Raw genomic sequence first — 60,948 nt, 5'->3', positions numbered from 1 at the left:
TCTTTGATGATTCCCAGGCATTAAAATGGCCAGGGTTGTCGAGCTATTTTGAGATGCTATAGGAATTCCATTCCTCGCACTGCCTCGTGAGGCATAAATCCCCAGACATGGCTTCTCTAGCATAAACACTCCCTCGTTTCCATCAAGGAATAGCACCCGGAGTGACTGAGGTTCTGCGGACACAGCCTGAGACTCAGCCCCCACACGGCACAGAGGGTAAAAGCAGTTGCTGGAGGCAGACTGCCGAGACCAGAATCCTGGCTTCACTGCCTAGTAGCTGTGTGATCTTGGGTGTGTGGCTTAACCTCTCTGAGCCTCGGTTCCTCATCTGCAAAATGAGGATAGCAAAACGATTGGCTTTACAGAATTGCCGTAAGGATTAAATGAGTTTATGTATCTAAGCTTAGCTGTAACTTAGTGCCTGGCTTATCGTAAGAGCTCGATGAATGTGAGCTTCGATTACTATGTGACGATGAAGACACGTGGTAGTGATGATGACGAGGATGAAGAAAACGATGACTGTGGCGGTGGTGATGACAGTGATGGTGGTAACGATGGGCTGTTTGGTTTCTAGGGAAGCTCTTCTCACTTCCCCAAGCGTCATGGACCCCCCGCCCAGCATTTCTTCCCAGGAACCCCAACCACTTCACACACGCACGCACGCACAAGCAACATCTCATGAAAGCTAATCTTATAATTATAAATGACAGGGCATTGGATGTGAACTTGAGAAATACGGGTCAATCGTCCTGGGGCCCGTTGACTCATCTCCTGTCACCAGAAGAATCCCTCAATCTCTGAATGACTCACCTCTGGCTCTCCTGAACAAACAATGCTTGCCTACTCTGTCATGTTCAAGAATAACTGGGTTTATTTTGTTAGACAGCTTTGAACTTGTCGGATGAAAGCAGCTATTTAAGTACAAAGGAGGAGGTGAAGGTGTTTGGGCCAGGGGCTAAATTAAGACTAATCAAAACTGTTCTTTCTTATTGGGACCCACTCTTAGGTAAGCGCCTTAGGGATGTGTCACCTGCGCCCAAACACCACCACCTCCTGGGGGAAAAAGGCAGAGGCACAGTGGAGCGGAGAGGAGGGCTTGACGGCCTCTGACCCTTCTCCCAAAGCTTCATACGCTGGGAGTCCTGACTCGTCCCAAGCAACAGTCCTGTCCACACAGACAGTAGCCACCAGGTCAGATTCTGGGCTTAGGGTCAGTTGGAGGCTGAGCAGCCAAGCCCTGGCTCAGCTTTCTCTACCCCTGGGGCTTGGGATTGTGCTCACTCCTGCACCAGGAAGAGCTGGATTCAACAGCCATCGGCCAGACTTTGTAAATGTCTCAGCAAGCAACTTCGAGTCAGAGAGCTCACAGAGCAGAGAGGAACACAGTTTGTTGGCTCCACTTGAACATTTGTGGTTTCACTGACAAATAGGACCTAGAAAGCTGGATTCATAGAATTTGGGGACTAGAAGACCCTCTACGATCATCTCATCCGGCTCCATCAGATACTTGAGTCCCCACCTCAACATCCCCACCAGGTGGTTGCAAAGACCCTGCTTTAATGTCTCCAATGATGGGAAGCTCACAGCCCCCATCCTCGGCCAGCTGCACTACTGCTTTCTGGAGACATGCTGTTCTCGGCCACAGCTGCCTAGATACAGCTGGTCCTTGTGTCTATTGCCTGCAAGTTTCAAGCCCAACAGCTGCCAGAAGGACTTGCCGGTGGGTCCTGCTGAGGAGCTTGGGTGGCTCAGTTTGACTGACCCTTTCTAGACTGATAGTCCAAAAGGCTTAGAAATCACAGTCATTTAACATGTCCCAAGTTTCATAGTGTGCAGCAGAAATTCACTATCCCAGTGGTCTGCGGGATTCCTCTCCTGTGGGACTTATCAGGGGAGCAAAGCCAACTCCTCTGCAGAGCGTCTGGCCAGGCAGGTGCTCACCCTCCCAATAAACTGCCTAACTCAATGGTTCTCAAACACAAGAGTGCATAGAATCATCTGGAAGTCTTGGTAAACCAGACTACTGATTCAGAGAGTCTGGGATGGGGCTCAAGAATGTGAATTTTCAACAAGTTTCCAGGTAATGCTGCTACTACTGGTTGGAGGACCACGCGTTAAGAGCCACCACCCAAAACCTTCCTATGTTTAATTATTTTTTTTCCCCTTCAAAGCTTCCAGAGTATGGGCTTTGGATCTGGTTCAAAGAGACTGAGGTTCAAGTCTTAAGCCAGCAGCTGCTCCCTGTTTGCAGGGTTTCTGTGGGACCCTCGGTCCCAATGTCTGTGAAGCCCAGCACAGCGTCTTGCTCAAACCGAGCTTGAGATCACAAAAGCTGACTCTATGAAAGGTGTGCTGGGGAGGCCCAGCAGAGCCTTTGGGTGGAGCTTTTCCTTTGCGCAAGAACCATGTTGCTTCATCCAGATAAAAGGGGGGTTTTATTTAGTGTGTGTATCTTAAAAGCTCTGTGACTATGGCCCTAAATAAGCTTGAGCAGGTCAAGAGGCAGGTATCTCTCATCTGTGCCAGTTTAGCAGCAGTCTCGCTGGCTTTGCCATTCCCCAGAGCCACCCCGGTGAGGGAGCCACAAGCCCTGCCTCTCCGGGAACAGCTGGCCCAAGGAGCTCCCAGCAATGCTCTCAGCAGGGGCTGGAGAAACTGAGACAAGCAGGCAGTGGGCTCCTTATGCTGCAGAAGTAAAGTTTATTAGTAAAATAAAAACAAGGTTACCTGCCACATCTCAGAGACCCCGGGAGGCAATGGAACAGAGGAAATAAGAGAGAGAAAAGGAAGCACAAATCCAGGAGCCGGAGCTCATCTGCTGGACACGAAAGCCCACCAGCAGAGAAGCACCGCCCACATGGCCTCAGTCTCCCTGGGCCGGCTGAGGAAGTAAGGCTCAGGTGGCAGGCCTGGGGGAGTCAAAGGAGCAGTTCCCATTTCTTGGTACCTCGGGCTGCGGAATGTGTCAGCAGCATCCAGGCGGTGAGCAGCGTCCACAGGAGGCCTGAGGAGGCCTGGAAAGGCAGGGAGAGCAGGGGCTGCAGGCTGCAGGGGCCGGACAGGGGGCGCTGGAGGCTGGGGTCGCACAGGGGTTGCAGGGAAGCCTGCAGGGAGAACAAAGCTACCTGTAACACTGGCATCAGAAGTGCATAAAAGGCAAAAGTACACAGGCACTTTAGGACTGGAGGAGCAAACAGGATTTTAGACACTAGAGGCCCCTTTAGAAACAGAGTGACTTGCGCAGAGTCCCCAGTGAAGCTGTGGCCTGAGCTCAGAGCGCCCATGTGTAAAACCAGTGTTACCTGCCATGAGGAAAGGCACGTGGCAAAGAGAAAGGCAGAAGGGCTGATGAACCAGAGCAGGCCCGACGTCGGCCATGCCCTTAATTTAAACACAGCCCCTGATCTTGTTCCTTATTGCTTAAAGGGCTATAGTCTTCACCTTACCTTTTTCACAACACTATTGAGGAGCTCAATGAGAGATAGGCACTAATGCCAAATATGAAGATCCTCTCTATTGAAGCTCTTCTTCCAGAGAGAATTTAATAAAACCTGAGCGCAATGAGCTCTCTGTATGGTAACCCTGTGGCAGTGGCTAGCACCTAGGGAGGTCACGTGGTCCACACAATGGACAGCATGAGGTGAAGACTCCTGCACAGCCTCCTCTACATCCAGGCAGCTCACCAGCTTACTGGGTAGCAAGTTTGTCTTCAAAGACTGCGTCTGCAATGCCACCCCTCCCTTTTAGGTCATTGCCAATAAGAGATCCCTGCTTTTGCACATGACATTGACGCAGACATCAGAGGACATACTTGCAGTCCTCGCTCTCCAGCAGGCTCTGGTACGTGCTGATCTCGTCCTCCAGCCGGGCCCGGACGTCCAGCAGCACCTGGTACTCCTGGTTCTGCCGCTCCAGGTCGGCCCGGATCTCCGCCAGCTGCTCCTCCACGGTGCTGATCAGGCTCTGCATCTGCGCCAGCTCGGTGCCGTAGCGGGCTTCGGACTCACACAGGGAGTTCTGCAGACAGTCCTTCTGTGGTGCCAAAGAAAATGAGAACCCAGTTAAAAATCATGGACTCCTGCCATTGGACTCTGCAGTCAGGCCGTGACACCCCAGGACGCTGCCAGGCCCAGAGAATAAGCCAGCTCCCTTTAACATTTCCGGCTGGAGGAACTGCCAACGTGCTATGGCTCTTCATCACAGGCCTTAGGATAGGTTTGCAGGACTTCCCTCACCTGGGTTAATGTTCCTTCCCTCAGCATCCACATCCATGAGAATGTTCAATGCAAAGGAGATGAGGTCAGGGCCGAAGCTGTGTCCTGACCTCTCCTTAAGGACGGCGTGTGCTGAACCCGGAACTACTCATGGGAGTAGGGGCCAAGCTGAGCCTTCCATGCACTCAGAGGAGCTCACCAGGTTGTGCTGAGCCTGAAGCTCCACCTCCAGGGCGTTCACCGTGCACCTCAGCTCCAGGATCTCCGACTGGCAGCACTGCAGCTCCTCAGAGCAGGACATGGCCTGCAGGCTGATGCCCTCGGACTGAAGCGCAGCACACAGAGACGTGACCATCTCCCTGCCCAGGTGGGAGCCGGGCTTCCCTGCCCCCTGCTCCACAGCCCCACCTCACCTGGGCTTGGAACCACTGCTCCACGTCACGGCGGTTGGTCTCCACCATGGCCTCGTACTGGCACCGCATCTCCTCCAGCACCCGGCTCAGGTCCACGGAGGGCTCCGTGTCCAGCTCAATGCGGAGCCTGTCTCCCAGCTGGCACTTCAGAGTGTTCACTTCCTGTGGGCACAGGAGGAGGACATCCCGTTCATGCAGCCCCCAGTGCCTGCCACCCAAAGCCTCGATGATCTCGCACTGCCCGCCATCCCCAGTGATTTCCCTGTGCTCCTCTGTGGATGAAGAACACACTCCCTCCAAAAGCCACAGCTCCCCATCAGAGCTTATGAGGTAACCGCAGGGCAGGGCCTGCAGAGCTTCCATCCTGTGAAAGAGGAAAGAGCCTCATTTCTTCCACGAATGAGCCTGAATTCACCTCCCAGAAGTCTATTCGGGATACACAAAGAGCCACCCACCTGCTCATGGCTCTTCTTGAGGCAGAGAAGCTCCCCCTTCAGGGACTCCACCTGGGCCTCCAGGTCGCAGTTGGCGAGTGTGAGGTCATCCAGCACCCTGCGCAGGCCACAGATGTCAGCCTCCACCAGCTGGTGGAGTGAGTACTCCGTCTGGTACCTTTACCAGGGCAGGTACAGGAGTCAGAATCAAGAGCAGAATGGACCTTGGGGCCCAACTTACACCCATAACCTCGCTGGCTTCTCTCCGCAGTCTAATTGTGAGCTGGCCTTTCCTGGCTAGTGCACTCATGGCCAGAAAGCAACAGGGTGTCCCCCACGCATTCAACACTAGGCACCTAAGATGAACCAGGCGGAGTGGCCAGGACAGGGGATGCCCCGATGGACACGTGGCTGAGGGCCACAGGGGAAGCAACAGAGTACCCAGGCCATTACGGTGCAGTGGGGTCACTGCAGACCCCCTCCTCCATTCCCCTACTAAGGTGAACCCTGGAATCTCTCAGATTAGGAGCCAACTGCTAGGGCGAGAGGAAGGAAATGGCTTGCTTTAGCTCTGGAGAAGTGAGGCTTCCACAGTGCCCTGAAGAAAGATGGCGAAATGTCATGCCCCTTCCTGCTCCCAGGTGGGAGCTTCTCCAGTGGTACGAACCCTTTGGCCTTTACAGGCCTCTGTGGCATCATGGTGCTCACAAACTGGTCATGCTGCAGTGTGGAATCGTAGCCTCACTGAAGCAGCAGCTTCATAGGAAGCGGCCTCAGGGCAGGAAATTGGAGCCAAGTTCCAGTCCTACCGCTCAGTAACCACGTGACTTCTGGCAAGTCACTTCAACGCCCTGAGCCTCCCTGTCCCCGTGAAGAAGAGGCCATCGCTGCTCTGCCTCCCTCACCAGGCTCTTCTTACAACAGAATCAAGCGACTGATGATTCTAAACCATGTCGCAAACTATAAAAGCTAAAGATTTATGGTGTGGGGAGTGTGTTCCTCTAAGACCTTGGGCTTAATGCCTTTTTTCTCTTGCTGGAGCTGTGGGTTGGGTCCCAGTCAATTACATCTCTGATGCCAACTGCATCACAAAAGAACAGAAGCCAGGAGAGGCATTTGGCTCCTCCCCGTCCCTTCTGACCCCAACTCACTTGGTCCTGAAGTCATCTGCAGCCAGCTTGGCATTGTCAAGTTCAACAACTAGCCTGTTGTTCTCAGATTTGATGCACAGGATCTGGGAAAGAAAGTAGGCTCAGTGATTCACTGTTCTCAGACCATCTGAGGCCTCAAGTCAAAGGAAGTCCTGTTGGCTGGGGTTCAAACTGCAGCATCCCCTCGGACAACACACACTCCCACACGTGGACAAGACGCTTGTGTGGTGTAGGGCGGGGTGGGGTGCAAGAGGGTGCTTGGCTGAGGAACTGAGAGATGGAAGGCAGCGGCAAACTGAACATACAAAAAAGACACACTTCTTTTGCCAGATGTGATGCTTAGCCGATGCAAACAAGAAGGCCTGGAGTCTAGACCAGAGAAGAATGGCCGGTTATGAAAATGTTAAATAAGGGGGGATCCATTCCTAATAAGAAGTCCTTTATGCTGGTTGGTCAACCTCCCCAGAGGTCTTCTCTGAATCTAGCAAGATTCCCGTGGCCCCTATTCTGACATTCTCTATCTTCCTGTCTCCACAACTAAGATGTAGGCTCTTAAAAAGCATTGAACTGATGATCAAAGGGGACAGCAGATAAGAGGCCAGTGCTACTGATGGCTACCCACTAGTTCACACTGGACATTAGAACTTGCTCCTCTGACCCCTTTTGCTGCACCAGCAGTTAGGTGGCGCTGTTTCTGCAACTGCAATCTAAGAATTGTAAGTACTGAAACTAAGTGAGCATAAATTCAGAACCCTGGAGAGTCGAATCCTACGTCTCATCCTTTACACATCCCTATTCACCTTCACTCAAGAGATCCTCTTCTCACAATCTAAAAAGCATTCCAGCTGTTGCTGCTTCCACTGCCAATCCAAGCCCTGGACATATAGTGCAAATGTCAGTAATCTTTTTCTGTAAAGGGCCAGGTAGTAAATATTTTAGGCTTTGCAGACCATGAGTCTCTGTCATGACTACTCAACTCTGCCATTGTAGCCCAGAGGCAGCCATAGGCCATATATCAATGAATGAGCATAGCTGTACCAATAAAACTTTATTTACAAAATCAAGCAGCAGGTCAAATTTGGCCCTCATGCCATAGTTTGCCAGCCCATGATCTGGAGCACCACAAACCGCACCTTCTGCTGCAGCTCCTCGATGGTCCGGAAGTAGCACTGGTAGTTGGGGCACACGGTGGTCTCATGGCATCGGCTCCACTCCCGGATGTTGGTCTCCAGCTCCGCATTCTCCCGCTCCAGCTGGCGCACCTTCTGCAGGTAGTTGGCCAGGCGGTCGTTCAGGAACTGCATCGTCTCCTTCTCGTGCCCGTTCAGGGAGCCTTCGCCGTAGGGGCCGCAGACTCCGATGTTGCCGGGAATGTGGCAGGTCCCTGGCAAGGGGCAAGCGGTGTTGCAGCTGAGGGGCAGGCAGAGGCTGGGTCGGCCCAGAGGGGTCGACCCCACGCGGACGTGGTTGGCATGGGCCAGGGTGGCTGAGAGGCCCAGGGAGGCAGCCTTGGCCTCTGAAACCCACCCACCAAGGGGAGAACTACAGCAGTCGGAAGTCATGGTGCTGAAAGGCTAGAACCCTGTTTGTCCACAGCTGGATTGCTTGAAACTAAAACCTTCCTTCTCCTCTAGATCTTATATAGGACTGTGGTGGGAGTTGGTGCAAGAAAACTGGCTTTTTGCTCATTAATATTTATGTTGAATGTCATACGATCACTCAGTTAGTCAGCGATTTTGTCTCCTATAAAGAGTTAATGAGTTCATGAAAGAGGCCTAACCCACACAGGATGCTTTCCATCCATGCAGAGTCCTAGAAAACAGATTTAAAAAGAGCTCTTTGTTGAGCTGCTCACCTGCGGGGCCTATGAATTCTTTTCCTTCCATCAGCTCACACCTGTGAAATAATCAAGACCCAGGCACTCCTAAAATTTTCTACCTTGAAATGTTCTCACCATGGCAAAGTCTAAAATAGTAGTCAATCAGGCACACTGAGGAAAGAGAAAAATCTCAATTCGTTTTGTTTCGGCAGCTACACACGAAGTATCCAGGGAGGGACTCCACTTGGCGGGATAGAGGTTTAGATTTTAATAAGAGAGATAAGAAAATAAATGGCCTTGATATCATAAAGACAATAGGAGGAGTGTTTTTCAAAAAAGAGCTATGAAATTTTTAAAAAGAGATCATATTGAGAGACCAGGAAAAGACTTCACAGAATAGACAGCATTTAAAATATGCTTTGAATGATGGTTTCCATGAGGGAGTGGGGGAGAGAGTATCCCTCATAGAGGAAAAAATGAACAGAGTCAAACGTGTTCGGGGGATGGAAGAGTCTACCTGTGTTGGCGCTTACAGTGAAGACCTATCTGCCAGCCCTGGAAGGCTGTGTTCAGCAGGATTGCAGGAAGCCTTGAATGCCAGCACCGTCCCACATACAGCCTTCAGGTAAAGGTGAACCAAAGACAAGATCTGCCCCTGGCAGTTGCCTTTCCTCAAATATGAGGGAAAATGCCAGGTCCCTTCCTTCTGAGGGAAAGTAACAGAACAGAGAAGGAAGTTTCCTGTATAAATATTAGGGGGAAACGCTAGGCGAGAACAATGAAAGAGAAACCTAAATTCCACATCGATTTGGGTGTTTGAAAAAGAAATAACACACTTCAATAACTCGTGGGTCCAAGAAGAAGTCAAATGAGAAATTAAAGTATTTTGAACTGAATTAAAATGAGGATGTAATGTACCAAACTGATTTTTGGCAGTTGAGACTTGCCCTGTGCAAGTGGGAAGCAGATAAGCAGTTTTGGAGGCGGGGGAAAAACTTGGGAATGAAACTGGGTAATTTGTGATTTCCAAAAAATAAAATTATGTTCCTGTGTATTGGAGTCTAACAGTCTAATTATGGCAGGCAGTGATCTATACTTTAGGGTGTCTGTTCTCAGGCACCTCCCCATCTTTCTGGGCATTTTTCCTCATTAGACACTGATGTTCTCACCCACTGAGTCGCTCCTCATCTTACTTTAAAAGACACACGCTCAAGAACTTTGATCTTTCATGCTTTGAAACTTCTTGCATTTCTTTGAAACATACCTACCTTGATTGTCCATTACTTAGGAGATTCTAGAACAAAATTTAAATTTCCTTAATCCTCAGACACACTCAGAGCATCAGAAGTTTTATGGCTTCCTCTCTTCCTAAAACAAACAAGCCAGTGGCCAGTCTTTTAATAAGCCCTGGGAAAGGGCAGCCAGCCAGCTTCCAGACTATGCTAACGAAGACGCTATTTTGACCCCATTCTTAAGATGAAGTAATTCACCAAGAGCACCCTCAAGGCAGAGTTATGCTCGCTCAAAAACACAAAATCTATGTTTTATGTTTTTTAACTCCCAAGCCAAAGGGGATAAAATCCCTCAAGCCAGAGAAGATCCCAAAGTCCTCTAGTCTAGACTTTGGCAGTAAATCCTTTCTGATAACCTCCCTCTAACTAGCTGCCCGGACCACCGTTCCCCAGGATGACTCATCCCATCGTTGGCCACCTTGGCCCCTGTGGCTCAGATATCCCAGGCTTTGTGCAGGACGTGGAACTAAGAGATAAATAACAGCCAGCCTTGCCTTAAGACTTAACAGCATTGAGCTTTTTAGAAAGTTCCTTATGTAGAGACAAATCTGCCTCCCTGCTATTTTTACCTATTGTTTTCATGCGCTGTTTTATTCATTTATTCAACAAGTCTTTATTGAGTACCTACCTGTGCTGAGCAGGAACTGGTGCTGGACACTGATAATAACATTAGCAAATAAGTCAGAGAGTTTACCCTGTAGTTAATTTACATTTTGTTCTACCCCATAGGGTCTCAGAGAGGATAAATCCAGTGATTCTGCCCCATAGCAGACCTTCAGCTCTTTGTGACTGCTGTGTGATTTCTCATTCCTGGGGGGGTTTTTATCTTGTTTATTTATTTATTTGTTGTCTGTGCTCTCACTTGAATATAGGCTACAGAAGGAATTTTTTCTTTTTCATCTTTCTATTTCCTATTCCTAGCTATAGTGTTTTTTAAAGTATATTTTATTGCTTATGTTGTTACAGTGTCCCAATTTGTTTCCCTTTACCCCCTCCGCCTGGCACCCCCTTTCCTCCAGTGATCCCCACCCCCTTAGTTCATGTGCATGCGTTGTGCATGTAAGTTCTTTGGCTTCTCCCTTTCCTATACTTTTCTTAACATCCCCCTGTCTATTTTGTTCCTACCAATTATGCTTCTTGATCCCTGCACCTTTTCTCCCTTTATCTCCCTTCCCCCTCCCAGCTGATAACTCTCCAACTGATCCCCTATACCTATGACTCTGTTCCTGTTCTGGTTGTTTGCTCAGTTTGCTTGGGTGTTTGTTTTTGTTTTGTAGATTCAGTTGTTGATAGTTGTGAGTTTGTTGTCGTTTTAATGTTCATTGTTTTGATATTCTTTTTCCTAAATAAGTCCCTTTAACATTTCATGCAGCAATGACTTGGTGATGATAAACTCCTTTAGCTTTATCTTGTCTGGGAAGCACTTTATCTCCCCTTCCATTCTAAGTGATAGCTTTGCTGGATAGAGTAATCTAGGTCTTAGGTCACTAAGACCTGGATTAAAAGAACTGCTTTTCATCACTTTGAATACTTCTTGCCAGTCCCTTCTTGACTACAAAGTTTCTTTTGAGACTCAGCTGACAGTCTTATGGGAACTTCTTTGTAGATAACTCTCTGCTTTTCTCTTGCTGCTTTTAAGATTCTCTCTTTATCTGTAACATTTGGCATTTTAATGATGTGTCTTGGTGTGGTCCTCTTTGGGTCCATCTTGTTTGGGATTCTCTGTGCTTCCTGGACTTGCATGTCTATTTTGTTGGCCAAATTAGGGAAGTTTTCTTTCATTATTTTTTCAAATAGATTTCCAATTTCTTCCTCTTTCTCTTCTCCTTCTGGCACTCCTACGATGTGAATGTTAGACCTCATGAAATTTTCCCAGAGGCTGCTTATACTACCTTCATTTTTTTGCACTCTTTTTTCTTCTTGTTGTTCTGATTGGTTGGTTTTTTGCTTCCTTGTGTTCCAAATCATTGATTTGATTCTTAGCTTCATCCACTCTACTGTTGTTTCCCTGTAAATTGTTCTTTATTTCAATTAGCGAATCCTCCATTTCTGATTGGATCTTTTTTATGCTGTTGAGGTCCTCACTAAGTTCCTTGAGCATCCTTATACCCAGTGTTTTGAACTCTACATCTGAGAGATTGCTTATCTCCATTTCATTTACCTCTTTTTCTGGACTTTTGATCTGTTCTTTCATTTGGGTCATGTCTCTTCATTTTGGCAGCCACCCTGTGTTTATTCCTATGTATTAGGTATAGGAATACCTAGGAATACCTAATATATAGGAATACCTATACCTAATACATATTAGGTAGAGCTGCTTTGATTCTCTTTCTTGGTAGTATGGCCTAATGCAGTAGGTGTCCTGTAGGGTCCAGTGGCATAGCCACCACTATCACCAAAGCTGGGTACTCGGGGTGCACCCTTCATGTGGGTTGAGTTCCCTCTCCTCTTATAGTTGAGGCTTGGTTGCTGTTGACAAATCAATGGGAGGGATTTACCCAGGCCAGGCAGCTGCGAGGATCAGCTGTGACCACTGACCACCAACTTCCACCCTCCACGGAGGATCAGCTGTGCAGGGGCAGAGTGGTGGTGCTCCAAAGTGATCCGTTGCTGTCTGCTGGGTGCAGAGGCTCTGAGGTTTCTCAGGTGGTACAGGCCAAGCTCAGCCCCAACCTGTGTTTTGCCTGGAGCTGCCCTGCCAGAGCTATAAAGCAATCTGAGATGTCTGCTACTTGTGCTGGACTTGGAGATTCCCAGGCAAAGCAAAATTGTGAAACTAATCTGGTTGCTGTTGGTTGCTAATCTGGAGTTCACTGAGGCCAGCTGTTGCTTGTTTGATAGGATTTAGGAAGCTGTGAAGAATGAGCAAGACCAGTTATTCCTAGGGAAAGGTAGCTTGGGTGGGCCATAAATTGGATAGGGTGGAGTCTCTGAGGATCTCCAAGGTGTATCAAATAGTGTTAGCCAGGTTGATGGAACCTCAAATATGGCACCAGCCTGCTCGTTCTGTGCATCTGTAGGGGGAGAGCCCAGAAAAGGGACAATGGCCTCTGTTGGCCCTGATGCCAGACACTTCAGCCTCTCCCAGTATGCCACTGGTGCTGTTCAAGCTGCCACCCCAGTGCTGAAGCTCAGAGAGAATGAGTCTGAGTAGGTGAGTTCATGTGTGGTTTTTTTAAGAGGAACTGCTTGGGGCTCCAGAACTTTCTTCCATTCATTCAACCCTCACTGGTTTTTGCAGCCAGAAGTTGTGGGGACTTATCTTCCTAGCTCTGGAACCCTGGGCTGGGGGGCCTGCTGTGGGGCTGGGGCTCCTCACTCCCAAGATATCCCTCCTGAATTTTTATCCACCACACATGGGTTAGAGACCAGCTTGTTCTGTGTCTGCGCCCCTCCTACCAGCCTGGATGTATGTGGTTTCTTTAATTCCATAGTTGTCAGACTTCCATTCAACTCAATTTCTGACATTTCTGAGTGACAGTTGTCCCATATTTTAGTTGTAATTTTGATGTGGTTGTGCAAAGAGACGAGCCATGTCTGCCTACACCGCCATCTTGACTGGAAGCCTCTCATTCCTGGTTCTTCATTTAGCATGGTTCTAAGTCCCCTTGCCTGCCATCCTGAGTACATTCCTCTGAATACATCCCCCTGTAGTTCTTACCACCCTCAAGTGGGGGCCTTCGAATAAAATTTCGGATAAGTTGGGATTAAGAAGCAGGTAGATATGTACCTATGTGCACAGCTGTGGGCAGTTTTCACCATGGCAGGGTTTACCGCCATCAGTGCCCTTGTCCCAGCGACCTGCTCCAGATGATCCAACATGCATGAGCTGCTACCATGGCAATGCCCTCGCCAGTCTCCACAGAGGGTGCGGAGATGAATCAGAGAAATTTTCACTTCTCAAAAAATCGACAGCAGTAGAGCTAGGCCATGTAACTCCGAGGAAGGAGAAGTCACAGTGTTAGGGATGGAGAGTATCAAAGAGACTTACGTGGAACTTGAAAGATTGGCAGGAGGAGGCTCTTACGAGAACCCTGGCAGCATGTAATGGAAACCAAATCCAGCTGCCAGCAGTGGCCACAAGAAGGACGGGCTGGAGGACAGAGATGTTATAAAAGGACTCTATAAGGCTGAGAGATTTGCTATCATTGGGAGATCAAAGATGGGAAGGGCACGCCAAAATGTCCTTGAGGTCACCCCTGGGTTCCTGGGACAATAATGAGATGGGAAGGGAAGCTGAGAAGTCAAGGCAAAGAGCTGGTTCCAGGGAGAGAAGCGCAATTCAGGTTGGGAGAGCGTGAAATGTAGGGAATGGGACCGCCCACCAAGGGTCAGAGCAAACCGCCTGGAGCAGGAGAGAGCCACCGGGGCTCCGTGGGTGCACTGGGCACTCCCCTGAGCTGCGAAGGTTTCTTCTACCTGCAGGCAGGCAGAGAGGCTGAGTTAGCCCAGGGGCCCCACCTGAACGGGAGCCCTGGTTCTCGGCGGGAGAGTGACAGTAGAGAGGCCCGGCATCGGGAATCTTCAAAACAGAAATACTTTGATTAGAGGGAGTGTCTTTTGAAAACAAGCACAATCTATATTCTAGATGAGCTTTTAGTCATAAAATGAGTTTCATATTCTAACAAAATATTTAATCCTCATCTGAGGATATGTTTATTGACTTTTAGGGTTGGGGGGGGAGAGAAATGTAGACGTGAGGAACATCAGTCGGTTGCCTCCTGTACGTACCCCCACCTGGGACTGAACCTGCAGCCTTTTGGTGGATGACGTTCCAGCCGACTGGGCCACCTGGCCAGGGCTGGTGGTTATATTTTTGAAAGTTAAAACAACATGAAGTGAGAAGGTGAGATGTATTTATTTAAATACTCATTGAATGAAAAGCCATGGATGAAAAACTGATTGGAAAGATGAGCTTGTGAAGATTATTGTAAGTGGGCATCGGAAGGGACAAATTTGATTTTGTTCTTGGGAAGAGGACAAGGCAGGGCTTAGGTATCACACATGATGGGACACACATACACACACACACACACACACACACACACACACACACGTACACGTATACGTATATGACTAAAAATGCTCTCATTCTGGAAAGTCCAGAATTCCACCTTGATTTTCTCAGCTTCCTGGCATGGACAGTGCTGGGAGCAGAAGTGGCGGTCTGTTCCCAAAGTTCTGTCAGTGACTGCCAGCGTCTGTCCCCAGGGGCCTGCAGCCACCCACCCTGTGCCTTTCCACTTTGCTGGGATTTGATGAAAATGGCATTTGGAGTCAAAAAACAAGTGGTGGGTGGAAGGGCCTGAAGAGACCCGACTGGACCGAAATAGTACAATCCAGCCCATCGGGAGTGCAGGGCGGGTTAACTGAGACCAATGGGGTTAGTGCTAGGTGGCTCAGAGCCGGGCCTGACCGCAAGCCCAGGCAGCAAACGTCTCGGGGGAGGAAAATAATCAATCTGGCTCAAATTATTGTGACCAAAACAAAACCAGATACCATAGGGTGATGCAGCCTCGCCACAGAGGGGAACGTGGTGTGCTGATGGGAGTATCGCCCTGAGGAAGAGGAGTGCTTGGGGTTTGGTGCCAGAGGGAGCCCTGAGCCAGCCACCTGCCAGCCTCCCTAGCCCGCAGTCCCCCCTGTGTCTGGGTAGCCTTTCCTGCCACACCTTGTAGCCGTGAGTGTCCCAAAGTTTGAGTTTATTCAGGGTGAGACCGGGCCAGGGAAGTGGGGGACAGAACAGACTTCCATGGCCCTGGCACAGGCAGGGGTCGAGGCCACTCCTTAAACATATGACTCTTGGTGGTTACTTGATAGAAGGAAGCCTGAAGTAACCCAATGGACATTCTTGTCCTCTGACAGCCCAAAGAACACTTCATTAAAAATTTCGCTTAGGCCACTTAGAGTGAGAAATTGAACCCCTAATGACCGTGGTGGGTGGTTTTCATGATGGTTTATATGTGGGTGGGAGTATGGACCAACTTCCCGGCCACCGACATGGGAAATTGTGGCCCCTTGCGCTACTCGTGGGTTCTGTGACCACCTCGTCAGCCCCTCTTTCCCTCAAGGAAGAAAAGACTGTCCCTGCTGGTTCCCAGGGAGCCCCGTAAGCCAGTGTCCACTGAGCGCCTTCCATAGGCTGGGAACATTGTATGGATTATCTGTCAACAGCAATGAGAGGGAAGTGCAATTATTCTAATGTTACAGCTGAGGAGTGGGTCTCAGGAGAGTGCAGTGACTTGGCCAACCTCACTCAGCTGGCGTTGTAGAGGTGGAGTGTGAGCCCCAGGCTGCCCAACTCCAGAGCACATGCCCTTGCCACCCGCATTGTCCTGCCCTGAAGAAGGGCCAACTTTTCACTGGTCTTTGGACCAGGGGACATGGGCAAGTGGAGATCTGAGAGCTTCATTCTGCCGGACACTCTCAGCACTTGCCAAAAAGTGAAACTGACTAGCACAGCATGGAAGGAGCACAGCCTCTAGGGGGCCGCTCCCCAAATGCTCTCCCACTGAGTCTGGCCATGAAGCACCTCGGCCCACGTCAGCCACTTCCAAGACGCAGGCAGGCATTGGGAGCCCGTGGCCACTGCAGTCCCCACACCAGCACTGGGGGGTGCAGCAGAGGAAACAGCACACACATCGACAGCAGCGTCTCTCTAGAGAAAACCATGTCCCAGCAGTGGGCCAGAACCAAGACCGCTGTCCCCAGGACCCAGTCTGGGCCTCCGTGTTTAAGGGCAGGAGGAAATCCCATGCCTCCATGAAGGGGCCAGTGTAAATGAGAGAAAAACTCGGCAACGTGGCCAAGGCAGTTTTCAACGTGACCTCCCTTGGACTGGACTGGAACTCTGATTTGTGTGGTTTTGCTGTTGAACAAAATACCAAGAGGCTGAAGATGCCAGAAGCAGAGTAGGGACATGTTAGTTCTGAGCTGTTCTGAAGGAATTCAAACCTGGCAACCAGCACAGCTTCCTTTCGCCAGTCTGTAGGGATCGATGGGCAAGGTAAAGACAGAGCCCGTGTCGGCAAAGGACCGTCAGTCATCCTGGGACTCAGACCCCACGGAGATTCTGGCAGCGACATGTCAGGGCCAGTGACTGTGCAAGGGTTCAGGGGCCAGGGCTCTTTATCACAACACACACACAGCCAAACACAGGAAGGACAGCCCTTGATTCAGGAAGGAGGTTTATTCGCCATTTAATACAGGAGCTCAATTACATTTTAAAAGATTTTGAAGCACTGGAGTAGAACCAAAATTCAAGAAGCGAGACTGGAGCAGACAAAACAATAGTTTTCATGGAAGACGAAAGAACATTGAAAAAATAATCAGCCTAAGGCACAAGAAGGAAGCCACTACTCAGAAGTATCTGCTGCCCTGCGATTCGATGAAAAGGCCTTCAGTAGTTTGGCGTTTCTAGAAGACGAGGCAAGGTGAGGGCAGTCCTAGCCCCAGTGCGAGCGGCCCCAACCTCCTCCGCTGGAACTCAGACCCTCAGAATGAGCCCCCAGCACAGGCTCCGCCGGCTGAGGAAGGCCCACAGGCGGGCGGGGCACAGCTGGGACGAAGGGTGCAGGAGGCGGGTGTAGAGCAGGGATTGCAGGGAAGTCTGCAGGAGAGAGAGAAGGAGGAGTTAGACATGAAAAATAAGATGTCTCAGTGATGGGGACAGAAAGGGCCAGACCAACATGGTAGAGGAAAGGCCTGCCACAGACAAACCACACAGCCCAACAGAAGCTCCTTCATCAGGCCCCCTTCCACACTCAGCTGTGTCTTTCCATATCCAGGTGTCCTCTCGGGGAGCATGGCTTAGGGACCCGGCTACCAATTGTGCACCAGTCTATAAACAGTACAGTGTGTGCACACCAGCAACAGTAAATGAGTCACTAAGCGAGGCCCGTCCCTTAGGATGAGATCTCCTTCCCGGAGCGCATCTGTTATCTCTGAGGAATCTGACAGTCAGGAATGTGGCTTGGCCAGGAACTGCCTAGATCACACGTACTTGCAGTCCTCGCTCTCGAGCAGGTTCTGGTACGTGCTGATCTCGTCCTCCAGCCGGGCCTTTGTATCCAGCAGCACCTGGTACTCCTGGTTCTGCCGCTCCAGGTCGGCCCGGATCTCCGCCAGCTGCTCCTCCACAGTGCTGATCAGGCTCTGCATCTGCGCCAGCTCGGTGCCGTAGCGGGCCTCAGACTCACACAGGGAGTTCTGCAGACAGTCTTTCTGTGGTGGGAAATTGGGGAGAGTGTCCCAGGGGATGAAAAAGGCAGGAGTGAAAATCATGGCCAAACCCACCAGGCAGGGGGCGAAGTCTAAGCAGCCGCGGGCATGCCCAGAGCTCCGGAGAAAGCACTATCAGCGTGACCGTGTGTTTTCACATACACAACAAAAATCTAACTTGAACTGTGTCATGCCCCCCCCAATACCCCAATACTTGACGTGAAGTAGAAACCCAGCAAAATCTTGTGAAATGATTGCCTGAGCCCCTACACCTTGTTCTGAAGAAGTTGATTGCACTTTTAATAGAAACTGTTTTCTGGGTCCAACTAGCCTTTGCAGCAAGTCACCTCCACCAGGGAGAGAGGAACCCAGATCGAGCCCTAACTTAATGTTAATGGAACTGATCAGGCAGACTTCTCAGAGATGCCGCCCCCGGGCCAGGGCTGCGGCACTCGCAGCACATCAAGGGTGAAGGAGGGCCCGTACCAGGTTGTGCTGGGCTTGGCGCTCCACCTCCAGGGCGTTCACCGTGCACCTCAGCTCCAGGATCTCCGACTGGCAGCACTGCAGCTCCTCAGAGCAGGACATGGCCTGCAGGCTGATGCCCTCGGACTGAAGCGCAGCACACAGAGACGTGACCATCTCCCTGCCCAGGTGGGAGCCGGGCTTCCCTGCCCCCCGCTCCGCAGCCCCACCTCACCTGGGCTTGGAACCACTGCTCCACGTCACGGCGGTTGGTCTCCACCATGGCCTCGTACTGGCACCGCATCTCCTCCAGCACCCGGCTCAGGTCCACGGAGGGCTCCGTGTCCAGCTCAATGCGGAGCCTGTCTCCCAGCTGGCACTTCAGAGTGTTCACTTCCTTCAGGGACAGAAGAACCCACACCCTATGTGAGAAAAGAGCTTCCGGCAGAGCAGACAGCATCTGCACCCCTGTCCTGACAAGCAGTATGAGGGGTGACCCCACATACACGCTGATGTGAAAGGTCTTGTTGCTGGGGCCAATGGGAGGAGCCCACTGGGAGACCCCCGCCCCGAACTCATAAGGCAAACCTTTAGAAAAGAAACCCCCATTCTGCCCCATCCCACAGAGTCCACCTGACTCAAACCCAGATCGACCTACTACCCTGATGCCAACTGAGCCCAGGTCACAATCCTAGAGCCAGAGGGTGGGAGATGCTCCCTTTCCTGCCCACCACCCTCCCCCCTGAGGCTGCAGCCACAGGGCCAGACCTGCTCGTGGCTGCTCCTGAGGCAGAGCTGCTCCTGCTTCAGGGACTCCTGCTGGGCCTCCAGGTCAGCCTTGGCCAAGCTCAGGTCATCCAGGAGCTTGTGCGTCCCGCACATGTCCGCCTCCACCAGGAGGCGCAGGGAGCGCTCGCTCTCGTGCCTTCCATCACAAGAGGTGCAAGGTCAACAAGGTGCCCACGAGAGCCCCTCTTGGCCGACCCCGGTTCCCGCCTCCTCACAACCTCAGATCCTCATTTGTTCACTGTGCTCAGAGAGGAATTACACACAGCCCCTCTTCCAAAGGGTTCGTGGTCTAGTGAAGCAGTCACACAGTTATATTTTTACCATTGTGCATTGAAGCACCCGTGGTTCAGAAAGATCAGTTGACTTGCCTAAGATTGTGCGCCTTAGGACTCAGGACAGGGCTCACGCCATTGCATGGGCTATTGTCACATAGGATAAGCAACAGTCAGGAGACTGGACCTCGATTTGCCCCTTATTCCTTGTGTTGGGTTGTTTGGTCATCTTTCACCTTTATTTAGTGGTAATGCCTGGTGTCTGAGAGCTTCATAGGTAAGTTTGGACGCTGACCCACCTGTAAGTGGCTCTTCCAACTGAACGTGAAATTCAGTGGCTATCCTTACTCAGTTTGCTTTCAAAATCATCTTATTTTGCTCTTGGGTGATGAGCTCAGAGAGCCTTAACCTTCCATTTTAGGGAACAAATGAAGTAGGAATAATACTAGGCTATGCCATACATTATCAACTTAATAGTGTTTTTTCTCCTCTAGCTTCTGTTAATTTTCTTAATCTGGTAATTTAGGGAGGAAGAAACAGAGCAGTAATCCACTCATTCAACAAACAATTAGACACTGGGACTTAGGTGGAGGAAGGAGGTACTCAGGCCTTCTGCAGCCCTTACTTACTTGATTCTAAAATCATCCGCAGCCAGCTTCGCATTGTCAATTTGGGTAACCAGCCTGGCATTCTCAGCCTTGCTGCACAGGATCTGAGGAGAAACAGGAAGACCATTCGCACACAAACATCACACTCTGGGCTCGGCCCTATGTGTGTTGTCCACACTCCTGCTCAAGAAAGCCAAGGACCCAAAGCTCTTTGAGCCTTCAGCGATTTTTGCCTGTGATGCCCTCTACCTCCCTCAGACTCAGCACACACCCAGCTACTCCAAGCCGCACCTTCTGCTGCAGCTCCTCGATGGTCCGGAAGTAGCACTGGTAGTTGGGGCACACGGTGGTCTCATGGCATCGGCTCCACTCCCGGATGTTAGTCTCCAGTTCCGCGTTCTCCCGCTCCAGCTGGCGCACCTTCTGCAGGTAGTTGGCCAGGCGGTCGTTCAGGAACTGCATGGTCTCCTTCTCGTGCCCGTTCAGGGAGCCTTCGCCGTAGGGGCCGCAGACTCCGATGTTGCCGGGAATGTGGCAGGTCCCTGGCAAGGGGCAAGCGGTGTTGCAGCTGAGGGGCAGACAGAGGCTGGGTCGGCCCAGAGGGGTCGACCCCACGCGGACGTGGGTAGCATGGGCCAGGGTGGCTGAGAGGCCCAGGGAGGCAGCCTTGGCTTCAACCACAGGCTCGCCCCCAACATCAGCGGGGAAGACACAGACATCTCCTTCTCCGTGAGCCTTGGCGATGTCCAGAGGCTGGCATGAGCGGGTGCAGAAGGAAGCCATGGTGTGGGCTGAGGCTACACGGGAGTTTCAGAGCAGCTGGAAAGGGCAAGACTCTGCGTCTGAGAACCCCCTTCCCTCCGAGGCCTTTTATACCCCATCCCAGTGGGCGTGGGCTCAGTGCTTTGACCTCATGGCCTTGATTCTTGGCCTGCTGTTGTACCGTCACCCTGTTACTCAGCTGCTGAGTTCACCAGTAAGAGTTCCTCACCTCATTAAAGGAATGTTGATGATCTGAGGTGCCTCCTGTGTCTTTGATACCAAGTCGTCTGATGGTGGGAGGTCAGAAGTTTTTATTGTTTTCCAAAGAACAAAAGTCGTGTTAGCCATCAGATGTTTATACCTTGACCGGAGGTTGGCCCACCTTGTTGATTTGTCCTCTCTAAGGCATGACTATTGCGACTGGTCATTGGAGTAGCAGGAGAGACAAACCCCTATGCCCACAGTGGCCCTATCTGTGTTAACTCTCAGCCAGCCTTCCCTGTACTGGTTCCTCGTTACTAGATGTTATGATTTGGGTTATTAATAGGTCCTATGTGTCTTCTTTCTTCACTTGTTTGCCTTTCAGTCTCACTTGAGGGGCAATAAGACTTTGATAAGTCCATTCATTTGACGTACATCTCCTGGCCCATCCTATATGCTGGGCACTGTGCCATATGCCTGATGTGAAGTCCATCAGGCCACTTGGGTGGCCACAGGCATCTGAGAAGATCATCGGTGTGAGGGTGACCCTGAAAATCACATCTGACCTGGACCAAGAACGGCGAGCTCAGGAAGTCAGGAACAAACAAAAATGAACAATAATCTTTTTAATCCCAAATGAGAACGGGACCTTGAAACTCCAGCATCGGGTTCCCAGAGTCACCATGGATCCCCTTCCTGCCCACTTCCTTGATTCTAAAGTCTGTAAGACCTTACAGTATGTGGTAGGGGATTGATCAATGCTATTGTCGAATGGTTCTTACCATATCCTACGTGGGGTGTGTTATTATCTTAATTCTATAAAAGAAAGAAAGAAGCAGGCACTAGGGACAGAGATGTGAAGTCATTTTCCTACGATCAACCCCATTACACAGTGGCCAAGCCTGATCTCAGTGTCAGTTCCTTTTGACCCCAGAGCCTACTCTTGTTCTTGTCAACTTGACCACCAGCCCACCCCTGCCCTTCCTCGACAGAACAACTGTGTCATTGCCAGAACTAAGAAAGATTAAAAGGTCTACAAACTGGGCAAGGAGTTGAAATTAAGAGATAAAACAAGAATCTGACATTCTATATTATTTCTCCTCGTGCCTCAGAAAATACAGGTATAAGGGTACCAAAGAAATAGGGCAGGGTCTCTCCAGGGACCATACAGGAAGATGCCCAGGAGACAGTTCTATTTCCAAAATTTGTGTACTACATCCCACACCCTACTAGCTCTCGGTACTATTAGCTCTCGGTAGCAGGGAACCAAGATAGTTGACTGGTAAAGTTTCCAAAGTCTTCTCTCAAAATTCATAGCAGATGGTAGATAGGCTCCTAAGACTGAACAAGACCTAATGTGGAGTAAGACCCCCCAAAAAAGTGGTTCTAACAAGATCTTCAAGAAAATGAATATTTGTGCTTTGAATGTTGAGCAAAAAATGAACAGACACCTCTATAGGGACGAGCTATGTATAGGTGAAGCATAGGCCATGGGAGTTCTATCAAAAAGAAATACAGAATTCAGTCCAGATCGGGTGTTTAAGGAAAGGTAACTAGTAGCCAGGTTTGGCCTCGGGTTACTCGGAGCTCGACAATGAATAAGCCTTTACAGACACCGTAATTAGAAGACATCCCCAGGCCAGGCCATCCCACCCTCCAGAGGCCTCTGGGTGTGATGTGCAAAGGTTTCATCTTCAGACACCCCTTTGCTACTCCTTCCCAGCTCAGCCGTAGCTTCTCTGTGAACCGGAGAACTTGACTTTTAAAGTCGTGTCTTTTGACTTGCTAAATAGAACGCCCCTTTTGATCTTATTCTCTGGCAGGATTCATTCATTGGCTAAAGTCCATGATTTCTTCCACCTCAACATAAACAACAGTTGTTACTTTGTAACATCACTGCTGAAGCTTTATATGTTTGGATGATGCTCCTCTCTACTGAAGCTCTATTAGGGTCCTGGCTCAGGCTTCTATTGAGTGTGCTGTTTTGCATAATGACAGTGATGTTGCTTGTCCCTTTGTAAGGTCACTTGTTTCCACAGATTTGCATTTTTCTCAAATGAGCTTGGCGTGAGGATCCTTGCCCTCATACCTAGGACTGCCTGACTTCCCAGCCCTTTAAAAAGAGCCCCTGTGGCCCTTGGTGATCAGATGTGAGCCAGGTTCAGTGACAAGAAGTGGTGAGGACAGAGTGAGAGATGGATGGGACTCTTCAGTCTGTGCGCACAAAGTCCTCTGGACCAATTCTGACTTCAGAAATACCCATCTCCGGAGGCAAGAAGTCTACTGCAGATGGAAGTGAGGAGCAGTGCTCGCGAGATGTTATTTTCAAGCATGGTGTTTTACCTGTGAGTGTATCTTGGCCAGTGGGAGAGAAAGGTGTGGAGCTGCAGGCTAGCGCCTGAAAATTGTACCTGACCCACAGCCTACCCTTTCTGTGCTGCAGGACAGTGAATGGGGGCATGCAGCGGTCTGTGCTCTGTATGGGAACATCACCCACCACACATTGCAGTGGATGCAAAGACTGAAGACAACTCCTGTGTACACAGCCTCCTACTGCCATGTGTCCTAGGTGTTAGGAAATCGTGCCAAAGAAAATCATAGGTCAAGAAAACGATAAAGACTCTTAAGAGCAGAGGTTGAACATATCAGTGTATTGTTCTAGGTAGGCAGCTCTTGAAGTTTCGATGAATGGAAAAGGCACCTTTTCTTTCTAATTAGATAGGATTTTTACTATCTGATTTCTTAGATCCAGCCCCATAATCCATGTTTATTCACTTACCAATGTTATTTTTCTACCTACTGTGACATACTCTAGACACTACAAGTGCATCTACCGAAGACACAGTCCCTGCCTTAGCGTGAGGGAGACGTCTATGACAAAGCTCCGCACTGGGCCTGTGAGGGTGGTGCCACACTCCCTCTGAGGTCTTTAGACTTGTTGCCTTGCCTTTCTTCCCATTACCCTTTTGGTGGCCCAAGAGCAGATCAAAGTTGGAACTAGTCATCCTTTGCAACTGTCTAGAAAAAACACTCCGGTTTTTTCTTTACTCTTACACTCACAGCACTTCCAACACCAGATATGTGGGCTTTCCACAGGCCAAGCAATTCTCCGTGTCACCATTCAAATGTCCTGTAATTGTAACACTATCGGCCTAGAGTTAGTGTCAGATCCTGCAAGTTAAGGGCTCAGCCCCACACAACTGTCCCCACTTCAGATACCTTTTGCAATTCCCGGATTGTCACCTGTAATTTGACTGACTGGCTATAAATTAGGGTTCCCACAATCCCCTCCTTGGGTTCTAAAATTTGGTAGAATATCTCAAAGAACTCAGGGGATCACTTCATTACGTTCACTGACTTATTTAAAAGACATAGTAAAAGATACACATAAACAGCCAGATGACAAGACACACAGGGCCAGGCATGGAGGAAGGTGCTGCAATTTTTATGGAAGCTTATCACACAGGTATGATCCAGTAACTCAGCTTTTAGTCCCTGTCCTGGAGCTTGGGGCACGAGGTAGAAAGTTCCAGACTTCTGACAATAGCTTGGTCTTTCTCATGACCAGACCCCATTTAGGAGCCCGCCAGAAGTGGCCTCATTAGAACAAAAGACAGTCGTATCCCCCAGGAAACTCCACGGGACTGAGGAGCTCTGAGGCCGGAACCAGGGACAAAGACCAAACAGATAGCAGAACGACAGATGCTCCTAGTGTTCTTATCACTTCAGAAAACACAAGGGTGTTGGGAGCTCTGTGCCAGCAACTGGGGACAAAGACCGTGCACACATTTTCTATTGTTTCACAGCAGTGGAAATGGAAAATACCAAAAACCACAATTTCTGAGCTGCCTGACCTCAACCAAGTTACTTAACCTTGAAATGCACTCGCTTTTTCCCATGAACATTACAATAATATTCACAAGGGGCTGCTGGTAAGAGTGAAGGCTACCGGGGGGGTAGAGCTTCCAACATAATGCCTAGCACACAGTAGGCACTTAATGAATGTCAGCTGCCTTCCTCTTCAGGGTCTCCAATCATCACCATCATTCCCTTTTAAAAGCTTAGTGTTGTCAGAATGAATAAATACAGGGAAGGGCAGAAGTAGGTGTACAGTTGTTTGTATGGAAAATAACACAATAATTAATAATCAAAAAATAAACTCTGTGTTTCACACACTCGCAACTGTAAACCCACTTTTGCCCCACTCTATACATAAATGCATGTTCTCTGTTTAGTCTGATGTAGCTCCGCTTGTTTATTTTTTATTTTGTTGTTTGTGCTTTAGGCGTCATATCCAAGAAATCGTTGCCAAAGCCCATGTCAAGGAGACTTTATCCTACCTTTTCTTCTAGGAGTTTTAGAGTTCCAGGTCTTATATTTAAGTCTGCAACGGAATAGGCTGATCTTTGCGACAGTGCAAAGCCCGGCGGGGCTCAGTGTCTCGTTCTGCCGTAGGTCCGTGTGGAAGGGGAGCGGTGGAGCGGCCTGGGCCAGGGCCGGGCAGCAGTGCGGCCGTCAAGGGGAGGTGCCTCGCACAGAATCCTGCCTGCACAGCCGTGCCCGTGACCCTGAGCCTGGCCCACTTGACCTCCCTTTGCCTCCTCATCCACTTCCTCATAGGCACCGTGCAGGGGATAAATGGCCCCGTGTCACAGCTCAGCAGCTTATCGGCTCTGTGACTTTAGGCTCAGCTACTCATTTCTTTAAGCTTAGAATCTTTTCAACTGAGAAATGGCAAGAGCGATTCTATCTGCCTCATAGAATCATTGTGAGGATTGAGGGAACCAAGCGTACATGCCCGGCAAACTTCAGACGCCTAGTTGGCTCTGAGGAAAGGGGCACTTGTTCTTAGAAAGAAACAGTAATATTCACCTCAGAGGGAGTTGGAAGGGCTCGAAGGAATAATTTTTGAGAAACTTCCCAGCCCAGCCTGGCCATCTGAGCTTCCTGACCTCAACCAGTTTACTTAGCCTCATCTAGTGGATTCAATGGTGAGGTCAGAAATATCGTAACCATGGCTGTCGACAAACAAAAACGAGGCTGGTGGAAACCACCACACAGAGGGGCCGGGCTGCCAGCAGAACCCCAGCCTGGAAAAGAAAATACCAAGTGAATGGGATTAATTTTTTTTCTCAAATGAAGTTGAGTATTTCATCCCTCTCACCACCTTGCACACAGAATAGGGGTTCCAAAGCAGAACTGAGAGGTGAAAATGCCCTAAGAGAGGTTCAAATATGGGGCTGAGGGTTGTTCAAAGGTGGCTAACCTGTGAGGTCACCTCCAGAAAGGCTCTGAGGAGGTGGTGTCGGCTCACCTGGTTGGGAAGCCCAGCTAGAATTTGGACATGAGACGATGGGAAGGATAACACTGCAGCTGTGAGCAATGTTTTGGGGGTGGTCGAGCATTGTAGCAGGCGCACAGGAGGTGTGAAGAAGATTTGGAAGGCGCAAGCTACAGAAAGAAGTGGGCATCAGAACACGGCAGCCTTGAATGCCGAGGTAAGGCGTGCGGCTTCACTCCTTAGGCAGCACCTGCTCCACAGCGCCTAGAACAACAACTTACCCACAGATCACTCGCTGCCAGATGAATGTTGGCAAGTCCTGAAATAAGGCAGATCTGGACCGTGAAGGAGTAAACCCGTATCTGATCAGAGCCCTCTCATCCCAGTCATCGGCCGCAGTGCTGGTCAAACGGAACCGGGTGCAGCAGCAGGTAGCAGGGCCTCTGACACCCAAGTTTATTGCTGGCAAATGCAATGCATCTCCACAAACATTTGTGGACTGCCACCCCCCAGGCAAACCCTCCATTTCTCTTACACCGATACTCACCCTTCTCCCCCTGCCATGGATCCCAGAGCGCCAGGCCTCACCTTACCTTTTGTGGCAGGTCTTTGATGGTCTCAGAGTGTGGGCAGCAATTGGAGCACATGTTGGGGAGCTGCCATTTGCTCCAGGGCTGCCTCTCGGCCCCCAGCCCCTCCTTTTCCTGCTCTAGCAGCTGTGCCTTCTGCAGGTGGCTGATCAGTTAGGAACTGCCTGGTCTCTTTCTTGCTGTCACTGAGGAGCTTTCACGGAGCCAGTTACAGGTGCCCGTGTTGGTAGGGAACAAGCTGGGCAGCCCCTGGACACAGAGCTCCCATGGCAGCTGCTTGCCACAGCCCGCCTGGGGCAAGGAGCCTTCAAACAGATTTCACAGAATTTGAAGAACAACGGCTTTTTGCTACAGCTAGAAGTCATGGTCCTCGAAAGCTGAGCTGTAGCTCGGTTTCCAGGGCCGGGCACTCAGGGGCGAGAGTGCTTCCTTGCCCAGACCGCTTAGCGACCCACAGAGGGCACAGGTGCAATCTGCAGGCTTCTGCCATGATGTCCTCGGGTCCACTGCCTTCAGAACAGCCAGGAGTTATTCGGTCTCCACAAGTAGCTCCCCCCCTCATAAAAGAGAGAGGTAGCTGCCCTTGGGCTCCTTGTTACTGTGCTCTGTTGCTAAGCAGGATGTTTTATGTTATCTCTTTAAAGACACCCCATCGAGAAGTTCTGCTCCCTGAGTGACCGATCATCTGGCGTCTCTCTGGAGTGTCATGGCATTAAAGACGCAGCGGTCCTCTTGAAGAGCTAGAGTTCACTGAGCGTGGAGTGCTCTATTCTCAGGGCAGCGGTGCCAGAGAGACTGGGCACAGAATGAAGGGGTGCTAAGGTGTTAGAACTAAGCTCCGAGAGCCCATTCAACCCCTTCCTGCCTCAGGTGCAGAGGAGAGTGGGGCTGGGAGCTCCTGGGGCACAGAGCAAGTCGGCACAGGCCAGGGCCGGGGCCTGGGGCTCCTAAGTCGGGCGCACCCTCTCTCCTCTGCATTTGGCCCTTTCTACTAAATCGCCAAATAGTACATATTTTAGACTTTGCTGGCCAGACAGCTTTCTTGCTCTAAAGCAACTCAACTCTGCCCCTGTGGCACAGAGCAGGTATTGACCCTAGGAAAGCAATGGGTGTGGCTATGTGCCGGCCAAATTTTATTGACCAAAAGAAGCAGCGGCAGGATTTGACCTGTGAGCAGTGGTTTGCTGACCACCACTCTGCACAGAGCAGGGAATGGGGCCTGAAAATGGGATCCCGCAGAGCACGTGGGGAGAACTTTAGCCAGCTCCGGGAGCTGCCCCCAGGTGGACGCAAGAACTGAACTCCGGGCCTCAGGTGCTGTACCCTGCACTGTACCGAGGCATTTAGACCAAGCCCGGAAGTCTATCCAGAGCTTCTGTAACCGTGGCGCAGAGCAAAGCTGCCTGTGTGGGGTTGTGCTGTTGTTGCTGCTGCTGTGATTTCTGAAACTGGGGCTTCCAATGGATCCAAAAAGTGACTCAGCTGCCATAGTCATTGAGAAAAATCAGAAGACGCGGGCACTTACTGCCAAAGCAGGTTTTCCTTAACCAGCCTTATACTGGGCACCCACCACTATATACTGGCATCGTGACAGGCCTTTCAGATGCGCTCCATCCCAACGATTCCTGGAAGGAGGTAGAATTATCCCCATTTCCAAAGGGGAAATGGAGACTGAGATATACAGAGGTTAGGAGATCTCAAATCACACAGCGTGGCCAAGTAGGACTGGGATCTCAGCCCAGGTTTTCTGAAGCCCATGGCACTGATGGTCTCTAGCATGGCAAGATGCTCACCAGTGCACTTGGTTACTTACTCTTGGCCAAAGGAAAGGGCTGTTTGGAAATAAACTTAACCAATGGTCCAAAAAGATAAGACGTCAAATGATTTTGGGAACTTCCCATTTAGCAAAATTGAGATTATTGTATTCATAGGCTAAAATTTATGAAACTCAAGGAGAATTATTTTATCGTTGATGATTTTCCCAGTTATCGCCTGGCATACCCTTTTCTGGTCATGCTGTAGAAGTGTTCCCGCTATGCTGGGCGGGGGAGAGTCCTTCGGTGCGTTTCAGTCCACAGCTGCCCCGTCTCCCGGTCACTGTTTCCGGCTCCCCGGGCCTTCCTCTCTGGGAGCCTCGCCCTCTGGCCAGGCCTCCTGGAAGCCGCTCTGCCCAGTGGGTCCTCACTGCCATCTCAGAAAGGGGCCTCGCTCTCGGATAGTGAGGGGCGGGCATGAGTCCCAGGCTCTTTCATGGCCTCAGGGAAAGTTGTGCCTTTGAAACCCAGGTTCTTTTTTTCCCCGTCCCACTCAGAGAGGATCCTGCTGCCTGTGGGAGTTTCTCCCAAACATCAAATAGGCCAAAGGTTGTATTACTTCGCCATAGCCCTGCCCGCGCTTTCCTGTAAATGGGAGCTAATTAAAGCCAAATGCTTTGATATGAGGACACCGTTCCTTTGAGAATCCCCCGTATGTGTAGCACTGGGTCCAGTTTCCAGAAGGTCCTGGTGCTGATGGGCATATTTCCCAAAGCCTATGCCGACGGCTTCCTCACCCATCAAGTAAGAGAGATAGGTCAGGCAGGAAGGATAGCTGAAGAGGCAGGCCTCTAGCTTGGAAGTCCCATGCCAACACCAAAGATGGCGCCCTCCGTGCCCAGCAGGGGGCGGCCCTCCTGGCCCTGGGCTGTGGGGCTTGGTTTCACATAAAAAGCTTTAACGGGCATTTGGATGGTCAGACAGGTCTTGGCAAGCCGGAGTGACACACAGGTGTGGGAACACAGGCCAGGCTGGACTGGACACTGTGGGCTGGGGGAAAGCGGCCGGCAGGCGTCTGCGTACCGCCCAGCGGCCTGGGCTCCCGGCCTGCCAGCCCTGCCGCCACAGCTCTGGCCACAGCCTGAGGCCTGTGCCCTTCCTGAGCCAAAGGTTCAAAGAATGAAGAGATTCTGAGTACGGAGCTTGCAGGTTGGTATTTGAGAGGGAGCATATTCCCAGAAAGGAGTTTCAGCGTCTCAGAGAAAATGTCTCTACTCTCAGGGACATGAAAGAAGGGGAAAGAGGAAATATTTATTTGTCTGAAAGAATAATAAACCTTGGCTCTTGGAGAAAGCATAACAAACTCAGAGAGACCCGCTAGGCTTGGCGTCAGAACACTTGGCTCCAAGTCCCCCCTGCCGGCTGTGTGTCTGGGAGCACAGCTTTTCCACCAGCCTGGGCCTTTAAGCTCCTCACCTGTAGCTGGGGCAGGGGCTGAGCCAGATCCTCGGGAAGGTCCCTTTTGATTCTGACAGTTCAGCACAGGACCATCCAATAAGCGTTCTACAATAACGAAAATATTCCCTGTGTGTACTGACCGGGGCGACACCACCAGCCCCGCGGAGGCACTGAGCGCTTGAAGTGTGGCTGGTGCAACTCAGGATCTGGATTTCTCAGCTGCACGTCATTTTACTTCAGTAAAAATTAAGTAGCATCCTGGAGTTAGTGGCTACCATATTGGACAGAGTGGGCCTAGGATTCTAGAACCAAAGATTGCGTTCTGTTCAGTCTCTTATGTTTATCAAGCTAAGCCCCTTCTAGACCAATTTTGCACAGCAATTGAAATTAAGAACTGCTGGTTTGTACTCCGTAGGACATCCAGGGAGCCAGAAGCCCCCCAGACCCACCCCGCACCTTGGCATTTCAGCTCATTCAAATCTTACACACACACACACACACACACACACACACACAGCCCCCCAACCAGGAACCACAGCCGGCTAAGCTGTGTGTTTGTGTCCCCAGTCAGGCTCATGACCCTGCATGCCAGGCATGTGGAATCATGTCCAAATAGCCGCAGGCAGCTTCAGGATCCAATCCATTTCTCATCATTTCTTGGCAAGTCCAGATGGCAGGTCCTTAATAAAAACATCAGCTCAGCTCATTAAGGAAGCACTGTTGCATGTATTTGGAGGGTGAGGTTCAAAAAGGTGCTCCAGATTCCTATTTCCGGCTTTCTCCTCTATATCTGCCATTGCCAAGGTGGGTCCTGCACTGAGTCCCTCCAATTGCTCCCTTATTTTTCCATTGCTACTGTCGTTGCCTTAGCTGAGATCCCCTCAGCTTCTTCCACGCTATTCATCGGCTTCCTCCCTGGCTCTCAGCTCCCCTGTTTACACTCCTTTGTGAAACTTTCTAAAATACCCCACCAGTCACGTCATCCTTGGGCTCAAGTCCTGCAGCAGCGCCCCCAGTGCCTGCAGGAGGGAGTCCAGCCAGGCTCTTTGTGGGGTAACCAAGCCCCCCACAGTCTGACCTTCCTACCAATTCAGCTTAATTTCCACCAGTCTTTCCCAGGAACCCCTGCTCCAGCCAGCAGGCCACTCCCGGCCCCCCGCGGGGCCGCTGCTCTCCTGCAGACCCCCACACACCTGTCCCTCCCCTTGGCTCCGTAGACACCTATCCGACCTTCCAGTCAGTCTCAAGTGCCACCAGCTACATGAAGCCTTCTCTGCTCTCCCCGGTTCTTTCTTCCAGACCTTATCAGTGTGCATACTCTTTCTAGGTAGAAAGCTGGCAGTGTAGCAGAGTGGTTAGAATAATGCTACAATGGAAGCAGCTAGACCTGGGTCCAAATATCTGTCATTGTATGTAACTTGGGGCAACTGACTACACCATTCTCTGCACCTCAGTTCTCCTGTCTCGAAGATAGGAACGATTCCTATCCTTCAAGGTGGTTATGAAAACTGCACAAGTTAACTTATGTAATGTGCTCAACGCAATACCAGATGCATTACAAGCACTCGGTGAGTGGTAGGAATGGTTATTATTATTTCATTATTAAGCCCTTATTGAGGAAGGAGTAGGGCCCTACGTACACTGTTCTTAGCTCCCTCTCTACTAAGAAGTGTCTGGATAGTAGGCATCGCTTGCATTTTTGGTATTCCCTCGCACCCAGCTGTAGTTTGCAAATAGTGAGGACTTGGTACATGAATTGGTGGAGCACCTTTGGAGCCTGAAGGCCTATATTTGAGTCCTGGGTCCACCAATTACTAACTGTGTGAACTTGAGCAAGTGTCTTAACCTCTCTGGGTTTGTTTCCTCATTTGTAAAGTGAATAAAATAGTGGTCCCTTTTTCATAGATTGAGCAAAGATTAAACAGAGCATTAAAAACATGTCTAGGGGACCATCACCGGGGTTAATCAGCCCATGACGTAGAGCCTACACTTGCCAGGCAATCAGTGAGGGTATTATGAAAGAATGGTCCCTTTATACCAGCTGCAATGAGGTTTAGGGGTGGGGCTATCACAGTAACATTCTCATCTACAGTTGTCTGGCCTAGGTTCCTGGCATAATTAGCTCCCTCCTCTTTTTCTGCTTTTATTACTTGGCTCTGAGCCAATTGCCTGGTCTTAACTGGTTTCTGGCATGTCGGTCCTTTTGGAAAATACCTCTTAATCCTCTGTGGACCCAGAGGGGCATCAAACAAATACAGAATTTGGCCACACTCCTCTCGATGTCAACTGAGTACTAGTATCAGGTGACGGATACAGCATCGTGAAAGACAAATAGAGAAATACATTTGCAGGGCCCTGAATGAGGCTTTATTTGCCAGTTGACTAAGAACACAGGCTCCTGAGGCAGCAGAGAAATAGAAACATCAGCAAAGACAATTAGCTCATGGAAATGAGAGAGGCCGTCTCTAAGCGCTGGGGGGCCAGGGCGCCTCCGCGGTACCCGAGGGCCTTGCGGACAGACAGCCCACCCAGTGCTGCTCGCAGTCTTCTTGCTGGCACGCCGGCCCAGCTCTCTCACGGGTGGCCGCTGAACCGAGGCCAGGCTTGGCTTAGGGAGGCTCCAGCTGCCCAGCCCTGGTCCCTCCAGCATTCGCCAGCACGGACGGACTTCAGTAGCGGCCTGGGGGACAGGGCACGCAAGGCACACAGACGGTGTGGGGCACACAGATGGTGTGGGACACAGCAGGCGAGGGCGCGCAGGGCGGGCACGAGGGCGTGGAGCACGGGTTACAGGGCAACCTGCGGAAGAAAGGCAACGTGAAGGGCGCGAAGAAGCGGAGCAGGCAACATGAGCAGCCGGTCCTGCCCCCAATGCCTCCCAAGTTCACCCACTACTCACCTTCTCCCCTCACTTCCCCGGTCCCTGCCATCATCGTCTTCACCTGCGTGACCCCCGTGGCCGCCTAGCCGGTCTCCCACCCCCGCTCCTGCCCCTCCTGACCAGCGCCAACTTGGTGGCCAGAGTGAGCTTCTACAAACACAAATCTAATCATCACCCTCCTCTGCGTAAGACCTTCAGTGGCTGCCAGTTGTACTCAGGATGAAGAGCAGCTCCCTTCACCTCCACGGTCGCATCCTCCTTGAAGCCCTCCTGGATCTCTTGGGGTCAAACCTCCCTGTGGTACCGTGTGGATCCTTCCACAGCGACTTGTGACTATTCTATTATGACCGCTCTCCCCACTGGGCAGTGAGGTCAGCAGCCGTGGATGCGAGCCCCCCTGCGTGCCTGGCCTAGTGCAGGCACTTAATGAGAATGTATTGAAAAAGATGAAGTAATCCATTAACAGAGAAGAAACACATGGCAGACAGAAACAGGATGACCTCAGAGACTGGCAGGTGTGGCTCAAAGCCAGAAACAACACACTGGCTATTGGATGGACACCAAGTAGCCCAGAGACTAGACAGGCAGCCCCAGGACTATATCCAGCTTGAAATGTGTTTCATTTGACTGGCACTATATTGTTTTTTTTTTAATTTGTTAAAGATATTTAAACTTCAAGAGAATTTAACATTTAAAGACATCCAGACCCCCAGCTTCCCTGGAACGATCAGAAGATCCAGCCGTACTGTCATTCCCCTGTGACAGGAGGGGCCCAGGGGGCGGCGCCGCCCGCCTTGGGCACGGCCTCACTCCCCGTCCCCCACAGTCCTCCATGAGCCACGTCACTCACATGCGCTAACAGCCTTGAGCACCATTTGACTGTGCAACTCTTGCCTGGAGGACAAGAATCTAAATGATAGAGAAGCACGGTTGAATGTAGAATAAAAAACTACCTGTAACAGTGATCAGTGCACGGGGTCCACCGCCCAGAGGTGTCCTGTGCACCAACGACAACCAAGTTCTGCGGCTTCTACCTGCACAGCAGCTGGGGGCCGATGCTGCCTCTCGCCTGATTCAGACCCTCCCTGTTGCTTATTATGCAGACCATGGCCGGGGCCTCCTGAACAGTGTCCCTGCCTTGTCCCTCCTCCCTCCACTCGGCCCTTCTGACTGCCCACCTTCCTGAGGGGCAGCTTGGAGCTCTCATGGACTCGGTCAAGAAATGTCTACTGAGCATCTGCTATGTGCCAGGTGCAGGAGATAAAAATATTTTATATTGTCTCTGAGCTCCAGGTATTTATTTACCCTCCAGTGAGGGAGATCAGCAGTGAAGCAAATTCTATCACTTTCTCCTCAAAAAAAAAAAAGCAAGGCCTCCCAATTTCTATAAGATAAAGTCCTCCCTCTCCATCATGGTCTCCAGTGAACGGGTCCCAACTGACCTCCCCTGTTGTCCTCTCCACCCCAGATCATCACACAAAGCTACTTTGTTTTCCTCCCAAGTGCCCAAAACATTTCCCCCCAGTATGATCTCCAGTTGCCTGTCTGCCTGCCTCTCTAAACAAAATGGAAACAACTTAAGAGCAGCAGATGCCTTATCACCATCCATCTCGATCTTCCCCCAGTGCCTGGCACATGCTGGGCACTTGGAAGGAGTTTGTTAACTTGGGATAGAAAATAATGATCTCCAATGGGCCAGGTTTAGGGATGGCAGCATGAATTCCTGCGGGACTTTCTTCTGATCTTATCAGCTTCCTAATCGCTTCTTAATTGTGCCAGAGTTCTACCTCATGGGTCGATCCAGTTGCCTCCTAAGGCTTCCCCAACCCTCCCACACCTCTCCCTGTGCAGCGTCAGCCAGGCCCACGTACCTGCAGTCCTCGCTCTCCAGCAGGCTCTGGTACGTGTTGATCTCGCACTCCAGCCGGGCCCGGACGTCCAGCAGCACCTGGTACTCCTGGTTCTGCCGCTCCAGGTCGCAGCGGATCTCCGCCAGTTGGGCCTCCACGTTGGTGATCATGCACTGTATCTGGGCCAGCTGGGCACTGTAGCGGGCCTCGGTCTCTGCCAGCGTGTTCTCCAGCGAGTCCCTCTAAAGCGGAAGGAAAGGCTAACTGTGAGGGACAGATCTAAGTTTCATGGCCTGATTCAGAAAGAACCAGAAAGAGCCCAGTTGCTCTTTGGGGTTGGGAATGACCACTCCCTACCTAAGTCACTGTGGAAACTAAAGCCCAGAAAAGTCAAGTGACTCATTCAAGGTTAAGCAGCTGGTAAGTGACAGACCAGGGTTTGAACACAGGTCCACGTAATCCTAAATCCCTTGTTCCTCCTCCGACCTTAGTCTGGCTCCAGGCTTTGCACCTGAGGTCCACCAGGCTCCTTCCCCACATCCTTATTTAGAACACTGGTCTTTAATCCTGGCTGCATGTTAGAGTAGTATAGGAGCTTTTTAAAAAACACCCAGACCCAGGCCCCACCTCCAGAGACTGACTTCATTCTTCTGGGGAGGAACCTGGGGATGGGGTTTTTTTGAATCTCCACAGGTAGGGTGGAGAAGCACGGGTTTGCAGGCTAAGCAGAGAGCAAGCATCCTTGGGGAGTTGTGTTTGACAGTGGCCGCCTGATCCCCGTTAGATTTGAGATGCCCATTTTATCTCTAAGCTGGATCATGAGAGAAACCTCCATCCAGCAGAGGTCAGCTAGGCAAGCATCCTTGGTGGCCGAACCTTGGCTTCCTCCTCCTTCCTGGATGCCCACACCTACGCTCGGTGCCACCTGGGAGCCCGGGCTGGCAGAGAGGTGCCCACCCAGCGGCACTCACCAGGCTGTGCTGGGCCTGCAGCTCGATCTCCAACGTGTTGACCGTGCGTCTCAGATCAATGATGTCTGACTGGTAGGTCTGAAGCTGCTCAGAGCTCGTGGTCACCTGCTGGTTAAGCTCCTCCATCTGTAGTGGGGGAGACGGACGAGGCTGGGGGTGCTTTCTCGGGGACACTGGGGAGGCCAGCCCACCCACGAGAGGCCTACTTGTGTGTTGAACCACTGCTCCACATCCCTGCGGTTGGCCTCCACCACCGTCTCATACTGACACCGCATCTCTTCCAGCATCCTGTTCAGATCCACAGGGGGCGCAGCGTCCACCTCAATGTTAAGGCGGTCCCCAAGCTGGCATCGGAGGGTACTGACTTCCTGAAAAGGAACAAGAGCTCCAGGTAAGTGTGAACTTGCAGGATCTGGGCTCACCTCCTGAGGCGATATGAATAGACAGAACAAAAAAATGCTAAAGATCTCTACATGAAAAGGGGCCCTTTGAGGATCGCAGTATACCCTGGAGTATCCCAATGGTCTTCCAGTTACAGCTAGACACCTTCCTCATGGGAGAGTCACTCCAGCTGAACACATCCTGTCACTTCGGCAGAAGCCAAGAGCAGCACCAGGGGAAGCCCGCGCCCCTGTATCCCTGTCCACCCTTCCCGCCTGTGTCCATCTGGGAAGGAGGGCAGCAGAAGCCTGGCCTCACTTGGTTCAAATCCAGGTTAGAGCAGGCGCCTCCGCAGGCTTGGCTGCCAAAAAGAAAAAGTTGTCACCAAGGCTCTGGAGTGTGCGATAAGCCTCATTAGTGGTTTCTTGGCTCAGGTCCCAGTTCTCTGATTAGGTGGGATGAGTCAGGTACCTTAGGGCACTTGGCAAATCCATGGTGACTGATTGTTGCTTTACACTTAAGCCTGAAGAGGCCCAGCCAGGATTCAGAGATACTTGTTCTTTCAGGTTCCAAGTCAAGAGGTTGAGAGTCAACCCATGGAAGTAGGAAAAAGACCCAGCACTCAGGTGGGCACTGCAGCACTTAGGTGCCCAGCGTGGAGGGGATTCCCCTCCCCAGACCCTCCGGAAAAGTCAGAAAGTAAAGGGTTGACCTAAGGCTTTTGGACAAAATATATTATATGCAAGTAGAAGAGACAAGGGAGACGAGACTGAGGAGAGAAATAAGAAGGAAGCCACAGCAGTTCAACTCTCCCTGAGAAGGCACGGGGTCACGCCAGCAGCCCAGCCTGGCCGAGACAGACGGTATGAGCTCCGGGGCAGGCCGCCCCTGGGGCGGCAGCGGGCCGCTCTCCCCCGGAACTCGGCTCTCGTGAGAAAAACAAGTGCAGTGGAAATGCATTTGGCAGCCATGCAAGTCCAGGCAATGCAGAGAGAGGATTGCTGGCCTTTCTGAGCACTGACCGAGGGACATTTAATTCTCATTTAGTTCTCACAGCACCCCTCTTTGATAGCGTTGTCCCATTTTACAGAGGAGAAGGTTCAGAAAGGTTCAATAAATTGGGCGAAATCACAGAAACTGTGTGGCCAGCCTGGGAATTTCAACCCACATCTGTCTGACCCGAAACCCCACGTTCTTTCCAAATTCTACTTTCCAGGGCCACCTCAGCCTGGCGCGGAGCCCACCTCCTCGTGGTTCCTCTTGAGGCAGAGCAGCTCCTCCTTCAGGGACTCCACCTGGGCCTCCAGGTCGGCCTTGCACAGGGTCAGCTCGTCCAGGACCCTGCGCAGGCCATTGGTGTCTGACTCCACCAGCTGCCGCAGGGCCAGCTCCGTCTCGTACCTGCACGGGGACAGGGTCAGCAACAAGGGGTGAAATTGAATACAGAACTGCTGGCTCTCTTCCAGCTCTCTCTGAAATTAATGGGAAGCTGCAGAAGCCAGTGCAGGGAGAGCGGGCAGCCCCCACTCCCTGGGCAAACTCACTTGGTCCTGAAGTCATCAGCCGCCAGTTTGGCATTGTCGATGTGCACGACCATCCTGGCGTTCTCTGCCTTGGTGCACAGAACCTGGAGGCCAGAGCACACGGAGGGGCTCAGTCCAGGGCAAGAAGAAGGGTAAGGGACCCCAGTGCAGAGAAGACCATAGTTGGTGGGACTCAGCAGCCTTGCATCCATCCCTGCAGAAGCCCCTCCTCCCTGGGATGCTGAGGGATACTTAGTGATGAGCTAAGTAGTCCTTAGAAACATGGGATTTATTTTTTAAGCACCTGAGTCTTCACAAATCCACATGCCCCATTTTGGATTCAATGAGCAATATGCAAGGAAAGAATCTCATTAAGCCTGAAGTCTCTCGTATATCATAAGGGTCCTTAATAAGCACTAACATTTACTAAAAACACACCATGGTCCACGGGCTGTGCTAAGCATTTTACCTGCATCAACTCATGGAATCCCCTTGGCAGCCCCTTTATATAACGACCATTATTGTCCCCATTCCACAAAATAGGAAACCGAGGTGCAGGGAAGGGAAGGAACCTCTCAAAGTCAGGCGATGAATCAGTGGTAGAACTGACACTACATCCCAGGTCTCTTTCCACATTAAGGGCCCTGGTTGCGTGCTCAAATTACGAGATAATTCTATGCCCCAGGGTAGTCTGTTTTCCATGTAAATTATGAGATTCAAATCTGGAATGGCAGCCATTCCAGCTGCCTTCCCAGTGAGACTATTCACCACTTGCCCTCACCTTCTGCTGGAGCTCCTCAATGGTTCTGAAATAAGACTGGTAGTCAGGACACATGGTAGGCACTTGAGACTGGCAGGTCTCTTGGATCTTGCACTCCAGCTCTGCGTTCTCCCGCTCCAGCTGCCGCACCTTCTCCAGGTAGTTGGCCAGCCTGTCGTTCAGGAACTGCATGGTCTCCTTCTCGTGGCCATTGAAGGTCCCTTCGCAGCACCAGCTCCAGGTACCCATGGAGCTGGAGATGCCACCGGTTGGCCGGCAGCTACTGGGTCGGCAGGAACTAGATATGTAGGTCTTGGGGAGGCAGCCAGCCGGCCGGTGGGTGGTGGGCATGCAGACAGAAGGCACGCAGGCCATGGGCTGGCAGACGTAGTTCAGGCACAGCTCTGGCCGGCAGTTCATGCTGCTGGAGCAGACAGAGGAGGACCGGGGGCTGCTCTTGACAGAGGCAGGTGAGCAGTTGGATGTCATGCTGCGGAGGCCCTTTCTCCTCGGCTGCAGCTGCCTGAATCGCCAACACCTACAGACCCCATCCTGCTCAGGCCCTTTTATACCCTTGGAATGAGGGGGTTCACACTAGAAAGTCGTCACGGGGTGGTGTTGATGTTTATGCTCAGCCTCAGAGGAAGCTGCCAATTAATTTGTAATTTAGTTTCCAATAAGGAGTTCCTTTCCCCATAAAAGAGGCCAAGCTTGTCATTTGGCTAAAGCAGGACTCTGAGCTCCTGTCATTGATCACCAGGGGAAAGCTTCCGGACACATCTTCAAAGGATTGACTTTGTGCCTGAGCCCTCATTACCAGGGCGGTGCCGCCAGAAGACCACGGTGGCCCGGCCCTGCGCCACCGACGGCCATGTGCACTGCGCCCCCGCCTGCTCCCGCCCTGAGAAAGGCCACAGTGCTTGGGGCAGCAGCCGCTCCTTTGAATGTGGGAAGAGACCTGGCCCCTCGAGGAGGAAGTGTGTGGATGCCAGAACTGCCCTGATACCAGCGGCAGTAGAAGTCCCGGGGGACAGGAAAGAGAGCCTCTTAGGCTTCTAAGCGTGAATGGTCTTCCTACCCTGGGGAAGAAATAATAACTGGGAAGAGAGACACAAACTCAAGACCCAGACAGAAAGCCTAAGAACCGGGACATCTTCTCAGCCGGACACTATGGAGAAAGAAAGATGACAGAGCCCCACTCGTGGAAAAAACATTCAATGTCATGAACATCTCTGTGAGGCGGATGCCCCATCTTGACCATGTCTGGACCCCTCCCCCCTTCATTTCTAGCCGCTCCATGAACAGCGTTGGCAGGTTCGGTTATTGTTTGTTGAGACTGAGGGCGGCCAGGCTGGGGCTGGCTCTGCCTTCACTTTCTGCAGCGGTGGACAGGGAGGACCCACTTCAGGGCCTCCGGGGGGAGAAGCGGTGTGAATCAGCTCCCCGCAGAAGTGACACCTGGGATGAGCTAAGCCAGGAGATTGGGAGCAGGTGACTCTAGCTATAGAAGCCTTGGCCATTCCTTAAGAAAGCTACAGGCAAGACCCGTGGTTTTCAGTCCTTGCCTATAATACTTGCCAGCTCACACACTCCATGTTAAATATGTATGTTATACAGACAAGTCTTATTTATTAACCTTCTCAACATAATATTGGAATATAAGCCGTTGTGTTTTTCATATGCTATTTCTATTGCTTCAGAAAAATCAAGACAGAGCGGTTACCTTCTACCTTGATGCGTGACCTTGGAAAAACCATTCTGCCTCTCTGGGCCTCATGCAAATTGAAAAGGTTAGATTAAACTCTCTCTCAGTTTGATTTCCAGCCCATTTGTCTAGATTAACTATTCAGGTAAGACAGTGGAATCAGATGGGAGGAGGAGTGGAGGCAATCCCAGCTATGTGGAATGAGTGGGACTCCTCGGACCGAGCTTCCGAATTGTAACCAACACATATTGAATGTATGCTGGTGCCAGGCACTATGCTGGGTGCTTGGCATTAATTTGCCTATGTAATCCTCACTTTTAAAAAGCTGTAAGATAATTAGTATTATAATAAGGTGGACAATGGTTCTCCAAGTGTGGTCTCCAGGCCAGCAGCATCAACATCACTCAGGAACATGTTAGAAATGCAATTTCTCAAGTTCACCCCAGGCCAACTGAGGCAGAGACTCTGAGGATGGGGCCCAGCCACCCGTGCCAAGCAAGTCCTCCAGGCAGGTCTGAGGACAGCTGACGTATAAGAACATATGTATCTTAACACCTGCCGCCAGAATTCCTCTATGGAAAAAAAAAATCTTTACTTAAAAAAATACATTAAGAAGTTTTTGGGGTAAAAGATGGTCCCCCAAGTGCCTCGATGTTGGCTGGCAAGGCACGAGAGGAAAAGAGAGGAGGAGAGTTTGACGTGCCCAGGACGGTCATGGCAGGAAGGGGTGAGAGGAGAGGGGCACAGGAGCCAGGAGGAGAGGCACCAGGAAGGCACTAAGAGGCTGTGCACTGTGGCTCAGTCCCACCTCATGGTCCCCAAGAGATCTTGCCGCAAAGCCCACTACACTCAAATGCAATAAAGGAGAGCAGATTGTTCAAAGCCACAGGCGACCAGGGTTCCAGCCAATGTGCCTGACCTGGGTACGTTTCAGGGGGAGGAAGCAGGAATAGAGAGAGGCAGCTGCAGGACACGAGGGTGCGCGGTTGGTGTTCGAACCCAGATCTATCTGAATCCGAAGACTTTCCGCTGTGCCTCAGCCTCTCTGAGGCCAAAGCAAGCTATTGAACAAATACGTTTAATAGAAAAATAGGAGGATTAGAAGGGAAAGTGGTGCAGATAAATCCGAGGACAAGGGAGAAAGCAAGAAAGAAATACTGGTGAGAGTTTGGGGCCAAATAGGTCCAGGACCTATTTAAAGGAAATATTTAAAGAAATAAAGTGCAGATAGGATACCTGTCTGGTCCTGGCCCAAGACTGTCTCCTTCTTTCCACCCTTTCGGAAAACAGAATGACCTCACAGAGAAGACCTACGGAAACCATATTTTGGTAATTCTACCGTCCAAAAAGCCAGTTTCCCACCCTGCCTGTACATGTGGCATCTTCCATAGGTTTTTATTTGGTGCCTTGTCATTAAATATAAGCGGAAGAATCACCAGGCATTTGAGCTTTTCCAACATTAAAAACAGAGACAAAATAAGCAAACAAAAAAACTGTTTTCCCCTAAAACAAAAATAATGCAGACTCTAAAACAATCTATTTAGATATATATGGGTATATATTTGTATAACCTTGGAGATTAGTATAGCAGCTACACCCTTGAAGCAAGAGCTGGGTATTAGAAAAGAGGAACAAAAAGTTTTAAAAATAGCTCTTTGGAATTAAACTTACAATAGTTGCAATGAAAAATTCAGTTCAGGTGTTTGAAATTAAAAGAGAGGGGGGCAGAAAACCAGAACCAAGAATAGTCAAAAGTGCAACACAGGCCCTGGCTGGTGTGGTTCAGTGGATTGAGCACCAGCCTGCGAACCAAAGGGTCACTGGCTTAATGCCCAGTCAGGGCCCATGCCTGGGTTGCAGGCCAGGTCCCCAGTGAGGGGTCTGTGAGAGGCAACCACACATTGATATTTCTCTCCCTCTTTTTCTCCCTCCCTTCCCCTCTGCCTAAAAATAAAATAAATGAAATCTTTTTTTTAAAAAAAGCTAGTGTTATTTAATTTAAAAAAAAAAAAAAAAAGTAAGTACAACATGTGGACCAGGTCACGCTGAGGTCCGCAGCAGAGCGGCCCTGCGCCCTGTGCACTCCCAGCCGCCTCGGCCCTGGCTGCACGTTAGAATCACTCGGAGAGCCTTTCAAAGCCCCAACGCCAGGCTGTATCCCAGACCAACTGAAGTCAGCGTTTCAGGGTTTAGACCAGCCATCCCTGTATTTTTAAAGCTCTGCAGGTCCTTCCAGTGCGCGGCCAGGGCTGAGAACCTCTGGCCAAATGGAAACAGCTTTACAATTAAAAAGCACAAGCAAATAACATAAACAGCAATTCAAGGCAGGGCTCCACAGGGCCTGGTTAGCTCCATCCTGGAGGGAGTTAGAGTGGATTTGGAAGGGGCTTGCACGACAAAGAACACAGTAAAGAGGAAAAGCATGGCTTACGTAAATCAGAGTTAACACAAACCAGTGGGCTCAAGAGAACGTGCATTACCGCTTGCTGACTGCGGCTTCTCCCTCTGACTTTGCTATGAGTCAGAAATAGCTAATACGTCATTTAACTACTTATTCACTTTGGCTGGCCTGGGCATTGCTGCTTGGAGAGAGACCTCAGAAATGAAACCCTAGGCAGGGAAAGGGTGGATGCCCACTGTCAGAGCAACCCAGGCATCCAGCTAGAATATTGACCAATGTTCAGATGCTCAGCATAGGCTTCGCATAGCCTTTGGGAGCTTGCAGCACAGTAAACGTCATGTTCTCTTCTACTGATGATGAAACTGAGACCTGCCACCGCTAAAGCTCTCACAGGCAGTAGGTGGAGCCGAGAGGTGGGACTCAGGTCCATCTGACTCATGTTGGGAGCCCACGTGCATCGTTCTAATGCCAGGGCCGCTGTAGCTGGCCTCCTCCCACCACTGAGTTAGGCAGGAAAAGAGGAAGAAAGTGGGCTCCTTCCTGCCCCATCCCCAGGCCTTCCTCTAATGAGGGCCCATCCTCTCCCTGGCACCTAACGTGCTGACTGGCCCAGGAAGGTGCTCAGTGAGGGTTCGTTGAATGAACTGAATGATCCTGAGATCGTCACCCTCTCTGGGTGGCTGGGCCTCCACTAAACCAGCCAAGGTGTTCCAAGAAGCCCAAAGCTGAGGTGAGGCAAACGACAGGAATGAGAGGGGGAGTGGAAGAAACCAACGCCCTGGACCTCCCTTCACAGGGCACTGGATTCTAAAGCTGAAACAAGGTGAACGACACTGGACACCCCTAAGAGGTGGGGGTCTCAGGGCTACCTTAGCCAGCACCTTCCCCAAGCTGTTTTCCACCCTGGATGTTGTTATAACTCTCTCAACACCACCAACGCCCTCAGCATGTGTTCTTGGCATCTTACAAAGGGCACATGGCCGTCTGGGGACAAGCTGTCTTCCTTTCCATCTCAGAAAGTTTTGCTGCCATCCTCCTGCATTTCCCATAGGGACTCGTGGAACTCGGCATTTGCCAGTGTCTGTTGGGGGAAGATATTCTAGACACAAGTGAGAGTCTTTGGGTCAAAATGTGGGGGAGCCCCACTTTGGTGCTGAAATGCTCTGGTACCAAAAAGCACCTGTGCCCTATCAGATGTCAAGGGCACACGAGCACATGATGAGCCTCTGAAGGACAAGAATCTGAATTGTGAGTGGAAGCCATGACGGCTGCCTCGCTCTTGTATCTCCTGCTTTTGATGGAGGGTGGGTTTTCAGGGGGGTTGCTGAACGGGGAGGCTGCGTTAAAAGGATGCAATGGAAGGGTGAAATTGATGTGAACACATTCCTAAAAGTACACTGGTGTGGGATTTCATATGTGGCCTTTAGGCCACAGGCATGAGCTAATGAAGTGGCCTAAAGGTGTTTCCCATTGTACTGGTCCCAGGTTCATCCTTCCTCTAGGATTCCAGGGTGACGGTGTATACTAAATGGTAGGAGGGGTCTGGTAACATCTGTCACCACACCAGACTCTTAGAGAAAGGGCTTCATCAGAAAAGCTTAGCAAAGCCCCGCTGTAGGCTTCTACCCACCTTGAAAAGGAGCGTAGGAACCCTGCATCCTACGTGGTCAGACATCCCACATTCATCTGCCCAAGTGTCACCCGCCTTCACCCAACAGAGACACACACCAGCAATCAGGAATGGTGCTACTTAAGCATCGCAAGCCAGAGCAAATGCACTTTATTGTTCCAAAGCCCTCTACTGTATTTCATAACCCACTGAAACAGCACCCAGAAGAAAACCTTGACCTGAGAGGCAGCCTGAGAACAGAGACCCCGGCACCCTTTGAAATGATGAGGAGTCGATGCCTCCAGGAGAGGCCAGCCTTAGTGACAGGCTTTGAGAAACGTTATGGCGTGTATTTGCAGTGAGGCCGCTCAGGGCCAGGCCCCAGGCTCTGCACAAAGAGACGGGATTGGGCTTTAGGGTTAGGGCTGAGTGGTGGCCAAGTCCAAGCCCTAGAGACAATGGCCTTGGCTTTCTGGGCCAGTCACTCTCAGAACCGGCCTCCCGGGCAGGGGACACAAATGGGGCGGGGGCTGCAGGTGGTGCGGGCTGCACCAGGACCACAGGAGGCTGCAGGAAGACAGGGGAGGCATGACTTGGAGGGCGACGGGTCAGGAGCACATGGGTTACAGGGGAGCCTACGAAAAAGAAAAAGATCAAATTAGTATGATTTTCCAGTTGCTGTTTTTAAAACTCAGATCACCTTAAAAATCACTTAGTCCTGCCCCCCTCGTTTTACCAAAAGGAAAACAAGAGGCCCAGGGAGAAACGGGACTTGCCAGGGTCATGTGCTGAATGTGTAATAAGACCAGAACTTAAACCCAGGGCTCCTGACTCTGAATGCTGGGCTCTTCCCAGACCCCTTGCTGGCTCCCAGAACTTTGTAGATGACATCCAGGAGATGAGAGAGTGCAGCGACACTCACTTGCAGTCCTCGCTCTCCAGCAGGCCCCGGTACGTGTTGATCTCGCCCTCCAGCCGGGCCCGAACGTCCAGCAGCACCTGGTACTCCTGGTTCTGCCGCTCCAGCTCAGCCCGGATCTCCGCCAGCTGGGCCTCCACGTTGGTGATCATGCACTGCATCTGGGCCAGCTGGGCGCTGTAGCGGGCCTCAGTCTCCGTCAGGGTGGATTCCAAAGCATCTCTCTGTAAGGGCAAGGATTGCATGAGGAGGAGGAAGTTTGGAGATCGGGGAAGGAGCAAGGAAGATGCATCTAATCCACCTGAGTCTCAGTGTGGCCTCAGAATCCAAGAACAAAAGCTCAGAGAATCACTTTCGGCCAAAACGAACCACAGTTAGATATCTCACTTGAGATGCACCAATTAGCCCCTCCAGCCATCTTGGTCTAGAGAGTGTGAGTCTATAAATAATCTCTCTGAATAGCTCAGAAAGAATCTGCTTCCACAAATACAGGAGCAGCTGCCCGGACATGTCGGTTGCTACAGGCCCCCTGTCTTTTACCACTGGGATATTTGTGAATGGGGGCTGGGCCCTCATTCCATCTTCCCTGCCTAGAAAAATCCCTGGTGCTCAAGAAGTTGAACCACTAGATTCTGCCTGTGTGATCAGAGCACGGAAGTTGGTTTCTTGTGCAGCCGGGCTTGGTCGCGGCAGCCTCGGAACTCACCATGCTCTGCTGGGCCTGCAGCTCGATCTCCAGGGCGTTGACCGTGCGTCTCAGCTCAATGATCTCTGCCTGGCAGGTCTGCAGCTGCTCTGAGCTGGACACCACCTGTTGGTTCAGCTCCTCGGTCTGAAACGTACATACCCAGGACCTGGTCAGGATCACTGAGGACACAGCCTCAGAGGTCTACAGAGGCCATTTAGAGTCATGAGCCATGAAGGACCTTCCACACCACCCAGCCCAAACCGTTCATTTTACACTCAAGGACATTGTTGCTTAGAGGACAGCAACCTGCCCAACACGTGGTGAGGTCAAAACAGAGTTGGGATGCAAATACAGGTTTCTTGATCCAGGGCCCCAAGGTCACTGCTGTGTGACCCATGGGGTGTCTGTTGCACTGACTGTTTCCAGGTACCTACCTGAGTGTTGAACCAGTCCTCAGCGTCCCGGCGGTTATTCTCCACCAGGGTCTCGTACTGGCACCTCATCTCATCCAGAATGCGATTGAGGTCAACAGGTGGAGCAGCGTCCACCTCGACATTGAGCCGGTCACCAAGCTGGCAGCGCAGCGAGTTCACTTCCTGTGGCACAGACCAGGGTCAGCACTAACTCTCCCAGCTGGCTGCTTCACTCATGCTCCTCCCCCACACCTACCTGCTCCCTGCGCTCACCTCCTCCCCCACACTTACCTCCTCATGGCTCTTCTTGAGGCAGAGCAGCTCCTCCTTCAAGGACTCCACTTGGGCCTCCAGGTCAGCCTTGCACAGGGTCAGGTCATCCAGGATTCTGCGCAGGCTGTTCATGTCTGACTCCACCAGCTGCCTCATGGATACCTCCATCTCATACCTGGCAGGCACATAAAGGGCACTTGAAGAAGCATCCCCTTCTTATATCTAAATCAGATCCCAGCCCAGACTGGCCTGGTGCTGTGTGTCCACCGTAATGCCTCAAGGACTTATTGCAGCCAAACCCTGAGTCTAGACATCAACAAGGTCCGGTTCTGCCAGACCCCAGCCAAGAGGCAAGGGGGACACTCACTTGGTCCTGAAGTCGTCCGCGGCCAGCTTGGCATTGTCGATCTGAACCACCAGCCTGGCGTTCTCTGCCTTGGTGCACAGGGTCTAGGGGGGAAAGTGACTTCAGTGAAAGAAAGGACATTCTGAGGGCCGGTGTGCCCCAGAGCTGGATGTGCTGCCTTTGGAGAAAGGGCAGCACCCATCCCTGAACTCTCGGCAGCTGAGGCTCCAGGGAGGCTTATGGGTATGCTGCTAAGGTCCCTGCCAATGCATCTGTCACCTGAAACCTGAAATAAGAGGAAGAAACCTTTTATCTTCCTATCGTCCAGGCTACTGGGGGTCTCTGGGCAGGTTATAACCAACAGCAAACTCTGTGACTCCTTGGTCATTAATGGCCCTTCCCAGAATGCAGCTGTGACTTTTAGAGGATGGGGGCTGGGCAAGAAGGAAACTTCTGGCAGGCTTTTCCTTTCTTAGACTAGTTATAGAAAACCTGCCTGCACCAAACACATCAAATGCAATCCCCTTACCTTGAAGGAGGAGGAAGAGGAAGAGGAGGGAGTGGGCAGAGAAGAGTCGGGCTATGGCACCAAAGGTCACACAACCAATTCATTCATAGGCCTGTGTTCAAGCTCTGGCTCCACACACTGCCAGCTGGACCACTTTGAATAAGTCACTTAACCAGCCTGAGTCTCCGTGTCAACATCTGTTCAATGGGCTGGCGATGCCTCCCTCATAAGATTACTGGGAGGAGCAAATGAGGCCACAGTGTGAATATGCCCTGTGACTTCTGCAGTGCCCCATGGAAGCAGGGCCATCACCTGGTATTCTGGCTTCCAGCCTAGTGCTGGTGGCACCAACCCCCGAGCAGCCAACGCCACTCTAAACCCCTCACCTTCTTCTGCAGCTCCTCGATGGTCCGGAAGTAGGACTGGTAGTCGGGGCACAGGTAGGGCTCCTGCTGCTCACACCACTCGCGGATGCGGCTCTCCAGGCTGGCGTTCTCCTGCTCCAGCTGCCGCACCTTCTCCAGGTAGCTGGCCAGGCGGTCGTTCAGGAACTGCATGGTCTCCTTCTCGCTGCCGGTGAGGATGCCCTCCCCAAACCAGCCCCCGCTTACACTGTAGCTGGTGGCAAAGCCTCCGGACGGGAAGCAGAGAACAGGGAGGCAGCTGGCGGCCCTGCAGCTGCTCCTGCCCAGCCCCACCGAGCGCGTGGAGAAACTCCGGGCCCCGCGGGAGAGGCTCGGGAGCTTGCAAGAGCTGCTGGAGTACATGGTGGACACACGAGTGGAGCCCCCATGGGCCCCTCCCAGGCCTTTGAGAGACCCTGAAGAAAAGCTGGCCTTGAGGCACTTGGAAGCCATGACTTCAGCAGCCAGGACACAAGTGACTGACCTTCAAGGCTGGATACCCCCCGACGTGGAGGTGCCGCTCCTCGCCCGGGTTTATATATCTGCCCCAGTGGGCGTTGGCCTTTACAAAACAAAGTGTTTTCTCCTCGTAAAGTGAATACCACTTTCTATCGTAACTCCTCATTATCCTGTTATTTAGCTTCCCGTGAACATTTCCCGGCCTCGTAAAAAAAGGAGCCCCGTTGGACGGGCGGCCACGTTGAGACTCATCTCCACCGCCCGCGTTGCTGGGAAGACCAAGTCTCCGTCAGTTCTTCAAAGGCGCCTGTCATCAGAGCCCAGACCTCAGCCTCCTCGTTGGGAGGTGTGGGAGCCGAGCTGCTGTCCTGACTTCCTCCAGCGCTGTCTTCTTTTACGGGCCCGAGGGAGCAGAGGAGGCCTCAGGGTTGGCTCCCTGGGCATTGGAAAAACAAGCCTGGTTGTTGCAGGAAAGCAGGGCCTCAAGCCCAAAGAGACACAGAAGGCTCTAGAACGGCTTAGGAAATAGGGATCTGGTAACCAGCTATTAGTTTCCCCAGGATTGTTCTGGTTTTAGTGCTGAAAGCTTCATATACCTGGAAACCCCTCAGTCCCGGGGGGAAATGGTTCATGTGGTCACCCTGGACACTGCAGAGCTTCGATGGCCGCATGCCCACTGCCTCCCTTGTTGAGAGGTCCGTTCTGGTGGTGTAGCCTCCGCTCCAGCCAAAATGACTAGAGCTCGGCCCTCTGGGGACTTGCCCGTGGACACCTCTTTGGATAGGAAGGTCTGTCTTCCCAGGCTCTGGCTGAAAAATGGAGATGCCTTTCCTTCTAGTGGCGGGGGCCGGGGGAGTGGCCTGGACCCTCTCAGAGGACACAAAGGGCCGGCCTTCAGTTTCATCTCTGTTACAGGAGTTGCCCAGGCTAATGCCCAGGAAGCTTGACAAGGTGGGTTATTTTCCCAAAAAATCCAATCTGCCAAACAAGCAGGACCTGAAAGAGGGGCTGGGAGCTGAACCAGAGGGCAGGTGTTGCTGCGGAGGGGGTCTCATCAGGTAGGCCGATGGGACTCGCGTTCTGTTTGGCCCTGCGGTCTGGGGTCCTGCCTCCCCTTCTAAGGACATGTATTATTATCTTCTCCATCAGGAAAAGGACTGCAAGCTGAGCACCAGCCACCTTCCACGTGGGGCGCCCAGTGCACTTACCCCTCATGTTGCCCTGGGAGCCCGAGCTTACTATCCCCATCTCCAAGCCGAAGCAACCGAAACCACCCACCTAGAGAAAGGCAGAACCAGGATGCCAGCCCAAGTCTAGCCTGGCCCTTGTCTCCACCACTGGCCTCCACCACTGCTCCGGAATCCCGTCCTGCACTGCAGATGCAGCCGGGCTCTGTGGAAAAAAGGAAAGGAGGGGTTGGGGTGGGCTCCACAAGGGGATGGCCAGCAGCCTCTGGTGTCCCATCGCCAGAGGGAGCACAGCATCGTGGTTACCTGTGAACTCTACAGGTTCCAATCCCAACCCAACTACATCCTGTGTGACTAACGTTCTCTCTCTCTCTCTCTCTCTCTCTTTCTCTCTCTCTTTCTCTCTCTCTCTCTCTCTCCCACCCCTGCGCTATAAACTGGGAAGAAGATAATAGTACCCATTTCCCAGGGCTGCTGTGAGGATTATGTAAGTGTGAAGCCCCTAGAATAGCACCGCTCATGGTACAAGCTCCGTAAGGGCAGCTGCAATGATTGCTTGTCCCCACACAGGTGGAGTCTTGTTGTAGTCACACTGGTGTTACTAAACAGCTGTCACTAGGGAGCGCAGAGAGTCTCTGAACACACAGGCCACTATCCCACGGGCCAGGTGCATGTGTTGGGGGCCCTCAGGTACAGAGCTTCCATGAGTCACCGTGCCCTTCCCACAGCCGGGGGCCTGGTGTGACCAGCATCCCAGGCCCCCATTGGCTGCCTCGGTCTTTCCTCCCTGGAAATCCATGCCCGGCACAAGGATGCAGCTGAGCTGAGAACCTGGCGGCACATCCTTGGGTGTTTGTGCGTCCCACCCGGGTGAGTACAGGGCTCCACCCGAGCCCTGCTAAGCCGCAGCCTCCTACAGCCACCCTGGATGGAGCCCAGAGAACCAAGAGTCATGACAGCCAGGAAGCCACAGGCTGTTTATACAGCCCAGGGTCACATGGGTTCCTGGGCAGGGCTCCACACCTGTGCTACCTGGAAGGGACTTCTCTCCCTACACAGCCCAATTAATAGCAAGGCTAATGGCACAAGTCCTCACTGATTAAGCACTTAGCACCTGCCAAACTCCACGCTGAGCTCTCCCCAGGTATTCTCTCCTTCACTCCTTACACCGATCTCATGAGATTGGCATCACCAATCTCCCCATTTAATAACTGAATGAACAGGCTTGGAATATTTCAGGGACCTGCCCCCTGCTCCGGCCCTGCAATACCCGGCCAGCTCCAAACACTCACAGCAGAAGCTGGTGGTTGACCTGTTGGCCCTCCACTCACTGATATCCTCAAATTGTCTTGTGTTTCAGCCCTGTCTTCCCAGGAGGGCTGTAAGTTCTTGGAGGCAAGGACTGACCTGGTACATCTTTAGAAACCTCTGTCAAGTGCTGTGCTGGGCTTCTAGATGTTTCAGCATGAATGAACTAATGAATGCATACAGGCATGTGTGCATGCTTTGCTCATGGTGAATTATACTAAGTAAGGAAGCAAAGAAAGGATTCTGAGAGGAAGGGAACATAGAAAGGGAGGGAATGATGAAAGGAGAAAAAATGTGGGTAGGGAACGGAGAAAGATGCTTCCAAAGTCAGTCTTATCATCTGTACTCTTATAGATGAAGAAATTGAGACTTAGAGATAAAAGGAGATTAGGCATCTCTGTGTAGGTGAGCAGCACCTGCTCAGAAACACCAGCCCCTGTAGCAGAGAACAAAGCATTCTCTGGGCCCAAAGCCATTCTGCTCCAAGGGAGACAGGACCATATGCCAATTCAGTGTGAAAGGTGTGGCTAAAAGTCTTTGATAAGTTTTTTAGATAATTTTATAAAACATATAAGATATATTTTTAAATAATATCCTCCTATAAATTGTTCTGGTCTACTTCCATTCTTTCTTAGTATTCTTTTTAACAGACTAAAAATAATTATCTAGAACTCCTTTTCAGCAAGAAATTAACATTGGTGGCAAGTATCCTAATAACTTTCCCTGTAGGACCTTTGCACTCTGCTCAGGTGGGGTCTGTGCGGTTCCCAGAACATTCCACAAATACACTTGGCCATGCTTTCAAATACACTTTGCCCTCCTTCCTCCTGCTTCTGCCCATCCGTCAAGGTTCCCATCAATTCTAAATATCCCCTAAGCCTTCCCTGGTTGTCCCAGCTCTCAACGATCTCTGCCCCTACCAAGGACCTGGCAGCCTGCCCACACCCGCGCCTGCCATCCCAGGTGCCGTGCGGTCGTGCGTGGGGTGATCTGCAAACCTGGACCGTCAGCTCCATGGGAACCACGCCTGTTCTCTGCTATTTGGTTAAGCTGCTTCTCCTCGCCTGCTTCTCCCTAATGAGCCCCTGCATTGGCGCTGGGTCCTCCGTGCAGGGAGTGTTCGGGGCACACCTATTTATTGAAGTCCACCACTTGCTCTATCAATGTCCAGTCCATAGGGGTGTTGAATTCTGGTGTGCACACCGGTTAGTGTTTTAAACTGGAACTCAGGTGAGGGTGTAGGTGAGGTTGAACGTAGGAAGGGGTTCCGTCACCAACACAGATGCTCTAAACAATTTAACAGAAGGCGAGACAAAACTCCATAGATAAGGCGCCTATGACACCCAGGGCTGTTTGCGTACATGAGATGAGGCTCTGAATGCAGAATGCAGTGCATGGTGCAAAGAGGTGACACTGTGGTGATCTGTCAGGTCGCAACCCTGTGTGGTCGGCCAGCCTGCTCAGACACATATAAGGGGGTCCTGGAACCCCTTCCTCCGAACTGTCCCCGGTGTCAGGTATGAGGGTGGGTGAGCAGATAAAGAGAGCTGGGCCAGGGAGAAGCTAAAGGGAAGGGAGAGAGAACCACCAGAGCCAGGCATGGCTACTGAGGAGAGCTGGCCTGGGAGCGTTCGCCTCTTCTGGGGTCCCCCAGCTGGGTGCCCGCGGGCAGAGCCAACAAGACTGCGCGTGATGGCCCGCACCCACTGGGGTTGGGTCAGTGTCTGATCTCGTGGAGCAGGGCCTGAGGTACCCCCATTACTAAATATGTTTAACCACCCTGGCACTTCCTATCGCTCAGAGCCAGAGAAGACAGAGCTGAAACAAAAACCCACAGCTTTAGTGCAGCCCCTGACCAAAGCCCCTACTCACGGACCACGTGAGAATAGACAGACTCGAGTTTGCTATGCCAGGAGAACACTTTATTGCGTAAATTTCCAGGGAAGCCTACGTTGCATGCATAAAAGCAGTGAAGTTTAGAAACACAATATAAGAAGTATTTTGGTAGAAAAACCTGCTCAGCGGGGAGCCCCTCTAGGGAAGCGGGTCGTTAAGAGCTGGGAGACACAGGGGCATCCTCCTTCCTGTGCGGCCCCGGGCCCTGCCCAGCATGCTGGGCAGCGGCTACATGGGGCCGGACTTCATGTGCTCCCGAGAGGAAATGGCTTTCCCGTCTCTCATCTCCTCCGTGACGGTGCGAATCTGGGTGCTGATCTGGGGAGCCGGGGCGCAGGACGTGCTCGAGACGTAAGGACCCCTAAGGGCAGGCTTGCGTTCCGTGGCACAGGGGTGGGGAGGAAGCCTGAGGAAATGAGATCATTTCACGTCGCGGGTGGTGTCAGGGCATGGCACTGACATCAGTTAACAGACTGAAGGGATCAAATGTGAGAAAGGTAGGTGACAACAACAAGGGCCTCAGGCTGTGCCCCTGACATCCCCAAGGGCTGCAGGGATGAAGACTAGGGACTCCCAGCCAAAGCAATGTTTGGACTGGCTTGTCTCCCTGTGAATGACCAAAGCCCCGGACTGGAGGGAATCTCCCTTGAGAGGCTTTGGATCAGTCCCCCTTCATCTGCGTAACAGCCACTTCGGGGCTGATGCTGCCAGCGAGGCCCTGACCTGAGGGTGGGTCTCGGTGAGCCCTTTCCCCAAGCCTGGCTCCCCAGGACCCCGGCCACTCACTTGCTGTCCTCTCCCTCCAGCAGGCAGCGGTAGGTGGCGATCTCCGTCTCTAGCCGGGCCTTGACATCCAGGAGGACCTGGTACTCGTGGTTCTGCCGCTCCAGGTCGCAGCGGATCTCGGCCAGCTGAGCCTCCACGTTGCCGATCAGGCACTGCATCTGGGCCAGCTGGGCGCCGTAGCGGGCCTCGGTCTCCGCCAGGGTGGATTCCAGGGAGTTCCGCTGCAGGAGGAAAGAGGGTGAGCTGCCCATGGGAGGGAGTCCCACCCAGACACCCATGGCCCTGGGATGCCGCATGTCCCTGTGGCCACACCCCGCGGTGATCTGGGTGCTGAGGCTAGAGGATCAGGGAGCCTGCCCGCCCCGAGCGGTGGCCAGCCACTCAGGCAGGGCCCGCTCACCATGCTATGCTGGGCCTGCAGCTCGATCTCCAGGGCGTTGACATTACGTCTCAGCTCGATGATCTCCGTCTGGCAGCACTGGAGTTGCTCCGAGCTGGACATCACCTGCTGGTTCAGCTCCTCGGTCTGACAAACAGGAGAGGGTCCAGAGGCGTGGTCAGACCAAGTGAAGTGACAGTCAAAGGTAACCCCCCACAGGAGCCGGCAGTCCCGGGCTGCCCCCAGCCCCACCTGCGCGTTGAACCAGGCCTCCACGTCCCTGCGGTTATTCTCCACCAGGGCCTCGTACTGGCATCTCATATCATCCAGGATCTTGTTGAGATCCACCGGCGGGGCGGCATCCACCTCCACGTTCAGTCGGTCCCCGAGCTGGCACCGGAGTGTGTTGACTTCCTGCAGAGGGTAGACAAGATGGCATAAGGTGATGAAAAGGCTGCTGGATGGGGGTTGCAGCTGAGCTGCCGTCAAACCTTCCTCCCCCGGTTGCCAGCTCCGTGACATTAAACAGGACACTTTAACCTCTCTCAGCCTCAGCCTCCTCATGGACTTGTGCTTACCACCCCGGCAGGTTTGAGAGAGTGAAATGAGATGATGCAAGTAGCAGGCAAATGGAACCGTTAGCAGGCACTACAGCCCAAATGGAGATTTAGTGTCGTGGGCAGGAGTGTGGGATCTGTGTGACCTCAGGCAAGTTACTGAACCTCTCTGTGCCTCAGTTTTCTCCTCTGTAGAACAGAGCTTGTAATTAGCAGAACCCTCCCGGAATTATTGTGAGGATGAAATGAAATGCAAATGAGGTGCAAAGGGCTACACGTAGTTCCTGGCACACAGGAAGCCATGCACGAATTACTGGAGTTACTGTGGAGGTGGTTGTCACACTTGTTATGCCCAAGACTTCCTGCTGGACGGGAAACATTGGGAGGTCACGTGGCACCAGCCCCACCTCCTCATGGTTCCTCTTGAGGCAGAGCAGCTCCTCCTTCAGGGACTCCACCTGGGCCTCCAGGTCGGCCTTGCACAGGGTCAGCTCGTCCAGCATCCTGCGCAGGCCGTTGGTGTCTGACTCCACCAGCTGCCGCAAGCCCAGCTCCGTCTCGTACCTGCACACACAGAATCCTGCCGAGTCTGCGGCAAAGGGGCCATGCACAGGGAGGGCCCCTGCCCTGCTATCTGGCTACAGTGGCTGATTTGGGGTCAGCAGCACAGGGGTCCTTCCCCTTCACCCGGAAGGGATCCAGAGCCAATGCTGTACTTTCCACTTGCAGCTTCCTCCAGCCTTGCGGCCGCCTCACCAGCTCCCACAGGCAGTGGGGGATGGAGGCAAAGGAGCCACACAGAAACTTCCCCAGTCAGACCCACTTACTTGGTCCGAAAGTCATCAGCAGCCAGCTTGGCGTTGTCAATCTGCAGGACCAGCCTGGCGTTCTCAGCCCTGCTCCGCAGGATCTGGAGAGCAAGGGCCGTCCTGTGAGCTGGAGAAGGCCCAGCAAGGTAGGGGTGGCTGGGAACAGGTAGCCCAGCTCACAGAGGACATGCTTCTAAGTGCCACCAGCACCTGCGGCATCTCCAGCCCTGAGCCCGGAGCCCTGAGCCCGGTTGTGAAGGGAGTATCAGCCCTAGGAGGGATGCCCCTGGCCATCGGTCCTAACATCAGCAGCTCCCAGAGTGGCCCGGTGGGAAACACTAGGGTGACTGGAGAGAGCCTGACTGAGCTGGAGTCGGGTTCCGCACCCAGCACTGACAGGCTGTGTGCTCTTGGACAAGTTGCTGAACCTCCTTAGAATTAAACTTCCACATCTGTTAAATGGGTCCAGGAATGCCCATCTCTCTGAGGTGGGGAATGAATAAGCCAAGGAGAGGAGCATGCCAGGCACATGCTTGTGTCCAGTGGGGGCGTGGCACACGTTGTTGACCTTCGTATAGCCAAGACAGCGAGAGGAGGAATGGCTGGCTGCGGGTTACCGCAGCGGAGAGGTCTGGGGCCCCCAGGACATCCAGGGACCCCAAAAAGAAGGATATGAGAACTCCCTAAGAGCTCTAGTTTCATCTGTAGTCCCTTGAAATAAGACAGATGCCCACCCCATCCCCCTACCCCCAGGGGCTGGGCTGCCTGCCTAGCGAGGGGCCAGGTCCCCGTTACCTTCTGCTGAAGCTCCTCAATGGTCTTGAAATAGGACTGGTAGTCCGGGCAGATGTACGGGATCTGAGACTCGTACCACTCCCGGATGCGGCACTCCAGCTCCGCGTTCTCCCGCTCCAGCTGCCGCACCTTCTCCAGGTAGTTGGCCAGGCGGTCATTCAGGAACTGCATGGTCTCCTTCTCGCTACCATTGAAGGTCCCTTCGCAGTACCAGGCCCCACTCCCAGCAAAGCCAGAGGAGTGGCACCCAGAGGACAGGCAGGAGCTGGGCAAGCAGCTCCCGAGGCTGGAGAAGCCCATCCTGGAGGAGGGGGCAGACCCCGCAGCACCAGCAAGACTGGGAGACCGGCAGGAGCCCACAGAGCAGACGGAGGACACCCGAGACATGCCGGCTGCTGAGCCATAGAGGCCCTTGCCAGACCCAGAAGAGAAGATCGGGGAGCACATCTGGGTGGCCATGACACTAGCAGAGGAAGGTCGCAGCTTAGCAAGGAGCTGGGGTTCTGTGTTCTCAAGGCCTCTCCGGGGTGTTTATATACCCTCTTTGTGGGGTGTTGCCATGTTACTTTTGGGAAAGCCTATTCCTAGTCCGGAAAGCTAATCTCATTAGAACACGATTTTTGCTACCTATCCAGAATTCCCCGCCTTGTAAAAAAAAAAGAAAAAAATTGTTCAATTTGGTTTGCTAAGTCAGGACTCTCAGCTGTTGTCTCTTCGTAACAGAATATGAATTTTATTGCCTCTTCAAAGACTTTGCACCAGATCCCATTAATGGGGAGCGGCCTCACAGATGACATTTGGTTTCTGCCCTGTCTGCATGTCTTCCTCTGAGGAGCCCAATCTGTCCCTTTGTCACCATCACCCACTACCTCCACCCTCACAGCTGCTGACCTGGGCCTGAGCCCCAGGGATGGTGAAAAAGGAGCAAAGAAAACTAAAATCCCTGCAGCATCTACTACGTGTAGAGTTATGTCATTTACAGCTCAAGGCAGTCCTGGGAAGTGGCCGATATTGTCGCTATCCTACAGTGTGGGAACTGAGCCTCAGAAAGGTTAGAAAATAAATAAATAATTAAAGGCTTGCCCAAAGTAAACAGGCAGTGAGTAAAGAGCCTGGGTCTGCAACCAGGGCTGTCAGGCCCCACATCCCACACTCTTGTCCCCCACACAACCAAGGTCAAGTGCCACCACTCGGAATTTAGGGATGGGAGACCTAAGTTCAAAGCCTGGCTCTGCTGATAATCTGCCGAGCACGTCACCTGCTCTCTGGCTTCCTCAGTGTCTTCATCATGACCGTAGGGACCACCAACCTGCCCTGCCTACTTGACACTGATCAAAAGTCAGAAGTAAAATTGTTTTGAAAACCATTGGGTGCTTTAGAGATGTTGGTTAGGCTAAAAGAACAGTCTTTGTTGGTCATTTATGGCTGCGACCAGCAAAGGATCATGGGAGTGAGTCTGAAAATGGGGCCACTTTGGAGAACAGTTCCCTCTGTGGCCCCCAGTTTTCTAAACGTAGGAGGATACAATCAAGACCCCAAGACAGCGTGTTCTGGCCCCCACTGTCCCTGAACCATGTACAGAGATGGCCGATGAAGCCTCTTTGGATAGGAAAGGAATAAAAAGAACAAACAGTGCACTGCCAGATAGGTAAGCAAGCCAGAAGGAGAACCTGGGAATTGAGAAGCAAAGGTAAGTGCATCTTCTACCTCCCCACGGGGGCTTTCCCAAGGCGTGGGCCTCCGACTCCCTCCTCTCCCACGCAGGCTTGCTATGCAAGGCTGGAATTTATGGAAGCATTTATGTGCTTCTCGAGTTGTAATTTACTGACCTCTTAAAATGCTTTATAAGCTTCTCCCTGAAATTACTCAGGAGGCTTGGCTGTGGTGCACAACACCTTACCCCGTGCAGTGGACACCGGCACAGGGTACCCAAGAGCAGCTGGTGGGCTCCTCCTGGGAGCGAGGGCGGGGCAGAGCGCCTCCAGGGTCCCGGCTGCCCAGCCACAGTGCCTCGCAGGAGCCGTCTTCCCTTTCCTGCCGGCAGGGCCTGGGGTGGGGTCATCCAGTGTTCCCCCACCTTGGCCCTGTTGACATACAGACTATGTAGCTCTCTGTTGTGGGGTCTTCTTGTGCACTGTAAAATGTTGGCAGCATCCCTGAACTCTACGACCAGGTGCCAGTAACAATCCCCTCCCCTAGCTGTGACAACCAAAAATGTTACTAGGCATCACAAAATATCCCCTGGGAGGCAAAACCGTCCTCAGTTGAGACCCATTAGACTATGAGGACAGGGACTGGGGCTCTAACCAGGCCTCCCATAAGCACCCCCTGTGTTTTGTACGACAATTAATGCAGAGTCTCGTGGTCACTGTGGGGCCTTCTCAGTGTTCACTACACCCATGCCTCAGTTTACCTCATTTGTGACACAGCGCGCTTGCCTTGCAGGCAGCCTCTACGGTGGCCCCGACTTGGCTCTTCTCTGTTTGGAGTCTCTGGCTGAGGTTGATGTGCTCATTTTTTTTTTTTTTTTTTTTTTTTTTTGATCCCTCCACTGGGAAATCCGTGTCTGAATCTGTGTCTACATTTCCCTCAGGGCAACTGACTAAGAAGACCCCTAAGCTGCTCCAGCTGCAGCTGTCCCCACTCAGCCTGTGCATCAGGAGGGCCGCCATGGGCCAGCGTCCATGCCGGGGTTCCCAGGGCTGAGAAGAGGCACGCACCCCTCCCGGAGCAGGCGACAAGCGAGCCAGAGAAGGTCTTTCAGTCGTCCTCAGTCCCCTGCCTTTCTCCATGTTGTCGACTTCAAGGCCACTTGTTGGGGGCAAGTGTGGCAGGGGCCTCGTGGGAAGAATTGCTCTGTTCTCTTCTACCCAGAAGTGTGGACCACCTGTGGGATGATGGAGGCCCAAGTGGGACAGATGGTCTACCTGCGTCAGAGGAGAAAACCCGGGACTTGTCTCCCACGACAGCATCAGGTGACTGCACACCCTACTGCTCATGGGGACCCAGCCCTGGAAAAAATCCACCCGCTCGGTGTTTAGTAAATCAGAGCTGCCCATTCAACAGGTTTTACATCAAAATAGGGTCCTATTCTGAGACCGTTCCTTCTAACATTACTAAAAATACACTGGGCTAAGGGTCAGGGAACCTGGACTCCGGGCCGAGCTCTGCCCCAGACTCCCTGTGGAGCCCCGCCCACTCTGAGCCCCAGATTCCTGTCTGAACACGAGGGGCCTGGACGCAGCGCCCTTGAGGCCATTGCCTCTCAGACATGAAGGATCTGGGGCCCAAGCGCGTCCTGTGGAGACAGCCAGAAGTCACCTGGATGTGCCCATGACTCATTCACCGTCTCCCACAGTCGCCGTCCTTTCTCTGTCTCTGACCCACAGAATAAAGAGGAGACACAGAGGTCCCTTCCCATGACACGATGGGGTTTTCTTTTCCTTGCAAACTGCCGTGGGCCTCCCCCTGGCTGTCCTCCGTAGGCAGAGGGTGCGGTGTCGCCAGGACTGGGAGCAGGCGTCCCGGCACGTCCAGGTTAAAATAACGTCTCTGGCTGGCGGAGCCAAGGCTGGGCTTTACGGAAGGAGGGGCCCAGGAAACGAGGAGCCGGGCAGCAGGGGCCCTGGGCCTGGACTCAGCAAGCCCTCCGTTCAAGCCGCTCAACCCATCCGAGCTTCAGCTTTCCCAAGAGGTGAATGGAGATCATGACACACATTCACAGGATTGTGGGAACTCTACTGAAACGTGCTTGATAAACAGAAACTCACTTCACAGATTTAAGAAATCAAAACTGTTCTTAGAGCCGATGCAGCCTGGGCCCCAAATGCTATTTCCAGCACACAAACCTCTCACCCTGGTTTCCTGCGATACTGACTCAGAGGCCTGACCCAGCTGTGCAAAGAAGGACAGCTGCTCAAAGACGTGGTGGCTGGGACTATGCCCAGAGCTAAAGGGACCCCATCAGCCAGGACTCTCTGGCCTCTGGCCTTTACTCCGCAAGCTTCCAAAAGCCACACACCCCCACCCCATTCAAGTACAGGTGCTGGTTGTAGGGCTGCAGGGCTGAGAGCACGCTCTCTGCCCGCTCACCCCCAGCTTCCCGGGCGGGGAAGGGGGGTGGGTGCTGCTGCAGGAGGAGAGAACCCCTGGCTCCTCTTCCCAAGCCCGCCGTGGAAGGCCGCCAAGTTCAAAGTCAACCACTGAGTTTGCGGCTCCTTCTTTGGTAAAAAAGAAGTCTCCATCCTTAAATGAGGTTCCATGTGAAAGCCAAGGTTCTCCATCGGCAAAAAGCCAAGAAATCAAACCTGGATCTCCTTCTGCCCAGCTCTGTACAGTCCCTTCGATGCAGACGGCAGCGGGCACAGCCTGTCACGGTGAGCCCGAGGAGGAAGTGGGTTCTCCAAGCAGTGCGCCCCTTCCCCTGCTTCTCTGGGCTGTGGTCAGTGTGCCAGCCACCACCACCCCATACTGCCCCAAAGGCATCAGAGGAAGCAGACAGCGGACCACGGAGCAGCCAAGTCACCCACAGCCGGGCACCGAGGGAACCCAGATCATTCAGGAAGCCCATGGCTGCCCCTCTTAGTGTCCTGCTAGCTTAGGCTTCATCTTCCTGGTTGTCTCCTGCTGCCTGTTCCACCGGTGTCGTCCACCCATGGAGATCCTGCAGAATTTCCCATCCGTAACAGGCATCTAAGAAATGCTGATCCCATGTCTTAACCCCTTTCGACCCTACCCAGCAGTCACCCAGAAACGGGGATGCCCACGCTGATCTCAGTGCCCCCATACACACACACGGCTGCTTTTTCCTTGTAACAATCAGTTCAAGTGACAAAGCACCTGAGGTTCCGGGCCCCTCCCAGAAAAACACAGTTACTATATGTTCTCTGTCAAACAACCACATCAACAGCTTGTGCCAAAACTACCACCAGCTGATGGTAGGTCCCAGTGCAGACATGCAGAAACAGGTACACAAAGCTAAAGGAGACATTGTGGGAGGGAAACACTTCAATTAAGACATTTTAAGCCACCAATTTCATTTGTCCGAGAACTAGAGGAAGGTCTCACTTACTCAGTTTCGATGGAGGAAGGCTCGGGGCTGTTCACAGACCTGCTAAGGATAGGGTCGCCAGATTTAACAAATAAAAATCCAGGCAATGGTTGGGACATACTTAAACTGAAAAAGTTATTCGTTGTCTGTTTGCAGCTCCGATTTAACTGGGCGCCCTGCATTTTATCTGGCAATCCTCGGTAGGGAAGCACTGCTCGCTGAGAGCCTTGGCAAACAAGACACAGCTGTCCCTTCCTTCCTCCCCCTGTGGCCTGTCACCATGAGTGGCTGGTTTTGGGGACAGGTATATCCGGCTTCCCTTGGAAAATCACATCTTTCTGTCCTTTAAACCCTATTTTGAGTGGCT

The 60,948-nt window shown here is 52.0% G+C and overlaps 5 protein-coding genes across 5 annotated transcripts; all 5 read right to left on the bottom strand.

The window, feature by feature from the left end:
- Positions 1–2,965: 2,965 nt before the first annotated feature.
- On the bottom strand, positions 2,966–7,774 carry LOC129086946 (keratin, type I cuticular Ha7-like). The gene is made up of 7 exons (XM_054593692.1): positions 7,346–7,774; positions 6,213–6,295; positions 5,083–5,239; positions 4,628–4,789; positions 4,414–4,539; positions 3,812–4,032; positions 2,966–3,104 (listed from the first exon to the last, which is right to left on the bottom strand). Exons 1-7 carry the CDS (start codon positions 7,772–7,774, stop codon positions 2,966–2,968), a joined length of 1,317 nt encoding a protein of 438 aa, XP_054449667.1.
- A 9,043-nt stretch (positions 7,775–16,817) lies between these two features.
- On the bottom strand, positions 16,818–20,460 carry LOC129086945 (keratin, type I cuticular Ha7-like). The gene is made up of 7 exons (XM_054593691.1): positions 19,969–20,460; positions 19,699–19,781; positions 18,777–18,933; positions 18,244–18,405; positions 18,030–18,155; positions 17,326–17,546; positions 16,818–16,932 (listed from the first exon to the last, which is right to left on the bottom strand). The coding sequence occupies exons 1-7, from the start codon at positions 20,458–20,460 to the stop codon at positions 16,818–16,820; spliced, it is 1,356 nt and encodes a 451-aa protein (XP_054449666.1).
- Positions 20,461–32,392: 11,932 nt separating this feature from the next.
- On the bottom strand, positions 32,393–38,578 carry KRT32 (keratin 32). The gene is made up of 7 exons (XM_054593690.1): positions 38,111–38,578; positions 37,351–37,433; positions 37,051–37,207; positions 35,632–35,793; positions 35,426–35,551; positions 34,476–34,696; positions 32,393–32,522 (listed from the first exon to the last, which is right to left on the bottom strand). The coding sequence occupies exons 1-7, from the start codon at positions 38,576–38,578 to the stop codon at positions 32,393–32,395; spliced, it is 1,347 nt and encodes a 448-aa protein (XP_054449665.1).
- A 5,713-nt stretch (positions 38,579–44,291) lies between these two features.
- KRT35 (keratin 35) lies at positions 44,292–47,808 on the bottom strand. The gene is made up of 7 exons (XM_054593786.1): positions 47,338–47,808; positions 46,465–46,547; positions 46,116–46,272; positions 45,846–46,007; positions 45,430–45,555; positions 44,727–44,947; positions 44,292–44,439 (listed from the first exon to the last, which is right to left on the bottom strand). Exons 1-7 carry the CDS (start codon positions 47,806–47,808, stop codon positions 44,292–44,294), a joined length of 1,368 nt encoding a protein of 455 aa, XP_054449761.1.
- Positions 47,809–52,433: 4,625 nt separating this feature from the next.
- On the bottom strand, positions 52,434–55,990 carry KRT36 (keratin 36). Its single transcript, XM_054593765.1, has 7 exons — positions 55,532–55,990; positions 54,755–54,837; positions 54,335–54,491; positions 53,623–53,784; positions 53,392–53,517; positions 52,992–53,212; positions 52,434–52,611 (listed from the first exon to the last, which is right to left on the bottom strand). The coding sequence occupies exons 1-7, from the start codon at positions 55,988–55,990 to the stop codon at positions 52,434–52,436; spliced, it is 1,386 nt and encodes a 461-aa protein (XP_054449740.1).
- Positions 55,991–60,948: the final 4,958 nt, after the last annotated feature.

This window comes from Pteronotus mesoamericanus, unplaced genomic scaffold (assembly GCF_021234165.1).
Source record: "Pteronotus mesoamericanus isolate MK-2021 breed Mesoamerican mustached bat unplaced genomic scaffold, CSHL_Meso_final scaffold_476, whole genome shotgun sequence".
NCBI classification, from domain to species: Eukaryota; Metazoa; Chordata; class Mammalia; order Chiroptera; family Mormoopidae; genus Pteronotus; species Pteronotus mesoamericanus.
The sequence above is the reverse complement of the archived record's forward strand: the minus strand, read 5'-3'. Positions and strand labels throughout refer to the sequence as shown.

What these genes read in the sequence shown, in the direction of transcription:
- LOC129086946 (XM_054593692.1), bottom strand. Translation starts at nt 7,774, where the DNA reads ATGACTTCCGACTGCTGTAGTTCTCCCCTTGGTGGGTGGGTTTCAGAG. An exon ending in GCAGATGACTTCAGGACCAA is followed by an intron (nt 5,240 to 6,212) that starts GTGAGTTGGGGT and finishes GCCCTGGTAAAG; the next exon opens with GTACCAGACGGAGTACTCAC. An exon ending in AGCAGTGGTTCCAAGCCCAG is followed by an intron (nt 4,540 to 4,627) that starts GTGAGGTGGGGC and finishes GCTGCGCTTCAG; the next exon opens with TCCGAGGGCATCAGCCTGCA.
- LOC129086945 (XM_054593691.1), bottom strand. Translation starts at nt 20,460, where the DNA reads ATGGCTTCCTTCTGCACCCGCTCATGCCAGCCTCTGGACATCGCCAAG. An exon ending in GCCAAGCCCAGCACAACCTG is followed by an intron (nt 17,547 to 18,029) that starts GTACGGGCCCTC and finishes TTCCCACCACAG; the next exon opens with AAAGACTGTCTGCAGAACTC. An exon ending in CTCGAGAGCGAGGACTGCAA is followed by an intron (nt 16,933 to 17,325) that starts GTACGTGTGATC and finishes TCTCTCCTGCAG; the next exon opens with ACTTCCCTGCAATCCCTGCT.
- KRT32 (XM_054593690.1), bottom strand. Translation starts at nt 38,578, where the DNA reads ATGACATCCAACTGCTCACCTGCCTCTGTCAAGAGCAGCCCCCGGTCC. An exon ending in TTGAGGAGCTCCAGCAGAAG is followed by an intron (nt 37,434 to 38,110) that starts GTGAGGGCAAGT and finishes TCTGGCCTCCAG; the next exon opens with GTTCTGTGCACCAAGGCAGA. An exon ending in TCAAGAGGAACCACGAGGAG is followed by an intron (nt 35,794 to 37,050) that starts GTGGGCTCCGCG and finishes GTTCCTTTTCAG; the next exon opens with GAAGTCAGTACCCTCCGATG.
- KRT35 (XM_054593786.1), bottom strand. Translation starts at nt 47,808, where the DNA reads ATGGCTTCCAAGTGCCTCAAGGCCAGCTTTTCTTCAGGGTCTCTCAAA. An exon ending in TCAAGAAGAGCCATGAGGAG is followed by an intron (nt 46,008 to 46,115) that starts GTAAGTGTGGGG and finishes TCTGTGCCACAG; the next exon opens with GAAGTGAACTCGCTGCGCTG. An exon ending in AGGACTGGTTCAACACTCAG is followed by an intron (nt 45,556 to 45,845) that starts GTAGGTACCTGG and finishes TGTACGTTTCAG; the next exon opens with ACCGAGGAGCTGAACCAACA.
- KRT36 (XM_054593765.1), bottom strand. Translation starts at nt 55,990, where the DNA reads ATGGCCACCCAGATGTGCTCCCCGATCTTCTCTTCTGGGTCTGGCAAG. An exon ending in TTGAGGAGCTTCAGCAGAAG is followed by an intron (nt 54,838 to 55,531) that starts GTAACGGGGACC and finishes CTTGCTCTCCAG; the next exon opens with ATCCTGCGGAGCAGGGCTGA. An exon ending in TGCAGGCCCAGCATAGCATG is followed by an intron (nt 53,213 to 53,391) that starts GTGAGCGGGCCC and finishes TTCCTCCTGCAG; the next exon opens with CGGAACTCCCTGGAATCCAC.